Source organism: Dryobates pubescens, chromosome Z, assembly GCF_014839835.1.
Source record: "Dryobates pubescens isolate bDryPub1 chromosome Z, bDryPub1.pri, whole genome shotgun sequence".
Classification (NCBI taxonomy): Eukaryota; Metazoa; Chordata; class Aves; order Piciformes; family Picidae; genus Dryobates; species Dryobates pubescens.
The window spans coordinates 81,712,740-81,784,828 of record NC_071657.1 but is presented as its reverse complement, the minus strand read 5'-3'; the positions used below and the strand labels follow the sequence as shown (position 1 = coordinate 81,784,828).

Sequence of the window (72,089 nt, the reverse complement as noted above, 5' to 3'; positions counted from 1 at the left end):
GCCAGTGAGTTCACAATTAATTCCCACAAAGTAAAATATGCTAGAGGTATTTGCATTGACTTAGATAAAGTAAAACCAAACTTTCTAAACTTTTCAGTTCATGCAAGTAGCAATGGTATTATTTTCATTTAGCCATTTCATAACATTATATTTAAGTGAAGTGTGTGACTTTTGGAGCCCTAGAATAAAGTTTGGAAGATCTGATTTTATTTCCTTAATAGGCTTCTTTTATAGGAGTGGGCAAATGACTCAGCACTGACAATGAAATGCTTTCAGATCCTTATTTAGCTTTATATTTAATAACATAAACATCAAAATTGTTGAAACTTTAGTTTCTGCCTTCAGATACATGCAAAATAAGGAGCTCCTATAGGATCCCAGACTGCACCAAAGCTCCAGAAGGATTATGAAGCCAGGTGATTACAGGGTCTTGAATGTCTCTAGAGTAGGAGACTCCACAACCTCTCTGGTGAGCCTGTTCCAGTGCTCTGTGACAATTACAGTAAAAGAGTTTTCCCTCTTGTTGAGGTAGAACTTCCTGTGCTGTAGATTATCTCCATTGCCCCCTGTCCTACTACACAGTGCAGGTGAGAAGAGGATGTTCCTTCCTTCTTCACACCCAGACTTCATATATTTATATACATTTATTAAATCCCCTCTCAGTTGTCACTTTTCCACACTAAAAAGACCCAGGGCTCTCAGCCTTTCCCCATAAGGCACATGCTCCAGTCCCTCAATGATCCCTGTAGCCTTCCGTTGGACTGTCTCAAGCAGATCCCTCTCCCTTTTGAACTGAGAAGCCTAGAACTGAATGCAATATTCCAGCTGAGGTCTAGTGCAGAGTGGAGGGAGAGGACAACCTTCCTCAGTCTGGTGGACACAGTCCTCTTAATGTACCCCAGGATACCATTTGCCTTCTTGGCCATAAGGGCACATTGCTGACCCATGGGTAACTTGTTGTCCACCAGACTCCAAGGCCCTTCTCCATAGGGCTCATCTCTAGCAGATCACCTCCTAACTTGTACTGATGCAGTTTAATATTCCTTACCAAGTGCAGGACTCTGTACTAATCCTTGTTGAAACTTATTAGGTTCCTCTATGCCCAGCCCTCCAGTCTGCCCATGTCTCTGTGAATGGCTGCACAGCTTTCAGATGTATCAGCCAAACCTCCCAGTTTAGTGTCATCAGAAATCTTGCTGATCAGACACTCTGTTCTTGTTGTGAAGAGGTTATTAAATTTAAGAATATGAAATATGAATTATGAAAATATTATTTTTATTATCAAACTATTAATAACCAATGAATCTCCAACTTAAATACATGTTCTAGAGCACACTCGTGAAACACATTCCATCAGTGGCTTAGTGTTATGATTAGAACTTAATTGAACTATCTACAATTTCTATATTTATATAACAAAGGGTGCAGTTCTGATGCTTGGCCACTAGATGGTCACTTGGTGGGATGCAGGTGGCTTCTGGCTATATACAGCAATATTATAATTTTTCTATGCATCAGAGATTAATCTGCTAGATCTGGATACTTTGAACTGAGTGCTAGTGGATGGAAAGCATGTGGAAGATACTCTGTAGCTGTCGTTTGTAGTAAGGTGGAGGTCTGGCAGACTACTGTCACTGGACTGGTTCCTAGTTGAGTTGGATGGCAGCGTTGGGTTACTGTCTCCTCTCTCCACAGCAGTGCAGAGGGAATAATGGAACCTGGGCTTAGCACGGAAGCAGGTTGCCTTCAGGACTTGGTCCGTTCCCTCCAGACAGTACGGATCGGTCCTGGTTGGGATCAGCCTGTGGGGTCGGCCCTCAGAGTCGGCTCACACGACAGAGCAGGGTGATGGTTGCTGGTAGGTGGGCTTGGATGTTTCTGATAAGATGACAGCAGACAAACGCTATGGTGTCGGCTGGCTACGGCAATTGTCGGGGCTGATGTAAACAGCCTCAAGGAGAGAATTTAGGAAGGGCAGGTCCTGCCTCTCCAACCTGATCTCCTTCTATGATCAGGTGACCCATCTGGTGGACATGGAGAGGCCTGTGGATGTAGTCTACCTGGACTTCAGCAAGGCCTTTGACACCGTCCCCCACAGTAAACTGCTGGCTAAGCTGTCAGCTCATGGCTTGGACAGCAACACTCTGTGCTGGGTTAGGATCTGGCTGGAGGGCCGAGCCCAGAGAGTGGTGGTGAATGGTGCCACATCCAGCTGGCGGCCGGTCATCAGTGGTGTCCCCCAGGGATCAGTGCTGGGCCCCATCCTCTTTAACATCTTCATTGATGATATGGATGAGGGGGTTGAGTCAGTCATCAGCAAGTTTGCAGATGACGCCAAGTTAGGAACAGATGTTGGTAGTTAGAGGGTTGAAAGGCTCTGCAGAGGGACCTCGACTGACTGGATAGATGGGCAGAGTCTAATGGGATGGCATTTAACAAGTCCAAGGGCCAGGTGCTGCACTTTGGCCACGGCAACCCCGTGCAGAGCTACAGGCTGGGGTCAGAGTGGCTGGAGAGCTGCCAAAAAGAGAGGGACCTGGGGGTGCTAATTGACACCCACCTGAACATGAGCCAGCAGTATGCCCAGGTGGCCAAGAGGGCCAATGGCATCCTGGCCTGCATTAGGAAGTGTGGCCAGCAGGAACAGGGAGGTCATTGTGCCCCTGTACTCTGCATTGGTTAGGCCACACCTTGAGCACTGTGTCCAGTTCTGGGCCCCTCAGTTTAAGAAGGACATTGAAACACTTGAATGTGTCCAGAGAAGGGCAATAAGGCTGGGGAGAGGCCTTGAGCACAAGCCCTATGAGGCTGAGGGAGCTGGTATTGTTTAGCCTGGAGAAGAGAAGGATCAGGGGTGACTTCATTGCCCTCTACAACTACCTGAAAGGTGGTTGTAGACAGGAGGGGGTTGGTCTCTTCTCCCAGGCATCCAGCACCAGAACAAGGGGACATAGTCTCAAGCTGCGCCAGGGGAGGTTTAGACTCAAGGTGAGGAGAAAGTTCTTCACTGAGCGATTTGTTCGTCATTGGAATGGGCTGCCCAGAGAGGTGGTGGAGTCACCGTCCCTGGAGGTATTCAAGAGGAGACTGGACATGGCACTTGGTGCCATGGTCTAGTCGTGAGGTCTGTCGAGACAGGTTGGACTTGATGATCCTTGGGGTCTCTTCCAACCTTAGTTACACTGTGCTACTGTGATACTGAGACTGTGTCCACTTGTTCTGGTGCAGGCTGCCTGGGAGAAGAGACCAACATCCGCCTGTCTATAACCCCCCTTCAGGTAGTTGCAGAGAGCACTAAGGTCACCCCTGAGTCTCCTCCTCTCCAGGCTAAGCAACACCAGCTCCCTCAGTCTCTCCTCATAGGGCTTGCGTTCCAAACCCCTCACCAACCTTGTTGCCCTTCTCTGGACACCTTCCAGCAAGTCAACATCCTTTCTAAACTGAGCAGCCCAGAACTGGACACAATACTTGAGGTGCAGCCTAACCAGTGCAGTGTACAGGGGCAGAATGACCTCTCTGCTTCTGCTGGCTACACTGTTCCTGATGCAGGCCAGGATGCCATTGGCCCTCTTGGCTGCCTGGGCACACTGCAGGCTCATCTTCAGTCTACCATCAACCAGCACCCCCAGGTCCCTCTCTACGTGGCCGCTCTCCAGCCACTCTGACCCCAGCCTGCAGCACTGCATGGCGTTGTTGTGGCCAGTGTGCAGAACCTGGCACATGGATGTGTTAACTCTCATGTCATTGGATTCTGCCCATCTGTCCAGCCTGTCGAGGTCCCTCTGCAGAGCCTCTCTACCCTCCAGCAGATCAACTCCTGCCCCCAGCTTGGTGTCATCCACAAAGTTACTGATGATGAACTCAATGCCCTGATCCAGATCATCAGTAAAGATGTTAAAGATCATTGGGCCCAGCACTGATCCTTGGGGCACACCACTAATGACTGGCTGCCAGCTGGATGTGGCCCCATTCACCACCACTCTCTGAGCTCAGCCTTCCAGCCAGTTTCTAGCCCATTGCAGTGTGCTCCTGTTGAAGCCATGGGCTGACAGCTTGGCCAGGAGTTTGCTGTGGAGGATAGTGTCAAAAGCCTTGCTGAAGTCCAGGTAGACTACATCCACAGGCCTCCCCACATACACCTTGGGCAAGACAGGCATTTGTTTATTTTCTTCACCATGGACTTGCCTGCACTCCCTTCTTTCCCCTAGATTGCTGCCTTCAGACTGGTGGGGTAAGGCTAGAGTCGGTACTTGCCTGCCTTTCAGTACTTTTTGATAGGTGTTCCTGACTCCTCTTCAGGGCAGTCAGAGTGTGGCTCCACCAGTGTGGTGGTTTGAAAGGAAAGGCTCTGCTTTCCCTCCCCCACTGCGAAAGAGACCACGGCTAAACCCAGTGGGAGAAATGAGAGTATATTTTACAAGGAAACAGATTATATGTAACACAACAAATACAGGTATTTTACAATATATACAGGAATATACAGCAAATGAACTCAACCAGAAACCAGACCCCCCACAGAGGGGGCTTCCCCCTGCGCCCCCTTCACCCCCCTACCTCCCTTCTCCCCCAAAAGAGGTAGAAGAAGAGATGAAAAGGGAGTTAGTACAGCAAGCGGAGGCCTATGCACAGGGAGTTAGTTCTTATCTTAGTTGGCCAGAATCCCAGAAGCAGATCCAGCCGAAAGGGACAGCGAAGGAAGGAAGACTGAGAGAAAGTCCCCAACTCCCCTGGCTCCAATCTCTCCTCCCCCAATCTGCTTGATGGTTGTGCTGCTGTTCCTCAGTAGCTTTGCTCTTAGGAATGTGAGCATCAATGTGTCTCACTTTCACTGGAATTCTCTCGATTCGATCAGCAATGTCTTGCCACAGGTTGGCTGCCCAGATGGGTTTTCCTTTCCTCTGTCAGCCATACCTTTTTCAGTTCTTTAGCCAACCCCATAGAGCATTGGCTACCATCCATGAGTCGGTGTAGAGATAAAGCTTTGGCCATCTCTCACGCTCAGCTACGTCGAGAGCTAGCTGGACAGCTTTTACCTCTGCAAACTGACTGGATTCTCCTTCTCCATCCTTCGCCTCTGCAACTTGGCGTGTTGGACTCCACACTGCAGACTTCCACCTTCGCTTGTTCCCGACGAGACGACAGGAACCCTCTGTGAACAAAGCATATTTCTTCTCATCATCTGAAAGGTCATTGTAAGGAGGAGCTTCCTCAGCACGAGTTACTCTCTCCTCTGGAGGTTTAGCACAGTTGGTATCTTCAGGCCAACTTGAGATCACCTCCACCAGACCAGGTCTTTCAAGATTTCCCATTCGAGCTCTCTGTGTTATCAGAGCCATCCACTTAGACCAGGTGGAATCTGTAGCATGATGTGGTGTGGAACCCTTGCCTTTGAACATCCAATTCAAAACTGGCAATCTGGGAGCTAAGAGAAGTTGTGATTCAGTTCCAATCACTTCAGAAGCTGCTTTCACTCCTTCATAGGCAGCTAGAATCTCTTTCTCTGTTGGAGTGTAATTAGCCTCTGAAACTCTGTAACCTCGACTCCAGAAACTAAGAGGTCGTCCACGTGTCTCACCTGGAGCTTTTTGCCACAAGCACCAGGTTGGACCATTGTCACCTGCAGCCATGTACAAAATGTTCTTGATGTCTGGACCATCTCGGACAGGTTCCAGACCCATTGCTTGAACTACTTCTTGCTTTATCTGGTCAAAGGCTGCTTGTTGTTCAGGTCCCCAGTGGAAACTGTTTCTCTTTCGAGTCACATCATACAGAGGTTTCACAATCTGACTGTATCCAGGGATGTGTAGTCTCCAAAATCCCACTATCCCCAAGAAACGTAGAGTTTCTTGCTTGTTGGTGGGATTTGCCATGGTAGAGACTCTATTTACCACATCCACTGGAATGTGACGGCGTCCATCCTGCCACTGCACTCCCAGAAACTGGATTTCTGTCGTAGGACCTTTCACTTTGTCTCTCTTGATGGCAAAACCTGCATTCAGAAGAATGTCCATGATTTTGTTACCTCTCTCAAAGAATTCTTCAGCAGTTTTACCCCTGATGATGATATCATCGATGAACTGGATGTGTTCTGGAGCACCACCTTCCTCCAGAGCATCATGGATTACTGCATGACAGATGCTGGAGCTGTGGATCCAGCCCATTGGCAGTCTGTTGAAAGTGTACTGGATTCCTCTCCAGGTGAAAGCAAACTGAGGCCTGCATTCCTCTGCTATGGGAATAGAGAAGAATGCATTAGCAATGTCTATGGTAGCATACCATTTGGCCTCTTTGGATTCCAGCTCATACTGGAGTTCCATCATGTCTGGTACTGCTGCACTCATAGGCGGTGTTACTTCATTCAGGGCTCGGTAGTCCACTGTCAGACGCCAGTCTCCATTCGGCTTTCGCACAGGCCACACTTGGCTGTTGAAAGGTGAATGATTTTTGCTGATGACTTTCTGACTCTGCAGCTGACGAATCAGATTCTGAATGGGCAACAAAGAGTCACGGTTGGTTCTGTGTTGTCTGTGATGCACAGTCTGAGAAGCAACCGGCAACTTAATGTCCTGAATCTTGTGTTGTCCCACAACTGCAGATTCATCAGAGAGTTCAGGTCTAGCTGACAGCTTCAGCTTTTGTCCATCAATTTCTACAGAAGCTACTCCAAAAGCCCATTTGTAACCCTTAGGGTCCTTGAAACGCCCTTCTCTCAGAAAATCAATTCCCAAAATACAAGGTGCATCAGGTCCGGTCACAACTGTATGCTTCTTCCACTGCTTACCAGTTAAACTTATATTAACCTCTACCTTACTTAACTCTTGAGATCCACCAGTGACTCCCAGAATAGTTATGGACTCTGATCCCTGATAATTTGATGGCAATATGGTGCACTGAGCTCCTGTGTCAACCAAGGCCCTGTACTTCTGAAAGTGTGAAGTGCCAGGCCACTGGATGTACACATCCCAATAGATTCTGTTATCTCCATTATCCCTCTCCTCCCCCTGGCGGGAGGCAGGGCACCCCTAATTATGGGGAACATTTCCACAGGTGCAACGAGCACACTGTGCAGTGTTAGAACTGGAGTCACTGTTGGAGCTGTCATTGTTGTCCTGGGGAACTGTGGAAGCAACAGCTACCCTTCTGGTATTGCTACCCTGGGTTCTGCCACTTTGCAGTTCCCTCAGTCTCCTGAAAAGATTAGAAGTTGGTTGACCATCCCACCTCTTCATGTTCTCAACAAACTGATCACACAGGGTAATCCAGATAGTCCTACGTGATTGCCTTGGTGGTCTGTTTTGGTTTGGCTTGTTTTGGAATGACCTCCTTGGAGGACGCCTATTCCTCACAGCTGAAACCTGCACCCACCTGGAGGAAGAATTGGAATTATCTCTTTGTGCCAATTGGCATATGGAATCTTTGATTTCATCCTTCAGCTCTCTCATGCAATCCTTTATCTCACTAGACAGAGCTTTAATGGCTGAAACCAAAGAAACACGTGTCATGCTATCATCCAATTGTCTTAGTTGATCAGTGAATTGGCCAACCGTAGGAGAATCTCCACCATAATTTCTTGCCACAATTCTACTTGCCAAAATGTTTGCATAATTGGAAGGAGCAAGTTTGATAAGCTTTTTAGCAAGACCAGCTGCCACAGGAATGTCATCAGGGTTCAGAGTATCATGGTCACCATAGAGTATCTCTCTAACGGCAAACTCTCTCAGACACTTAATTCCCTCATCTAGGGTAGTCCAGGGCTTAGGATTCCATGGAAGATCATCTCGGGAAGGGTATCTCAGGGAAACCGCCATTAAAAGGCGTATCCACAGATTAACCTTACTGAGAATCCTGGCTAGATGTCTATCCATTCCATTATCCTTTGAGAGAGTTCCTAGCTGAGCTGCTGACTTGTCTCCAACTATTAGAGCTGGAGCACCTGTATCATAACACCTAGCAAGCCAAGATAGGATGGGTTCCTTATCTGCTCTGAGGTAATCTTTGCGGACATTGCGAATCTCCTCCCTCGGTGATGAGCATTCGGTGATGTCATCTTGCTCTCACATTTTCCTGAACCTTTTGTCCCCATAATCCTGCTGTCACTCTCCTAAGGACCTCTTTAAGCTGAAAAGCACCACTGCCAGCTGCTGTCTTAGCTGCATCTCCATCCTGTGATGATCTCAATAACTCAGCTATATCTCTAAGACAAATCTTCTCTTCATCTCCAGCAGGCCCTTTCCTAGCAGAGGTTCCCTCACCAGGATCAGTCTGTCTAGTAGAGGTTCCCTCACCGGGATCGGTCTCCTGCTCTTCTCCTCCATTAGCTCCACTAGCTCCTGGATCAGCTTTGGCCTTTCCACCTCTGGTCTTTAAGACTGCTACTTGTTTAACTGGAGCTGTGTTTGAATTTACAGCCATCCTGATAGAAGCTGACAGGTCCTGATCTAAACCAGCCGCTGTGGGGGCCCCTTCCGGTCCTGTCATGGCGGATGGAAATGACCTTGCCTCACTACCGGTCGCCATCTTGGGAATGGGAGCCGCCCCTGGCTGCTTGCCAAAGTCATAGAGTGGAGCATTTAACACAGCTTTTCCAATAGGTTTTGCTATTTTTCTAACTGACGCAGCCCCTTCCTCGTCACTCGAGGACTCTGGGGCAGATTTAGAGGAACGCCTACGCTTCCTAGATTTTTGCTTAATCACAAAACATGGTCGAGAAACCTTTTTCTCTCTATGTAGAGCCCACAGCAGATAGACATTAATTATCAGCAACAGCAGGATTACACCCGTCAAATAAATCACCTTAAGATCCCAGCCAGCACTTAAAGTTACTCTTTGACCTCCTGAAGCGTTAAACTCCCTTATCTCGATCGGCAAAGTGGAAGACGTTCTATTGCCGTAATTAGTGAGCCGAAAAAAACCCAAACAGTGTTTATACAACAGCTGAATCCTATGCATAAACCACAAATAGATTTTACGCATTAAATATTTACCTATCTGGTCTAACATCAATCCGATGCAGTACCGGTAGACCAACATGCCACAGACCGAGAAGAATAAACGTTCTAAAACCCAGAGCACCTTCATTTCGTTTCTCTGGCTGAGACAAGCAATAAATCAACTTAATTACTTAATTACCCGGCCCCACGTTGGTCAGCCAAAAAAAAAAAAAAAGTGTGGTGGTTTGAAAGGAAAGGCTCTGCTTTCCCTCCCCCACTGAGAAAGAGACCACGACTAAACCCAGTCGGAGAAATGAGATTATATTTTACAAGGAAACAGATTATATGTAACACAACAAATACAGGTATTTTACAATATATACAGGAATATACAGCAAATGAACTCAACCAGAAACCAGACCAGAGGGGGCTTCCCCCTGTACCCCCTTCACCCCCCTACCTCCCTTCTCCCCCAAAAGAGGTAGAAAAGAGATGTGGACGGTTAACAGGGCAGGAAAGGAAGAAAGGCCTTGCACAGGGAGTTAGTATCTTATCTTAGTTGGCCAGAATCCCAGAAGCAGATCCAGCCGAGAGGGACAGCGAAGGAAGGAAGACTGAGAGAAAGTTCCCAACTCCCCTGGCTCCAATCTCTCCTCCCCCAATTCTACCAATGAAATTCATTTAGAGTACCAAAATATTTTATAAACATTTAGCCAGTGTGCCCCTTTCTTAAAGGCACAGTGTCAAACGGTCACATGAGTGTAAGATGAAAGCACTACTTTCTGTTAGTCATACTAAAGAAAGTTAAAACATTGTGAATGAAAAAAAAAAAATTAAAAAAACATTGCATTTTCTGAAATGCCTTGATGTTCTAGTACAATCTTGTCTGAGATCACAAAAACAACAAGAAAAAAAGGGAATTATCTAATCTTTTATTTTCCCATAGGACTCATTCCTTAGCCAAGAAAAAATGTCACAAACATCATCCAAATTCTACAGCTAAGTAGCTTTTGACTCTTCATTCTATTCTGATGTTTTCTTCCCTGTCTTTCCAGATTTATGAGTAAAACCCACTGTTTTTGAACATCCACCATGAAATACAGTCTATGGCAGAGCGCAGATGTGGGTTGTTTTATTTTGAGTTTCTACATTTTGGGTTTCTACAGTATAAGTTTCTACAGTTTGTGAAGAAAAGCAAAATAACATTATTCAAGTGCTATTTAAGAACATCATCAAGGAAAGGTAGGAGGAAACAAATTTTATGTATCCATACATGTTTGCAGTGTTAACTTTCTGACCATTCCCATGAGCATCCAGAAAAGTAAGAAACGGGACAAAGCAGCCAGTTTACCTAGACCTGGACTACCTTGTTTCTTCTTTGTCCATTTCATGACAAAAAAGAAACAAAATTATACTAAAATCATCAGAAAGCAAATATAATTAAAGTCTTTTAAAAAGTTAAGAAGAAAGATACTGGCAACTACAGATCATTCAGCCTCAACTCCATCCCTGGAAAGATGATGTAGCAGTTCATTCTGGAGATCATCTCTAACCACATGGAAGAGAAGAGGGTCATCAAGTGTCATCAACATGGATTTACCAAGGGGAGATCTTGCTTGACTGATCTGATAGCTTTCTAGGAAACCATGACCAAATGAGTAGACAAAGGAATGTGGATGTCATATACTTTGACTTCAGTAAGACTTTTGATACTCAGGTAAATGTGGCACAGATGATTGGTCCATGAGGTGAATTGAGAATTGTCTTGACAACAGAGTTCAAAGGGTTGTCATCAGTGGCATAGAGTCAACTTGGAGGCCTGTGGCTGGTGGTGTTCCCCACTGATGTACTGAGTCCAGTTTTGTTTGGTATCTTTATCAATGACCTGGATGAGGAGATTGAGAGCACCCTCAGCAAGTTTGCTGATGAAACAAAACTGGGGCGATTGGCTGACACCTGTCAGCCTGTGATGCCATCCAACAAGATCTGGACAGACTGGAGAGCTGGGTGCAGGCAAATCTCATGAAGTTCAATAAGGACAAGTGCAGGGTCCTGCAGCTGGAGAGGAATAACAGCAGACACCAATACAGGTCAGGTATTTTCCATCTGGAAAGCAACTCCACAAGGAAAGACCTTGAAGTCCTAGTGAGCAACAAGTTCTCCATGGAAAAGCAATGTGCTCTTGTGGCCAAGAGGGCCAATGGTATCATGGGATGCATCAAGAAAAGTGTGCCCAGCAGGTATACGGAGGTTCTTCTAGTCTGCCCTGGTGAGACCACACTTGGTGTATTGTGTCCAGTTTTGCGCTCCCCAATACAAGAGAGACAAGAAAGAGTCTAACAGAGAGCCATGAGGGTGATTAGGAACTTAAGCATCTCCTTTATGAAAGGAGACTGAGAGGTTTGAGGCCATTTAGTCTTGAGAAGAGAAGACTGAGAGGGGACCTGATCAATATGTATAAATATCTGAGGAGTGAGTGTCAAGAGGAAGGGGCCAATCTCTTTTTGGTGGTGAAGCATAATAAGACAAGGAACAATGCACACAAACTTGAACATAGAAAGTTTCACCTCAACATGAGGAGAAATTTCTTTACAGTGATGAAGCATTGGAACAGGCTGCCTAGATGGGTTGTGGAGTCTCCTTCTCTGAAGACTTTCAAAACCCATCTGGATCCATTCCTGTGCAGATTACCCTAGGTGATCCTGCTTTTGACACAGGGGTTGGACTTAATGGTCTCTAGAAGTCCCTTCCAACCAAAAGCATTCTGTTATTTTATTCTGTGAAATACAAGGCTCAAAGTTGAGAATTGCAACCAACTGGTAAGAGAACAACAGTTAAATAAGACCCTTTTCTCCTTTTGATACATTGCTTTGTTGTTCCCTATGCTCTTCATCTTGTTATAACACAGATGAACTACAGACACTCACATTCATCACTAAGGGATGTTGCACATGTGAAAAGACTGGCCTAGAAAGCTGGGTCTGACTCATGACAGTAAGAATTGCCCAGTACAGTTTCTTATATAGCAGGATATTTAAATCCTGCAGCTTAACAATGCTGAATTTTATAAGATTTGTAACAACTGGCCATCATGAACAGCACTTACTCTTTAACTGTACAAAACATGACTGTCTTTTACCAATGTCTGACCCTATGAGGTATCACTCTTAATGTGGTTGTCTGAGACAAATTCCTCACAGATGAAGATCTTTGTGATGATATTCAATATTTATTTAGAGGCACCAGTTGTAGCCTTACAACCTTCTTCTGGAAGGTTGTTTTCCTCTGGAATCTTGCAAAAATCTTAAGGTTTAATGGTCTCTTACTCTCTTTCTTCAAATGACTCTATCCTTCAGGAAGATTTATGCATAGCTGTCAAAACCTGCTAGATTTCTATCCCTCTCTTTCTCTCTCTCTTCTTCCTACTCCTTAATTTCAGAGCTGATTGTCAATGTTTAACAGTTTATTTTTCATAATTATATAGTGAGCACCTCACCCTTTCCTCAACAGTGGATCACATTCTGCTTTCATATGAAAATCCTCTCAGTCAACAATTTATCAGGAATATGTTTAAACAAGAACAAAGACAGCTAATCAATGTAGTTTCCTAAAATTACTTATTCCTGAGTTGCTGATTTTGCTCCAGTGTACCTCTTATAATTTTCTAGGAAAACATAGTTTGCAAAACAACTGAGAAAAATATGAGTAATAGTATTTGCATATATTAGTTTATTATTATAGCAGTGAGATCACTGGAGTTGACTGTTATGGGTATAAACACTCTTCAGTCTTCTTACCAACATCCTTCTATTACCATTTTGTATTTTCTCCAAATCAGCTGCATGCTATTACTTGGTCTGTAAATCTAGGCAGCCTCATAGCATTACACAGATATTCTAAGAGTACACAAATTAATGAGCAGCTCAGATCTCTTTTCCCCTATCCCCATGTGACTTTGTTAAATTAAAAATATTTTAATTTAAATACATTATGTATTGACCTGCTCATATTTTTATTACAGGGTTTTGTCCAAATTAGCCAATTATTTCTAAGATCTGCAGATATGTGTTCAGATACACAAATATTCATTTTTTCAATCACTTATTAAAAAATGAGATATAAACCCCTCACTTGCAGCTGTGTAGTCTGCAATAGCTTTTATAAAGGCCTATTGTGGCAAAGAACTTTCTTATGATTTTGATCACCTGATGATTATTTAAAATGAATTTTTTAAATGTTTAGCATCCTCATCCTGTCCATGCATCAAAAATTCTTAGTGATTGCATTCACATGCCACAAATATATTCAAATAACCTTCATCATTTTAAAATTGTTTGTTCAATTTACATTAGCTATCTGTGATACTTCTATAGTCAATGGGAAAAGACCTGGGTAACTTCAAAGAGCAATTCCTTATATCCCAAGATAATTGAATAGATTGAGTGATCAACTATTATGTAGCTAAAGGTGAGTACAAAATATATCATGGATGTGAGGTAATCTATCTTGAGTATTTTATATAGACATGAATTTCAATGCTCATTTAATATTACTTTGATTTGGAGTAAATTGTTCACATTATAGTGATAAAGGCTATCACCATTTAGCTATTGGAAGGTTGCTGCAACATTTGGATCAGTTGCCCATTCGAATAAAAATTTAATTGTGCAAACGTCTCCAGTAAGTCATTCTGTTTGTCCAGAATAAGATCTATGCCTTACAGAATTTTAGGGAACATGAGCATTAGACAGATTAAAGGAAGATATTTAATTCCGGACTATTTTTACAAAGTTGTTTTAGAATGTCATATGCTGTTGACAGGCTACAATTGCCTTTTCATGATCCTCTTTGAAATCTTGCTTGTTGTTGACCAGTATATGACTTTCTTAAGTTCATTCCATTTTCCTCTGGAATAAGTAAGTCATCAAGTACTTTAAGATGTGATATTCTAAGATGTGATATTCATGTTATTAATAAACCTGGCATAGTAAAGGAATAGGTTAGGATTTTTTCAGCTTTGAAATATTCTTCTCTGACTTTAGGAGTGCTGTGACCTTAATTTGTTGCAATATTGAGATATTTGTAAACAAAGTAAATGAATTAAATATTTGAAATAAATAGGTTTGTACCATAGGTTCAAAACATTTAACTCCTTGATGAAGATGTTAGAACTATTATCTATTTTATTATTGACAGAATTAATATTCCTCTCATCTTGTTAACTCTACGATTTTTGTTGCTTGTTGCAACTTATGTCCTTCTAAGAATAGATGTGAGTTGTGTTTTTATCACAAACATTATTACAACTTCATCAATAACTTGGACAAAGGGATGGAATGTATATTCATCCAGATTGTTGATGATACAAACCTGGGTGGAGGGGCTGACACACCGGGAAGCTGTGTTGCCATTTGGTGAGACCTTGACAGGCTGGAGAGTTCGGTGGCGTGGAACATAATGAAATTAGAAGGGCAAGTGTAGAGTCCTGTAAATGGGTTGGAGTAGAATCATAGAAAGGTCTGGATGGTAAGGTACCTCTGAAGGTCATCTAGTCCAACACCCTCTGAAGTAAGCAAGGGTATCCTCAACTAGATCAGGCTGCCCAGAGCCTTGCCGATCCTCACCTTGAATACCTCCAAGGATGGGGGCCCAACTATCACCCTGGGCAACCTGGTACAATGTTTCACTACCCTCACAGTAAAGAACTTCTTCCTAACATTCAATCTATGTCATCCCATGCCTTGGATGGGAGCACACTGCGATGGGTTAGGAACTGGCTGGAGGGCTGAGCCCAGAGAGTGGTGGTGAATGGGGCCACATCCAGCTGGTGGACAGTCACTAGTGGTGTGCCCCAAGGATCAGTGCTGGGCCCCATGCTCTTTAACATCTTTATTGATGATCTGGATGAGGGCATTGAGTCCATCATCAGTAAATTTGCAGATGACACCAAGTTGGGGGCAGGAGTTGATCTGCTGGAGGGCAGAGAGGCTCTGCAGAGGGACCTCGACAGGCTTGACAGAAGGGCAGAGTCCAATGGCATGAGATTTAACACATCCATGTGCCAGGTTTCTGCACATTGGCCACAGCAACCCCATGCAGAGCTACAGGCTGGGGTCAGAGTGGCTGGAGAGCAGCCAGGTGGAGAGGGACCTGGAGGTACTGGTCAATGGTAGGCTGAACATGAGCCTGCAGTGTGCCCAGGCAGCCAGGAAGGCCAATGGCATCCTGGCCTGCATCAGAAGAGGAGACTCAGGGGTGACCTTATTGCTGTCTACAACTACCTGAAGGGGGGTTGTAGACAGGCGGATGTTGGTCTCTTCTGTTGGGACTTCTATAACCGCCCCGGGCAAACTGTTCCAGTGTCTCACCACTCTCACGCTGAAGAAGTTCTTCCTAACATCCAATCTGAATCTACCCATTTCTAGTTTTGCTCCATTCCTCCTAGTCCTATCATTACCTGACACCCTAAAAAGTCCCTCCCCAGCTTTCTTGTAGGCCCCCTTCAGATACAGGAAGGCCACAATTAGGGCTCCTCAGAGACTTCTATTCTCCAGACTGAATAGCCCCCAGCTCCCTCAGTCTGTATTAACAGGAGATATGCACCAGACCTCCAAATATCCTCATGGCCCTTCTCTGGATATATTGCAATACATCCTTAAAGAGCACTATTAGTTCTCCTCAGAGCCTTCCCTTTTCCAGGCTGAACAACCGCAGCTCCCTTAGCCTCATAGCAGAGGTGCTTCAATCCCCTGGTCATTTCTGTGGCCCTCCTCTTGACCTACTCTGTCAGGTCCATGTCCTTCTTATATTGAGGGCTCCAGACCTGGATGCAGTATTCCAGGTGAGGTCTTACCAGATTTCAGAGTAAAGTGGCAGAATCACCTCTCTAGACAGAATAGAATAGAATAGAATAGAATAGAATAGAATAGAATAGAATAGAATAGAATAGAATAGAATAGAATAGAATCTTCATTTCTGATTGCAATGTCCTTAAGAGATTTGTTATTTAGAGTTTTGCTAACTTTTCCTGGTAAGCATAATGAATGGTAAGCATTTGGTACTTATAGGTAGTTAATACATAGTAATTGAAGTAAGGTGTAAGTACTTATTATGAGTTCACCTTGTAAGATTTTCTTTTGGTTCGAACCTTCTTAGTTGTGTGCCTAGCCATTTCAAAGGAGCTCTGTGTAATATAGTTAAGATTTGTAGTAAATAGGTATTCATTTTTAAAATGTATTCCTTAGCTAATGTAACATTTTTATATTTCCTTCTTAGACATAGACTAAAAAAAAATACAAAAAATACAAAAAAAAGGTGAAAAAAAGGTAACAAGTGCAAAGAAAAAGTTTAAACATACAAATATATAACAAAAGTACAAAAACACTGGATACAAAAAATAGAGCACTAAATAACAACAATAAACAAGAAGGGCAACAATAAAAACAAAATATTAAAACCAAAATATGACAAAATAAAAAGCACAAGGATTACTAACAAAAGATAGCTGTTAACAAAAAAATAAGAATTGTTAGCAAAAAATAAAATAAGGATTATCAAGACTACTAGATTAAAACAAAAAACTCTATAAAAAGAAGAAACCAAGAACATTAAAATGAACAATAATAATAAAAAATAATTAATAGAAAATAAGTTTACAAAATATAATAAAAATGGTAAAAATAAAAATTAAAATAGAAAATAGATTAAATTAACTAAACATGCAGATAAAAAAATAATTACAATAAAGAATATAAGATCACACAAAATAAAATTTTACTAAATAAAAAATACATTAAAGAATTTTTTAAAAATTGATTAGAATAACAAATTAAAATACTGATTAAAAATTACAATAACAAAGTAAAATAATAATAAAGAAGGTAAAAAATAAATAAATTAAAAAATGACAAGAAGTAAATTAAAAATAATAATACAAATTTAATGAACAACAACAAATTTAAAATAAAATACAAAAATAATAAAAATAATTAGAAAAACTGTGTAAAAGTTAGATTAGTTGGTAAAAAAAATATGTCACAATTAGATTACAATTAACAACAAAAATTAACAAAAAATAATTAAATAGTATAGATGAAAAATAAAATACAATGAAAAAAATACATTAAAACGGTATAAAATAATAAAAAAAACAAAAATAAGAAATGAATTAAAGATTAAACAACAGAACTAGATTAAAAGTAAAAATATTAAACATATAAAAATAATCAATAAATTCAGCATAGAAAATAATGACTAACATGAAAAATAGCAAGAAAAAATAATACATAATAAAAGACATACATTCAAAATACAATAAAAAATAAAATTAATAAAATTAGAATTAAACAGAAAATATATAAAAATAATTTACAAAAATTAAACTGAAATAAAAAGAAGTTAAAAAATTGAACAAAAACAATTAAAACCATGTAAAAATAATGGGAAAGACATATTCAACTTAAACTTAGAAAACAAAAAACAATATACATAATAAAATAAAAATAAAATTAAACAGATTTGTTAAAAATAGATTTGAAAATATTAAAAATTAAACAGAAAATTAATCAAAAAATTTGACAATAGCTCACATTACAAACAAACAAATAATTAGTTACAAAATATGTGGAATCATAGACTCATCGAATGAGTCAGGGTTGGAAAGGACCACAAGGATCATTTAGTTCCAACCACACGGCCATGGGCAGGGAGTCCTCACACTGGATCAGGCAGGCTAGAGCCTTGTCCAGCATGGTCTCAAATACTTCCAGGCATGGGGCCTCAGCCACCTCCCTGGACAACCCATTCCAGGGCTTCACCATGCTCACAGTGAAGAATTTCTTCCTCACATCCAGTCTGAATCTTCCTATCCCCAGCTTTGTTCCATTCTCCCTAGTCCTGTCCTTTCCTGACATGCCCCTCCCCAGCATTCTTGTAGGCTCTCTTCAGTTACTGGACGGCCACAATTAGGTCACCTCGAGCCTTCTTTTCTGCTAACTGCAATCATTGCAATAAACAATGGCAGAAGAATCAAGACCATGAGGAAACAGCATTTCCCATGAAGCTGAACATTGATCATCTGGGACCACAAACATCATTCAGAAGAATGTACCACAGCACCATGTGAATTAGGACTGAATATTATGGTTGTTTGATATCCTTGTCTTCTCTCTTATTAACTGAATGTGCCTCTGAATGTAGACATCCTAGGGGATAAAGTTTCATCTTTACATTTTGCTTATTAGAGATGGGAAAAAAAAAAAAAAAAAAAAAGGAGGAAAAGAGAGAATACCCCCATAGCAACAAAATTAGCTCATGGTAACCCTAGAAATGCTGTAACCCTAGAAACATCAACCCTAGAAGTGCTGCAACCCTAGAAACATCAACCCTAGAAGTGCTGTAACCCTCTCACCACAAGACACACGGCACAACTGTCATGAAAATGACAATCAGCAAACCTACCTAGCACTGACCTCAACGACTGTCATGATAATCTGAGATGTCAACAGAAAGCATCTAACTTATAACTGAGTGTCGTGACTGCTTAACTGTTGTGTGAATGTTAAGAGATTAGAATTACTACGATGAGCAAAACCACATTATTATGTGTAATTTTATATTGGGCAATGCAATGAAGCTCTTTTTGCTCTTGCTGTTTGCCTGCAGGTTTTCTGTCTGTGAAACTAAAGCTTGGCCAGATCTACCTTTACAGATTAAAGAAATCTTGCTACCATTAAACAATTTATGATTTTTTACCATCCTAGAGAAAATAAAGATGCAACATAACCCTAAGGCAGATTGTAAAAGACAGTGCTAAGGATTGCATTTGTGCCTCAATTTCTGTGCTATGTGCTCAGGCATCATCAAGTCTTCTGTCAATAAGAGGAGTGAAATGTAAAGATCAGAACTATTAAGATTTAAGTTCTACTTTACAATGTTTGTTGACTTTAACCATGTATTATGCCAGCTCTGTTAGAATGTTGTAACGAGTTCAACTCAAGCTTTGTGCCTCATATGGGTTCCATCAGTCTGTTAGACACCTGTGCTATAGAACCCTTGCTTTTGCTATACAGCTTAGCTTTACCTTGCGTGCTTCTGTGTAACAAGTATTGTCTTGTATGGGATGAGAATAACTCCCTTGACCAGATTGCTCACAAAAACAAAAAGGGGGATTTGTGGCAATGCCAGAGACCAGCAGTGTGAGCAATCTGGCAGTGCAGGCCTAGAGCCTGACATGGTGGTAGGCCATGCTCAGCGTAAGTGAAGAGCCAGCTATCAGTGTACCAAACAGTGCTGTCTTGCAGCATGTAACTAACGCAAGGCACTGGTAACTATAAACACAACAAGTTATCTTGGGACAACAGGACATGCACCTGCATCAATAAACTTTGCATGTCATCAGTACTTGGACCAATAATCTATAATAGTGTGATGTGTGGTCGCTCATAGGGAACCAATGAGTCCATGCCAACAAGGCACTCCAAGTTTACATAAGTTGTTATATAAGTTTATATAAGTTCCCTTGCTAGACACTTCTGCCTTTCGTATCCCCTCTTCTTCCATGCTTTACTGTGCTATACTCACACCATAGGCCTGCAATACCGGAACAATAAAGGATCGATACTCAATCATATTGGTCAGCTGTATTGATTCCAACCTCCGCAGTTAGGCAGAGGTATGGATTCCAGTGAGTATGACAAGGGGATGGGAGAGTGAAAATGGATTGGACCACGTTATCAGGCTATTAGACCAGGGACTAAAAGATTCTAGAAAAAGGGCAAAAAGATTTGTGGGATGGTTAACTTTTGCTGTAATATCAGCTGTGATAATATTAGCATCTGCCACTGCTTCAGTTACAGCTTTGACAAAGGGCATACAAACTGCAGACACAGTGAGAACTTTATAAAGCAATGTGACAAATGATTTGCAGATGCTATAGATGAGGAAATAATGGCAAGGTTATATGCACTTGAGGCCAGCATTGTTTGGTTAGGAGACCAACAAGCTGCCTTGCAGACCCATATGATGCTGCAGTGTGATTGGGAATATCATAAGAAGTACATGTGTGTAACATCCTTGTTTTGGAATGACTCTCAGCACAATTGGAACTCAGTAAGATCACACTTACAAGGGGCCTTCGATAGCTCCTTGAAACATAATGTCCAAACATTGAAGCATCAGCTGGAACTGCAAATAGCAAAATACAACAGGTGCAGATTGATTCAACATGGCAAGCACTGAACAAAGATCTTAGCTGGTTGAATCGAAAAAAATGGGTCTCAGGTCTGAATCTATGAGTGTGGGTTATAGGTGGAATCCTTGTAGTGATTGGTATTGAAATTGTAGTGTTAATGGTATTTGTAATAATAGCTTTTAGGAATATGAGGATGGTCAGGACACAAGTGATGGCTGCTGTTTTAAACAATATAAAAATGGGTAGTTGTAGGAAAGCAGAAAGTATCAATGATAAAGAAGAGCTGACCGTGGTAAACAACCTGAAGTGTGAGACAGGAGGACACTTGCCTCCATGCTGGAAAAGATAAACCTGATATGAGATGAAGATAACAATGGACAGCTGCATATCAAAGGAGAAAACTCAATTTGCAACAGTGGTGCAAGAATGCGAGGGAATTGCTTACCCTGCTCGACTTTTCCTATATAAGCTGCTTGTTCTGTACCAATAAATGATTCCTGCTCCACCAACAAGGGAGTGTGTACATGCTTTCCAATAAAGGAGGTCATTCCAAAACAGATCAAACCAAAACAGACCACCAAGGCAATCACGTGGGACTATTTGGATAACTCTGTGTGATCAGTTTGGTGAGAACATGAACAGATGGGATGGTCAACCAACTTCTAATCTTTTCAGGAGACTGAGGGAACTGCAAAGTGGCAGAAGCCGAGGTAGCAATACCAGCAGGGTAGCTATTACTTCCACAGTTCCCCAGGACAACTCCAATAGCCCCAACTGTGGCTCCGGTTCTAACACTGCACACTGTGCTCATTGCACATGTGGACATATTCCCCATAATTAGGGGTGCCCTGCCTCCTGCCAGGGGAAGGAGAGGGATAATAGAGATAACAGAATCTATTGGGATGTGTACATCCAGTGGCCTGGCACTTCACACTTTCGGAAGTACAGGGCCTTGGTTGACACAGGAGCTCAGTGCACCATATTGCCATCAAATTATCAGGGATCAGAGCCTATAACTATTCTGGGAGTCACTGGTGGATCTCAAGATTTAACTAAGATAGAAGTTGATCTAAGTTTAACTGGTAAACAGTGGAAGAAGCATACTGTTGTGACCGGACCTTACGCACCTTGTATTTTGGAAATTGATTTTCTGGGAGAAGGGCATTTCAAAGACCCTAAAGGTTACAAATGGGCTTTTGGAGTAGCATCTGTAGAAATTGATGGACAAAAGCTGAAGCTGTCTGCTAGACCTGAGCTTTCTGATGAATCTGCAGTTGTGGGACAACACAAGATTCAGGACATTAAGTTGCCGGTTGCTTCTCAGACTGTGCATCACAGGCAATACAGAACCAGCCATGACTCTTTGTTGCCCATTCAGAATCTGATTCGTCAGTTGAAAAGTCAGAAAGTCATCAGCAAAACTCATTCGCCTTTCAACAGTCCAGTGTGGCCTGTGTGAAAGCCGAATGGAGACTGGCGTCTGACAGTCGACTACTGAGCCCTGAATGAAGTAACTCCACCTGTGAGTGCAGCAGTACCAGACATGATGGAACTCCAATATGAGCTGGAATCCAAAGAGGCCAAATGGTATGCTACCATAGACATTGCTAATGCCTTCTTCTCTATTCCCATAGCAGAGGAATGCAGGCCTCAGTTTGCTTTCACCTGGAGAGGAATCCAGTACACTTTCAACAGACTGCCAATGGGCTGGATCCACAGTTCAAGCATCTGTCATGCAGTGATCCATGATGCTCTGGAGTAAGGTGGTGCTCCAGAACACATCCAGTTCATTGATGATATCATCGTCAGGGGTAAAACTGCTGAAGAATTCTTCGAGAAAGGTAACAAAATCATGGACATTCTTCTGAATGCAGGTTTCACCATCAAGTGAGACAAGGTGAAAGGACCTACCAGAGAGATCCAGTTTCTGGGAGTGCAGTGGCAGGATGGATGCCAACAAATTCCAGTGGATATGGTAAACAGAGTCTCTACCATGTCAAATCCCATGAACAAGCAAGAAACTCTACGTTTCTTGGGGATAGTGGGATTTTGGAGACTGTACTTCTCTGGATACAGTCAGATTGTGAAACCTCTGTATGATGTGACTTGAAAGAGAAACAGTTTCCACTGGGGACCTGAACAAGAAGCAGCCTTTGACCAGATAAAGCAACAGGTAGTTCAAGCAATGGGTCTGCAACCTGTCTGAGATAGTCCAGACATTAAGAATACTTTGTGTACAGCTGCAAGTGACAATGGTCCAACCTGGTGCTTGTGGCAAAGAGTTGCAGGTGAGACATGAATACAGCCTCTTGGTTTCTGGAGTCGAGGTTACAGAGGTTCAGAGGCAAATTACCAGTTTTGAATTGGATGTTCAAAGGCAAAGGTTCCACACCACATCATGCTACAGACTCCATCTGGTCCAAGTAGATGGCTCTGATAACACAGAGAGCTCAAATTGCCTGAGAGCACCAAGTGTACTAAACCTCCAGAGGAGACAGTAACTCAGGCTGAGGAAGCTCCTCCTTACAATGACCTTTCTGATGGTGAAAAGAAGTATGCTTTGTCCATAGAGAGTTCCTGTCATCTTGTTGGAAAAAACCTGAGGTGGAAGTCTGAAGTGTGGAGTCCAACATGCCAAGTTGCAGAAGCAAAGGATGGAGAAGGAGAATCCAGTCAATTTGCAGAGGTAAAAGCTGTCCAGCTAGCTCTCAATGTAGCTGAACATGAGAGACGACCAAAGTTTTATCTCTACACCAACTCATGGATGGTAGCCAATGCTACCAACCCAATGGGGTTGGCTAAAGGACTGGAAGAAGAATGGTTGGCAAAGAAAAGGAAAGCCTATTTGGACAGCTGACCTGTGGCAGGACATTACTGATAGAATCGAGAGAATTCCAGCAAAGGTGAGACACATTGATGCTCACATTCCTAAGAGCAAAGCTACTGAGGAACAGCAACACAACCATCAGGCAGATCTAGCTTCAAGAGTTTCTCAAGTAGACATGGACTCTGATCTTGATCTCAACTGGAAACACTGAGGTGAGATATTCTTAGCTTGGTGGGCTCACAATTCGTCAGGACATCAAGGCAGAGATGCAACATACCAATGGGCTTGTGACAGATCCATAGACATTTCCATGGATGCTATCACGCAAGTCATCCATGACTGAGATATCTGTGCTGCTATTAAGCAGGCAAAGCGAATTAAACCCTTATGGTATGGTGACGGATTGTCAAAGTATAAGTATGGTGAAACTTGGCAGATTGACTACATCACTCTACCACGTTCTCATTCTGGTAAGCAATATGTGCTTACTATGGTAGAGGCAAACACTGGATGGTTGGAAACTTATCCAGTTGCACATGCAACTGCACACAACACCGTTCTTGGTCTGGAGAGACAAATCTTGTGGAGACATGGAACTCCAGAGAGGATTGAGTCAGACAATGGAATTAATTTCAAAAACAATCTTGTAAAGAACTGGGCCAAAGAGCATGGCATTGAGTGGATATTCCACATCCCCTACTATGCACCAGCTGCAGGGAAGATTGAATGCTGCAACAGTTTGTTGAAGACCACTCTCAAAGCCATGGGGGGTGGATCTTTGAAAAACTGGGAAAAACATTTAGCACAAGCAACCTGGCTGGTGACTAGTAGAGGTTCAGTAAATTGAGCTGGACCGGCACACTCAGATCTTCTACAGAAGGTAGAAGGTGGTAGAGTTCCTGTTGTTAAAGAAAATAATCTGTTAGGTAAAACTGTTCGGGTATTTTCTCCCTCAGGAGAGGCTAAACCTGTCCGAGGGGTTGTTTCAGCTGAAGGTCCTGGTCACACTTACTGGGTAATGCAAGAGAATGGTGAAATTCAGTGTATTCCATAAAGAAATTTAACTATAGCTGAGAGAGTTTAATTTCAGAGTGTTGTACAGATACATCACACACAAAGGAAGAATCCATGATGAATCTACAGTGCACGAACCCTGAGAACCCTGAGAGCCCTGAGTCAACTGAGAGTCCCTCATCCCTTTCTTCACTTCATCTGTGAAGAGACAAACTGTATTCCATTTTCTTGTTTCCTGATTTTCTTGGACTTCTGAATCATCTACTTCTGAGGATATGGACTATGAACTTTACTTACAAATTGTAGATATTGTTTTAGATTGGATGGACAGTGTGAACAGCCAATGAAATTTTTTAGAAGGGGTGGATTGTGACAGTTTTAGACAGTTTTAAGAAAGGGATAGTTACTGGAATACTCTGGCTGAATGTTTTGGTATAACAATTGAAAACAAAGATAATTCTAAACTAATTTCATTGGTAGATTGATAGAATGCAACTTTAAATAAATTTTTAGCTTTAGTTCAGTTTGAATCTCAGTCAGTTCAGTCTGTCTTTTTCAGTCTGTCTTTTTCAGTCTGTCTGTTTCACTCTCTGAGCAACAGCGGTGCTGGACGGAGTTGACCTTGAATTAACTGAGCTAACCAGATAAGAAACTAATTCTTGCATACACTTTGAGCTAACAGAATTTCCTCCTTAATAATTACCTTTTCTCTCTCTAACCCTTGCTGGGAGAAAAAAGAGGTAGGGGGAGAAGGGGGGCACAGTTCGGGGGGACCCTCCTGGCTGGAGGAGGGAAAGTTTTCTTCTGTGTTACATTCTTTGCTGTATATTTCTGTATATATTGTAAATACTGTATATTGTGTACATATTCACTGCATCTCATCCTGCTTGTAAATATAGCCCTTATCCATTTACTGCTTCTCCGACTGAGTTAGTCATGGTTTCTTTGTGTGTGTGTGAGAACTGAACTTTCTCTCACCACTACAATGGAATGGAATGGAATGGAATGGAATGGAATGGAATGGAATAGAATAGAATAGAATAGAATAGAATAGAATAGAATAGAATAGAATAGAATAGAATAGAATAGAATAGAATAGAATAAACCAGGTTAGAAAAGACCTTTGAGATCGAGTCCAACCTATCATCCAACACTATCTAGTCAACTAATCTATGGCACCAAGTGCCCCATTCTGTCTCTTCATTCATCTTTTGATGCAGCCAGGATGTGACTGGCCTTCTGGGCTGCAAGTGCTCATGTCCAGCTTCTCATCCCTCAGCACTCCCAAGTTCTTTTCTGTAGGACTGAGTTCTACCATATCATGCCCTAGTCTGTATTGATAGTGAGGATTGTTCTGGCCCAGGTGCAGAACCCTGAACTTGCTCTTGTTGAGCCCCATGACATTTATCTGGGCCCACCTCTCCAGCTTGTCCAGGTCCCTCTAGATGACATCCCTCTGCATCAGTACAAAATAGGGATAAACCTGGTGGGAAGTGGGAGTGCTGGTGGAAAACAAGTTAACTACAAGAGAGTAGTGTCACCAAGAAGGTTAATGCTGTTCTGGCAGCATTAGGAAGAATGTGTCCACCAGTGTTCAGGGAGGTTCTCCTTCCCCTCTATATGCCCTAGTGTGAATACTTTTGGAGTACGGTGTCTATTTCTGGCCCCAGTTCAAGAGAGACTAGGAGCTACTGGAGAGATTCCATCATAGGACTTGAAAAATTACAAGGAGACTGGAGCATATCTCCTAATGAGGAAAGGTGGAAAGACTTGAGGCTGTTCAGCCAGAAGGAGAGAAGATTGTGAGGGATCTTATCAATGTTTATTAATATCTAACAGACAAGTGTCAAGAGGGTGGGACCAGACTACTTGGAGTGGTGGAAAGTGGTAGGATACGGAGCTAGGGGCACAAACTAGAGCACAGGAAGTTCTGCCTAAACATAAGGTGGAGCACCAAAAAGGCTGTCCAAACAGGATGTGGAGTCTCCTTCTCTGGAGACTTCAAAAGCTAGCTGGACACATTTCTGTGCAACCTGATCAAGATGAACCTGCTTTCCTAGAGATATTAATTTTCCTGGAGGATTTATTGGTGTCTACACTGGAGTTCTACAAGTTTGAATATATCTGCTATACAAACCCAACTGCAGATCCTTTTAAAATATACTCTTATGCTGTCCCATAACAATATTCCTGGAGTGAATTGCATTCTGTGGTCATGAAGGATCTTGCTGATTTTTCTCAGACATACATTCATCCAGTTGCATACATTATTCTCTTAGACCTTTAGAAATCAAACTCCTGGCCAAGCTGTCAGCCCATGGCCTGGACAGGAGCACACTGCAGTGGGTTAGGAACTGGCTGGAGGGCTGAGCCCAGAGAGTGGTGGTGAATGGGGCCACATCCAGCTGGTGGCCAGTCACTTGTGGTGTGTGTGCCCCAAGGATCAGTGCTGGGCCCCATACTCTTTAACATCTTTATTGATGATCTGGATGAGGGCATTGAGTCCATCATCAGTGAATTTGCAGATGACACAAAGCTGGGGGCAGGAGTTGATCTGCTGGATGGTAGAGAGGCTCTGCAGAGGGACATCGACAGGCTGGACAGATGGGCAGAGTCCAACGGCATGAGATTTAACACATCCAAGTGCCGGGTTCTGCACATTGGCCACAACAACCCCATGCAGAGCTACAGGCTGGGGTCAGAGTGGCTGGAGAGCAGCCAGGTGGAGAGGGACCTGGGGGTGCTGGTTGATGGTAGGCTGAACATGAGCCTGCAGTGTGCCCAGGCAGCCAAGAGGGCCAATGGCATCCTGGCCTGCATCATTAACAGTGTGGCCAGCAGGAGCAAGGAGGTCATTCTGCTCCTGTACACTGCACTGGTTAGGCCGCACCTCGAGTCCTATGTCCAGTTCTGGGCCCCTCAATTTAGGAAGGATGTTGACTTGCTGGAATGAGTCCAGAGAAGGGCAATGAAGTTGGTGAGGGGCTTGGAACACAAGCCCTATGAGGAGGGACTGAGGGAGCTGAGGTTGCTTAGCCTGGAGAAGAGGAGACTCAGGGGTGACCTTATTGCTCTCTACAACTACCTGAAGGGAGGTTGTAGACAGGTGGAGGTTGGTCTCTTCTCCCAGGCAGCCAGTACCAGATCAAGAGGACACAGTCTCAGGCTGCACCAGGGGAGGTTTAGGCTGGAGGTTAGGAGGAAGTTTTACACAGAGAGAGTGATTGGCCGTTGGAATGGGCTGCCCGGGGAGGTGGTGGAGTCACCCTCATTGGAGGTGTTCAGGAGGGGACTTGATGGGGTGCTTGGTGCCAGGGTTTATTTGTTTAGGTGGGTTGGATTGGTTGATGAGCTGGACATGACGATCTTGAAGGTCTCTTCCAACCTGGTTTATTCTATTCAATTCTAAATTTATGGTAAAATGATGAAGTCTAAGACTGCTAAAGCAGATATAAATGTCTACTAGAGAATGTTTAAAACCACTGAAGTGTTTATTGATCATAGAGATCAGAAAAATGTGTTTCTAACATTTGCAAGTATAATGAAGGACTAGATTCTCTCTCTCTCTCAATGTTAGACACTAAGAACAGGGATGAAAAAATATCTATTGCTCCATTGCTTTTCCATTTACTGACAGTCTAGAATTCTTTCTGAAATATTTTATATCCTATTTTAAAATATTGTCACTGAGGATGAAAAGATTATCCAACAGTGTTAATACTAAATATACTTTGCATGAAGTGCACTAGAACAGAAAACTTACACACTAAAGAACTTGTACTAAAGTAGATGGATTCATTTCAAAAATACTGAGAAAATATGCACATGTTCCAGACTATATTTTTTTAAAGTATTGTGGGATTCTGCAGATATTCCTCAAATGACACTGTATCAGAAGCATCATGATTCCTGGCCTCTACGAGCCCTGGCTGGGTCAGAGAATCACAGAATATTAGGGGTTGGAAGGGACCTCAAAAGATCATCTAGTCCAATGCCCTTTCCAGAGCAGGATCACCTATACCAGATCACACAGGAATGTATCCAGGTGGGTTTTGAATATCTCCAGAGTGTATCTTCAGCTTCTGTTTGGTAGATGAACAAAGTGATGTATCCAGGATTAAATAATGATCCTTAAATTCTCCTTACTCATTGACAAACGTGATTAGGGAACAAAATTCTTGGACTCAAAGGCTCAAAAGCATAGTGGAATAACAAAGGAATTTTGCATTTACAGTAAAAACAAAAGCTTTTCCAAGGCAAGTAAAAAAATTTCCCATCTACCACCAATCACAGCAACACCTTTATGTGTCCTTAAGGATTCAGAGATGATATCTCATAACTGTGAACAGTTACCATTTAACGAATTCTCTTGTTATCAGTAGAGATGCTGGAGAAGTAGCTGTTATGAATAAGCAGGGCACAGCTGGTTCTACATCTCCTCAGTATGCAATAAAATAGAAATCAAAATCTGTGGATGTGAAGACCTTGTGCTCTGCTCACTCCAGCAATAAACAAGGAAATTTTACAGTGACATGCTGAATGGGTTTTTCATCACTGCATTTGTTCTAAGAGACTGAGTTGGATTCAGTTCAGGTAGCAGACCCATTTTAGTGAAACAATGCTTTGGGGCTTACATTAGAAGGCAAAATAAAACATAATGCTTCCCTATCTCCAGCTTCAGAATCAACTCTTGCTGTGTTTTTCAACATCCTTTTGAGGTTTCTTTTAGCATTAGTCACTTTATTTCTACAGCACCACTCTCCATAGCCCTAAAATTATTTCACAAAAGGCAGTAACATCCCAATTTTAAGCATCAGCTGACAAATTAAATGTTCAGAAAACATGCTTCAGTTCTTTGTTTCAAAACCTAGTTGATCTAGTTTAGCTTAAAATACGTGTGTGTATGTTTTTGTTAAGTTGTTTTTTGTTTTTATAAGTCCTTGTAGGTTGCATGGTTAATTTACATGTAACATTCATGTAGCAGCAAATAGCATTACACACACAAATATGCTCTTGCTTTCTTGTTGTCCTTCATACAAACATACGATAAATCTGAATATTTTTACAGTACATGCCCACTCTGAAACACACACTTAGGTATTAAAATCAAGAGGTGAATGCACTGAATATGAGATACAGCTTCTTATTGATTTTTCTTTGCACAGTTTTCCTCAATAATCTGTTAGCAGAAATTTCTTTTTTAAAATAAGTGGTATAATTCATAGTTTAAAGTACTATACAGTACAAATTGACTTGTAACTCTAAAAATAATTTTATTACTGGGTTTTTTTGCTGTTGTTGTTCTTTGTCTGTTTGTTTTTTACCCTGGGATGGTCTGTTTCTTAATTATGAAAGCTCCAGCGGAAGTCAGTGGTTTCATATCTGAACCAGGATATTCCTCTTAGTTTAGTTTTCTAACCAATCACCCTGAATTTGTCACAGTGCTATGGACACCTTCTTTACAATCAGAAGAAAAATCATGTGCCTTCCAAAAGTGATTCAGGAGAACTAAGTGCCAGTGACAATACAATAACTTATATGTCTCCATGGGATTGACAGATAAGACAGGAGGATGCTTAAAGCTAAGATAGAGTAACAAAGGAGAAACAGAAAGACATACATAACATACATATCGAAGTGGAACAGAGAATATTTCTCTCCAATTTAAGGCAACAGTTGTTTTAGAGCAGACTGAGAGAGAATTAAGTCTCCTTTCTAATTCTTTCTGATCATAAAGATACTTCCTTGAGAAAGGTGGAGAAACATTATCAAAAACCTTCATCAGAATGCATTTGAGAAGTCTGAGTTTCCACATCCTAATTAAACTTCATTAACCTTTGTCTGAACAGAAGTATTTCCCTGGTTTATGTCTTGCAGATAAATTATTTAACCTACTAAAAGGTGTCTATGGCATGTTAGATTTAAACAAAAATGGAAAAGTTAATATTATGGAGGAGTCCTCTTGGATTTTAGAGGGATTTATGTTGTCTATGGAAGAGTATCCCTTAGAAGCGAACAATTAAATCCAGATTATGCTTGATCAGTGGTGAAAAATCATAGCTTTGAACCACTAATAAAGATTATTCCTTGGCAGGGGAGCTCTATATGATTGGCTGTAAAGACTGGGGAGTAAAAGGCATCACAGTGGGGTAGTAAGTATATCTGATGTGATGGGCTGCAGTCTCATGCCTTGTCTACTGGACCCACAACAACTTCTCATGCCTTTGATGCTGCCAATTATAATAAGCTATCTGAATTTCACCCTTCACTGTACTAACTAGACCCTCTTTCTTCTGTCAATATTGAATTATTTCAAAAGAAATTTTTTATTCCTTTTAACAAACTAACTTAAAAGACGAAAAGTAAAAAACTAATTGAAAGCATAAAATTAGTCAGTGTAGCATGCAAGGAGTAGTTTGTCACAGCAGATACATCCCTATCTGCACTTCTGCTGTTATTAACATACACACTTAGAAACATGAAATAAACCTTAAAGCTATATTTTTCCAGAGACCTAAAACTGATTAAATCAAATGCAGATGTGGAACTGGTGCAAAACAGATGCTGAAAAGCGAAGTCAATATCCTCAAGGAATCTATTCCCTATCAGAAAGAAACTTAATTTTTACTATAAAGCATTTGATTATGCATTGTTATACCAAATGTGATTAATGTTTTGTGGTGATTAATCAACTGCAAAATGTATAATTATGCCATCTGTATTTTTGCATCTTCTTGTCACTTAAGAATTCCACTGAGGTGTGGGAGGTGGAATAATGAGTACTGGTGGCATCTATAATGCTCAAAATTGTACTCTGAATACCTGGAGAATCTAGCAACAAAAAGAACTGGCATTAATTCTAATGTCAAATACTCTAAGCATCTGAAGTAAGAACCCAGAAGACCCATTATCTTGATACATACTTATATGGAAGACCGAGTTATGGAGTTCAAACAAGCTGGGACCTATGAGGGCTTGCCCCAGTTCAAAGGTAACCCATCGAGACCCCATGGGAGCACTCAGAATTTGGCTTTTGAACCATGTCCTGCTGGCTGATTTATGAAGCAGCCCTGACACTGATGCAAGGATCATCGAGTATCTCATGGTTGCAGGCAAAGTGAGTTATGTTTGAAGCACGCAGTTGAGAGTAAAGAAAAAGATTAACTACTTTCATATTAAGAAAAAAAAAAAAACCAACAACCCACAACACAATAAAATACACTCCACACTTTTCTTTTTATAGTCTTCACCAAAGAACTGGGTTAAGGTTCAGATCAGAAGTAAGACAACTGGCCCATTTATCAAACTGAAGAGAAGTTTTTTTTAAGTACCACACAAAAAAAAAATAGTTAAAAAACAAAACTAGTAAAAGTTCTTTAGGCAAGCTGATTCCAAATGCAACACATATGAGTGATCTGATCAGTCTTCTATCTACTTTCAAATTAAAATACATCCTTTAGGAGATTTATCCTTCATCTGCTTGGTGTTTTCATACAGAAGAAAATGTGAAGAATGCATGCAGAGTCTTAATGACTCCCACATGTTTGTAGGAAAACTGCTCTGGTAATATTTTTGCACTCTGTTTCCAACAATTGTTTATTTTTTGTTCTGGTGGTGTGGTTCAATTTTTTGGGTTGTTTGGTTTTGTTTGTTTGTTTGTTTTTAATTATATAAAGATCATGTTAAACATGGTGTAACAATTCTTTGCCTTTTCCTCCGCTTTATTTGACACTTGTAAATTAACATATTGGAATATTCCATGTTCTTTACTGTGAGAGCAATTTTGAAAACTGTGGAAATCAATTTTCAATTTGCTACACTCTCACAGAATATGGCTTTGGTTAAATATGTTATGTATGGTAAAATTCATTCACGTAGTGAGCAGAGGCATTTCCAGACTAAGTACACCAAGAGATGCATAGCCCAGTGGTGGGTACAAAGGCTCTCTGTAGATTCAAGAAGGAATTAAATACCTACAAAGAAAAAGAAGAGAATTGCAGGCCCCCATACAATGAATCTGGATTGTAGTGTAACTTTGAATAAAAGATTCATGGGTTCAAATGGAAACTAAATACTTTAATCTGTAAGACAGTTAGTCTGCTTATTTTACTCTACCTAGGACATGTTTTTGGGGAAGAAAAAGATAGGGTTTAATAAGCTTTGCAAGAATACGGAAGTCTGTTTGAATGTCTAAAAGAGGAGCAATACACATGCTCACATACAGGCGCCTACTGGCATTTTAGAGCCCCACCAACTGCTGTTTATCTGTAACTTCAGAAGGTCATGGAAAATCCCGAGATATGTCAGGTTTACCAGCTCTTCAACCAGACTCTGTGAATAACTTTGAATTTTCCCTCTAAAGGTACATATTTGTCTCTTTTTTGTGTGTTCTGTCTCTTCCTTATGTTTATAATTGTAACAAAGACAATGTATACGAGTGTTATCCTTCCTGATATGCTGAGGGAATGGCCTTGATTGGTTCAGATCTTTTGCATCCTATATGATTAAAAATATATGGATACTACTAAAGTCAGTCTCTGACATAACCCATGAATCAGCAAAGGGGTAGAGGCTGGAAAAGCAAAGGAAAGATTCTGCTTACACGAACATATTTTGGTAATGAGCAATAACAATATACACAATATACAGTATTTACAATATATATACAGGAATACACAGCAAAGAAAGTAATACAGAACAAAACTCCCTCCTCCAGCCAGAGGAGGGTCCCCCCACCCCATACCTTCTCTCTCCCCCTACCTCCCTTTTTCCCCAAAAAGGGTTAGAGAGAGAGAAAAGGTAATTATTAAGGAGGAAATTCAGTTAGGCTCAAAGCACATGCAAGAATTAGTTTTTTTCTTATCTGTTATCAAGGTTAGCTCCCACAGCTGTTGCTCAGAAGCAGACAGGCTGAAAAGACAGAGCAGAACAGAACTGGCTGAGACTCAAAACTGAACTAAAACTTAAAGTTGCATTTTACTAATCTACCAATGAAATTCATTTAGACTTTATCTTTGTTTTCATTACATTCAGCCAGAGTGTTCCAGCAACTGTCCCTTTCTTAAAGGCAAAGCTTAAAATGGTCACATGAGGTCAGACTGACAGGTCTATAGTTTCCCAGATCCTCCTTTCTGCCTTTCTTGTAGATGGATGTTACATTTGCTACTTTCCAGTCCATTGAGACCTCTCCAGTTAGATAGGATTGTGGGGGACTGTGATGCATCTGTGAACCCTTGGAAGAGCTTTGGTGAGAAAACACCCATGAGAACCCGGAAACTCCCTGGACAGAATGAGTGGGAATAAGCAACCACAAGATAAGATGGGAGGCCACCTGGACTATCTTAACAAGTAACTATGGCAATGCTATCGCTGACCCATGAGAATCTTGAGAAAAGTTCATTAACCAATTGCAGGCAGCCACATTAACAATACACACAATATATGAGTTGTGTGCTGAAATAAATCAGTCGCTTTTTGGCCTTCTATATGCTCTACTTGTGTTTGATTCTTGTTGCACAGACTGTCACCTTATCTATACCCCGACCCCCATACAGCAACAAATGGTGACACCCGACGTGTTGACCCAAGAAATGAGTTGAAGACGTTTGGGCTGCAGGTGCATGCAGCAACGGTGATGGAGCCCAGTGTAGCTGAGAGCAGTGGGATCTGCCTTTTGGTCTGGACCTGAACTTTGACACCTGCCCGGGTGAGGTAGGTGAGCCACTGGGAACATAAAGGGTCAGAAATTAACAAAAGATGAGGACTTAGTCCTTGGAACCTGGAAATTGTTATTGAAATGTAGGGGTCTAAATGTTAATGATTTTGACTTAAGAAAATTACTCTTTTGGGGCAAGCAGCAAGGTTTTGAGCCTTCCTCCGTTACAGCCTTCAGCATTCCTGCCTGGCACAAGCTAGGTAGTTACTTGTGGGATGCTATCTCAAAAGGAAACAAGGAACTGGTTGATATGGCTATTACCTGGTGCCTGCTTTATGATGCACTAAAAGAGCTTACACAGGAGCAGGAGGAGGAAGAAGAGGAAGGGAATGATTTGGCTATGGGGGAAACAAATAAATCAGTAGAGGACATGCCGGCACCCTCTGCACCCTCTAGTCCCCCCTTGTCTGGCTCCTCAGGAGTAGATGCAGCAGCGCAACACATAACAAGCGCTGCTGAGAAGCAACTTTCTCCTAATGATCAACTTAAGTTCCCGATGAATTGGAAAAACCCCAAAGACTTTGCAAAAATGCCATTGGTTTATCAATCTCTGAGAGAGCAGTGGAAAGGATATGTAGAAAAGGTGTTGCCTTTTATTTTTACAAGCTGATTGCTTGTGGCAGGCAAAGACGACCTGGTCCGGGGGTGGGTACAGCAGCCACACCCAGGCTGCTGGTCCATCGGCACACTGACACCAATGTGGTGGATGGCAAATGGCATTTATTGCTGGTTGTTATCAGCTTTTATAACCTTGGAGTTACAATGTCACATCCATCTGCTTACATCATGGCCTGAGTACCATAGGCTACAGAAAACCTTATCTACACATACAGCACGAAATCTTCCGGTCGCTGGTCCCTAGCTACCACATTTCCCCCCTCCTTATGCTTAACTAAATTAACAAAAAGAAATGTAACAATCCTAAAATCTCTATTCCAGTGTTAAATCCTTCCAGTGTTAGTACCTTATCATAGCCGTAAAAAATATATGTCCTAAATCTACCTAAAAATATAAAACACTCTATACCTAAATAAAAAAGGGTCTACAAGAAAATATAAAAAGTTGTAAAAAAATAGTTTCACACAAGAAATATAAGGCACACCAGGCTAGTAGTGTTTAGTGCATAGCTAAAAATAGCTAAAAGTGCTAACCAGTGCTCTTCTACAACAGTGCATAGGTGAAAATAGCTGAAAAGTGCTAATCAGTGCTTTTCTACAACAACTGTTGGGCTTCTACTAACATAATGTTGACCTTTTCCAAACGGCTCTTGACAAAAGACACGAGCCTGTTCAATATGCAAGGTCCGAAAATCAGTGCTAGAATGATTGTTACAATTGGTCCTGCAAGGGTAGATACCAGGGTGGTTAACCACGGAGAATGATTAAACCATGAGTCAAACCACCCTTGTTGGGCTTCCCTATCTTTCTTCCTCTTTTCTAAACCATCTCTGAGTTCGGACATGGAATCTCTGGCAACTCCAGTGTGATCTGCATACACACAGCACTCCTCTCCTAATGCAGCACACACCCCGCCTCGTTATAAATACATGAGATACAGTCCTCTGCGGTTCTGTAAAACTACCTCCGACATCGATCTCAAGGACTTTTCAAGGGCACTTATCGATTGTTGAATTCTAGCCAAATCTTCATCTACTGCCGCTCTAAGAGCATGAAATTCTTTACTTTGCTGTACTAGTGAGGTTACTCCAGTAGCTACTCCTGTTCCCCCTAAAGCCATTAACATTGCTATTGTTAGTGCGGTAAAGGGTTCTCTTTTAGACAGGTGGTGGTCCGAAACGACCTGCACATCATAGACAGACTCTTCAGAGTGATAAAAAATTTTGGGGACTACTGCTACTTGTACACAAAATTCTAAAGTTTCATCAAAATAATCTAAGGCTAACCAAGGTGTAACTCCCACAATGGAACAGACCCACTTAGTGTTTTCAGCTGGTAATAACCATTTTGCAGGTCTTCTGAGCTTATCAGAACCCCTTCCATCATTTATACACAGTTTTCTCTTCTCCTCAGAAACCTTACCTACACATACCCCTCTCCCTCTCACATGCGTTAACGTTATTCCTTGCCTCTCTGTCTTCCATTTGCATTGCGCCAGGTTGATATCGTCCATGTACCGGACTGGTGTTGCTATTCCCACGGCTTCATAAAAAGGTGGCCTTATCCCATAGCACAACCAACAATGTTCTGTAAGATTTGGATTTGATCCATTTAACACGGAATAACTAACCTGTATCTATTTCCACAAAGATTCCTCCCCAAAGCTCTCGTCCGAGGCTGGGGCAGTCACATCTCTTACATGGTCTGGGGTGCTTATGGTTAGGCTTTTGGTGTTACTCTTAGATTCTACCTTCAAAACTTGGTTAGGACCTGCTGGCAAAGGATCATTTTCAATCGGTTCCTTCTTAATAGTAATCAATCCACCTCTGTCCTTCCCTGTTTCAACATACCGAAAATCCCCAACTTCTCCCTACAAGCCAACTGGGGTTCTGAAATTGGATGACATTCAAGCTCCATGTCTTACGATCCCGCACTATAGTGTGAACTCTTCCCTGTGCATCAAAAGCACGATGCTCTGGTTGTGGTCTGCATCCGACAGAACACTGAGTTACATTTAAGTAAGGGTCGAGGGGCTTTGTAATCCACATGGGGGCAATTGTCTCACAACCCCAATATGCACAAAAATAGTGACCTGGCTGATTGCAATAGGATTTTCTGGGGTTGGAGCTAGGACACATGTGAAACAATGGTGATTTACTGTCACATGCCCCCTTTGCATTAACTAGCTCACATAGTGTAACCAGAAAGCTAGGACCCCCCACCGTTATTAAGGTTCTCACAACCGATCAATCCCCTCGAGACAGTGTCCATATGAATGGTTGATGGGCCTGGTGACTGCGGTAATCTGATTCCGCCCACCCTACAGCAATAGGTGCTAGAATCAAGATCACACAAAGGTATTGCAACCCTCTTTTGCAAAGGTTACTCTGCTGTTGTCTGGGTTCTGCAAGTGTTGGTCTCCCAGGCTTGGATGGTGTATCTGGTGGCTCATTGGGCTCTCCTGACAGCGAGATACGCGGGTCATGTGGGTATCCAGTGATCCAATCCTGTGAACAGAAACTCACCGTTTTCATTAGTTTTATTCTGAAGATCTGGTTTGATCATGTGGGATGTTGTAGAGGGAGCAAGTTCCCCACACTGCTGGCGGACTGTCACATTTTACTGCCAGGGCCACTCTGGGGTCTCGCCACCAAGGGGTGGTTCCTGCTGTTCCTGAAATGTAGGCAGGTTCAGCTGGGCTGCCAGTTGGGCCATATAGCTGGCTGCCTCCCTCGGGGGCAACGAGTTCGGGAAACATGCCATTACATTGGCCATTGCGGCCATTGTCGCCTGGATCGGGGCCAACTGTCCTTCTTTTACAACATGCTTAATCATGTCTGCAAGGGTCGCCCCTGCTGGCAGTGATCGTAAGATTTCTCTGGTCACTGAGTCGCTCTGCTGGCGTAGGCATTCCGCTGTGAGCGGACCCTTGGCCTCTGCGGGCAGGTCTGAAGAATTGATAGCTGCATGGAGGTGATCCACAAACCGTGTAAAGCTCTCACTTTCCCCCTGCTTTATTGAGGACCACGGCGATGGCTTGGCAATGGCCATAGAGACTGTGCGAATAGCCTCTCTAGCTGCACGGGTAGTTGTCATAACTTCAGGGGCTCGCAGGCCTTGAGCCTGCGCCTGAGGGGTAAACATTGTTGGATCTGTACCCATTAGCCGCTGCAGGTTAGAGCCATGGAGCGGGTCGTCTGGCCCAGTTATTCTGGCTAGCTGCCTTGCACAATTATCCTCCCACTCTTGCTTAAAAACGATCATCCCTGCCCCATCAAGAATCATTCTGCAGACTTGCTTTATATCAAATGGAAGCATGTCATCTCCTCCAAAAACTCCATCTATGGAGTGGAGACCATGGCAGAATTAAGTCCTTTGTCTGCAATTGCCTTAACAATCGCCTGCACATCCTTGGGATTTACTGGTGAGTAGGCCCTTTGACCCCCATCTATCACCCGGACTAGAAACACTAGGTTATCAGCAGGAGTCCAGTCAGCACATGCCATTTTTATTTTTCTCCAATTAGTGAGGGGAAATTTTTCTTTGTTATGGATGGGGATGTTTTGCTTTTTCACTCTGCCTATCTCTGTTTCCTCCTCTTCAGAACTGTACTCTGATGAATACCATTTGTACCAGCTAGTATCTGATATGTTCCACGAGCCAGAGCTCGACTGACTAGTTATGCTCCCGTTCCGCTCGCTACCGCTGGTATCTGATCCAGAGCTTGACCGACTGCTTGCTTCTGGGTCTCTGTGCCATTTGGTTGTGCTGTGGCCCCGCCTACTCCCCTTGTGGGTGGGCTGTTCCCTCCTCCTTGGGCTGTCCCGCCTCCTGCTCGGGTTCTGGTCCCACCCAAGCCCCTTGCGAGCATGTCGGTCCTTCCCCCTTGGCTCTCCCCACCTCCCGCTTGGTGGAGTGTTGGCTCTCCGCCCCTCGTTCACGCCCCAGTTCCACCCACTTCTCTCGCGGATGGGCCACTCCTCCCATTCTGGCTCGCCCCCACCGCTTTCCCCCTTCTCCTTCTCCTCCCCCTCCTGGTTGTGCGTGCTTGATAGCTGTAACACTTCTTCTGTTTTCTCGCCCCAGGCATCCCCTCCCTGCCCTTCTCTTTGTCTGTCGGTGCCATCTTTGGGTGCACAGCGCAGTGGCCTCCCCCCAGCTCCCACTCTCCCAACTTCCTCAGCTAGCTCACCCCAGGAAATCAGGGCGTGCCCCTGATTGTCATTATAAGGGCTGGCGCTTGGGTGTTTTGGGGACGTAGGGGGTGTGCCACTCTCCCACAGCTGTTCAAGCTCTGCAGAATCATCACCATCTGGGAGACTCTAAGTCTGCGTAGCTGCCCTGACTCCCAGCCTTGGAGTATCTCTCAAATACTCCCTAGCTGCTTTCAAGGTTTCTGTTTTTGCCTAGCTTTCTGTAAAGCCTCCTCAACCCTCCCCCATGACTTAAGATTTTTCCCACAGCTGGAAGACTTCGCTTCGTCAGCAAGCATTTTCTCCCACGCTTGCGGGTGAAGGATATCTACCGGCTGTTTAATGACCCCAAGTTGTAAAAGTCTCGTCACAGCGAGAGTAAAGTCTTTAGATTTACAATCAATACCCCACTGCCTGTGCAATTCTTCGGCAGTGGACTTCTTTTGTGGAATCCAAGGGTTTTCCTGGGTTTTGGCACCAAATGTTGCCAAAGCTGATTGCTTGTGGCAGGCAAAGAGGACCTGGTCCGGGGGGGGGTACAGCGGCCACACCCAGGCTGCTGGTCCATCGGCACACTGACACCAATGTGGTGGATGGCAAATGGCGTTTATTGCTGGTTGTTATCAGCTTTTATAACCTTGGAGTTACAATGTCACATCCGTCTGCTTACATCATGGCCTGAGTACCGTAGGCTACAGAAAACCTTATCTACACATACAGCATGAAATCTTCCGGTCGCTGGTCCCTAGCTACCACAAAAGGAGGAATGTAATCAGTGTAATAATCTACAGACTTCACACTGCCTTTACAACAGCAATTACCCCCTCTGCCATCTGATAGAGAGGACAAGAATGAGGGGGAAGCTGTAAATCATAGTGTGACTGTGACCACGAGAAAGAATGTTGAGAACCGAGAGGGGGGTGAGTGTCCATCTGTGCCTTGGACCCTGCCTCCCTGTAGTGTGACTGTTACTCCGCGTTCGGCAGTGAGATTTTGGCAGCAAGTTCGCCAGAAAGCTGCTGCTGTGGGTGACGGGGGTTTGGTGGAAATCTTGGATGCACCACATATATCAGTTAGAACAGAGGAGACTTCTTCTCCTGTGGGTATTTCGGATGATCCTATGGCTTTCCCTGTGGAAAAAGTGGCTCCAGGATCGGGGCAGCAGGATAGTCATCAGGTTTTGGGTTGGAAAGTCATACAGGATTTGCGATCCACAGTAGCAAAGTATGGTGTTAATTCCAGTGAAACTATGCAGTTTTTGCATATTATAGACACTGATCTGCTGTGTCCGTTTGATATTCATCACCTTGCGCAGATAATTTTTCAGCCTGTTCAGTACTCAGTATTTGAAACTAGCTGGAAAAGAATAGCTGAGAAGGCTGCAATACAAAACATGCAAAGACATCAAAATGATGTTCTGTGAGGTGTGTGGCATTAACATGGCTAACAGAAAAGCCTGTCTGGGTGGACCAATGACCCCTCACCTATGAAAAGATCGCTGCCCTGCACCTTTTGGTCGAGGAACAGTTAGCTGTGGGACACATAGAAACTTCACACAGTCCTTGGAACACACCTGTGTTTGTGATAAAAAAGAAATCAGGCAAATGGCGTTTGTTACATGATCTGAGAAAGATCAATGAGGTGATGGCTACTATGGGGGCTTTGCAGCCAGGGTTGCCTTCACCAATCATGATACCAATGCAATGGGAAATTGTGATAATAGATCTGAAAGATTGTTTCTTCACTATTCCTCTTGCTAAACAGGACACAGAGAAATTTGCATTTATGGTGCCCTCAGTGAACAACAGTGGACCAGCCAAAAGGTATCAGTGGAAGGTTTTACCTCAAGGTATGAAAAACTCACCAACTATTTGTCAGTGGTTTGTGGCAAAAGCGTTAAGTCCTGTTTGGGCTGCATTTCCACTAGGCTACTCTTATCACTATATGGATGACATCTTATTAGCAGCTCCTTCACAAACAATGCTAGCTGAAATGGAAATTGAGGCACAAAATTCACTACAAAATTGTGGATTAGTGATTGCTCCAGAAAAAATACAACATCAACAGCCATGGTTGTACCTGGGCATGAAAGTATAAGATCAAACAGTAATGCCTCAACCAATTCAGTTGCAAATAAATGTAAAAACCTTGAATGATGTCCAGAAATTAGCAGGAATGATGAATTGGGTGCGACCTTATCTAGGGTTGACATCCTCCAAATTGCAACCACTCTTAGAATTATTAAGAGGGGACTCAGATATTTCTGCACCATGAGTTTTAATTCCAGAAGCAAAGCAGGTAATTGAAGAAGTAGAACAGGCCATTCATAAAAAGCATGTATGGAGAATTGATTTGGCTGAATCAGTTCAGGTGTTTGTTTTAATAGATGATCTGATACTTTTTGCAATGCTTGCACAGTGGAATTCTGACTGGCAAGATCCTCTTCATGTTTTAGAGTGGGCATTTTTACCTTTTAAAACCAAGAAAACTGCTCCTGGACTGTTTGAGCTTTTGGCTCAGATTATTATGAAAACAAGAGCTCGCTGTGTAGAATTTTTGGCAAGGGATCCAGAAAAAATTGTGATACAAGTGCAAGGTGAATATTTTGATTGGTGCCTTGCTAACAGTCCAGCACTACAAGCAACAATGGCAAATTATACAGGTCAAATTAGCTATCATCCACCTTCCCATCCATTAATAAAAATGGGTGGACAAATTCAAGTCCATGGGACCAGATGGGATCCATCCTAGGGTGCTGAGAGAGCTGGCAGATGAGCTGGCCAAGCTGCTCTCCATCATTTTTCAGCAGTCTTGGCTCACTGGAGAGGTCCCAGAACACTGGAAGCTGGCCAACATTGTACCAATCCACAAGAAGGGCCGGTTGGATGAGCCGGGGAATTATAGGCCTGTCAGCCTGATCTCAGTGCCAGGCAACATTATGGAACAGGTCATCTTGAGTGCAATCACACAGCACTTAGAGGATGGCCAAGGGATCAGGCCCAGCCAGCATGGATTTAGGAAGGGCAGGTCCTGTCTGACCAACCTGATCTCCTTCTATGATCAGGTGACCCGCCTGGTGGATGTGGGGAGGCCTGTGGATGTAGTCTACCTGGACCTCAGCAAGGCCATTGACACCATCCCCCACAGCAAACTCCTGGCCAAGCTGTGAGCCCAGGGCTTGGACGGGAGCACACTGTGATGGGTTAGGAACTGGCTGGAGGGCCGAGCCCAGAGAGTGGTGGTGAATGATGCCACATCCAGCTGGAAGCCAGTCACTAGTGGTGTCCCCCAAGGATCAGTGCTGGACCCCACGCTCTTTAACATCTTTAGTGATGATCTGAATGAGGGCATTGAGTCCATCATCAGTAAATTTGCTGACGAAACCAAGCTGGGGGGAGGAGTTGAGCTACTGGAGGGTAGAGAGGCTCTGCAGAGGGACCTTGACAGGCTAAACAGATGGGCAGAATCCAACGGCATGAGATTTAACACATCCAAATGCCAGGTTCCACATTGGCCACAACAACCCCATGCAGTGCTACAGGCTGGGGTCAGAGTGGCTGGAGAGCAGTTAGGTGGAGAGGGACCTGGGGGTACTGGTAGGTGGTAGACTGAACATGAGCCTGCAGTGTGCCCAGGCAGCCAAGAGGGCCAATGGCATCCTGGCCTGCATCAGGAACAGTGTGGCCAGCAGGAGTAGGGAGGTCATTCTGCCCCTGTACACTGCACTGGTTAGGCCGCACCTCGAGTACTGTGTCCGGTTCTGGGCCCCACAGTTTAGGAAGGATGTTGACTTGCTGGAATGAGTCCAGAGAAGGGCAATGAAATTGGTGAGGGGTTTGGAACACAAGCCCTATGAGGAAAGACTGAGGGAGCTGCAATTGCTTAGCCTGGAGAAAAGGAGACTCAGGGGTGACCTTATCACTCTCTACAACTACCTGAAGGGAGGTTGTAGACAGACAGATGTTGGTCTTTTCTCCCAGGCAGCCAGTATCAGAACAAGAGGACACAGTCTCAGGCTGCGCCAGGGGAGGTTTTGGTTGGCTGTTAGGAAGATGTTCTACACAGAGAGAGTGATTGCCCATTGGAATGGGCTGCCTGGGGAGGTGGTGGAGTCGCTGTCATTAGAGGTTTTCAGGAGGAGACTTGATGGGGTATTTGATGTCATGGTTTATTTGTTTAGATGGGTTGGATTGGTTGATGGGTTGGACTCAATGATCTTGAAAGTCTCTTCCAACCTGGTCTATTCTATTCTGTTCTATTCTATTCTAATTTTCACAAAAACAATTGAGTCAATCTAACCCTGTGCTTGGTCCCACAGTTTTCACTGACTGCTCAGGAAAAACAGGAAAAGAAGCTATCGTGTGGTATGATGATAATCAATGGCAAAACAGCATGGAATACCAAGAAGGCTCTCCTTGGATTGTTGAGTTATGGGCTGTGACTGTGGTATTTCAGCAATTTTCCTGTTCTGTAAACATTGTTACTGATTCAGCCTATGTGGCTGGATTAGTGCAACGTTTAGATAAAGCTATCCTTGGTCATGTTAATCAGGAGAAGCTTTTTGGAGTTTTAAAACTGTTATGGACTGAGATTCAAAAACAATGTGCTCCTTATTATGTTTTGCATATTAAGAGTCACACAAACTTGCCAGGTGTTTTGGTGGAGGGGAATGCAAAAGCAGATGCACTTGTGTCAGGTGTAGCAATGGGACCAATCCCAAATATCAAACAACAAGCAATAGCTTCTCATCAATTTTTTCATCAAGGTTATCGTGCTCTAAAACAGCAATTTCAGTTGTCCAATGCTGAAGCTCGAGTTATTGTTGCTGCATGTCCTGATTGTCAGGGCCAGCATATTCCTCACTGTTCTGGTACTAACCCTACAGGGTTGCGAGCCCTCCAGATCTGGCAAACAGATGTTACTCACATTGCCAAATTTGGTAGGTTAAAATTTGTTCATGTGTCTATTGATACATTTTCCTCGGTCATCATTGCTACTGCTCACACAGGAGAGACTGCCAAAGATGTTATTCATCACTGACAGCGAGCTTTTTCTATTGCTGGAGTTCTTCTTCAGATGAAAACAGACAATGGTACAGCTTAAGTGTCTGCAAAGGTTAACTCATTTTTGCAATCATGGGGTATAACTCATATTACAGGTATCCCTCATTGGGACAAAGGATTGTTGAATGTGCACATGGCACATTAAAACAACTGTTGCAAAAACAAAAAGGGGGAATGGTAGGAGATCCTCCAGAAGCTCGATTGAACAAAGATATGTACATTCTAAATTTTTTAGAGATTTCTGGTGATTCTTGGGACCTCCCGATACTGCATCATTTTGGCTTTTTGGCTACCAGCAGTGGGGTTCCCTCAGGAGCTAAAGTCAGGGTTAAGGATCTGCAAACAGGTCAGTGGTCTGATCCTTGTGATTTAATAACATGGGGACAGGGGTATGCTTGTGTCTCAACAGATTCTGGACCACGCTGGGTTCCAGCAAGATGGGTTCTACCAGCGTTTTCATCACCCTCTGGACACTGACTGTTGCAAGAGTTATGCAGATTCCAAAGCTACCACAGAAGAATGTGTGGGTCACACTTGTTAACATCCTGAAACAAGGTATGCTGTGCCTCTCGGTAACAACACCTATGACTCCTTTCAGCATCTGCTTGGTGGGTGTTCTGGTGACCAGATGGAAGAACATTACCGAGAAGACTGAACCTTTGAGCTCAAAAAGAATATTTTGTGTGTGTGTTTCTTGGTGTATTTTAACTATTGCCTGGCATGGGTTTGTCATTGTGAAACCTCTCTCAACTGCTTATAAACAATTTCATCTACCTCTTCATCCTGGTTGGGTGGTCTGTAGCAGATTCCCACCATGATAACAGCCTTGCTGGCCTTATTCCTGATTCTCACCCATAAGGACTCAGCCCTATCACCACCGATATTAATTTTCAGCTCCTCCTGTTTATTCACCATGCTGTGTGTGTTGCTGCATAAACATTTCAGGGAGGGAATGGAGTACATAGTTTTCAACCTTTAGGAGTGGTAGACTTTCAGGTTATCTAAGATGCCAACACAGTGCTTCACAAGTGCTGGTCTTCTACGCCCAGAGTTCTCAGTGGCAAGGGCAGCTACATCCTCATTCCCCTCTAAAGCTAGTCTAAAGCCTTATCAATGAGCCCAGTCAATTCATATGCAGTGATTCTTACCCCTTTAGGAGACAGACAAACTCCATCTGTCACCAGTAGACCCAGTACCAAGAAAATTTCCCCATGGTCAAGCAAACTGCGGTAGTTTTAGGCTGTGATTAAGAAATTCTCCATAGATCCTGAACAGAAAGTGATAGAATGTAAATAAATCACCATTGCATGTAAAAGGGACAATAATGATAAGGCCTAAATAATCCCATTGTTCTGGCTACTGACAGGATAAACTAACTTGCTCTCTTTTTGGCTTCTTTGCTGTGGTTTCTCCTGGCTTTGCTGACCTTGACTGAATTGCTTTGTTGTGGCCAAGCATTAACAAACAGCTCTTTCTGCTTTTCTCCTTTCTTCTCTTGTCCTGTGTACAGGGGCAAAGAGAGAAGGGAGGGGAAGCTGTTGGTAGCCCCCTGGTTTTGTCCAGGGGGGTTCTTTTGTTGTAAATATATGTAAATATTGTCTATTTTGTACATATCGAGCCATTTTGGCTCAATAGCCGGTCAGCACCGCTGCTTTGGGACAGCACCACTTGGTTTGTGAGTTTCTGCTCAGCTTATTGCCTTGCTTTCAGGATTTTGCGGGTCGGGAGGACTCCTGGGGGGCAGGGGTTGAGGCGGGATCGTGCTCTCGTGAGCGTGCATGGGAACGAGAGACTGACATCAGCCACAGGAGGTTTAAATCCTGGCCAGGCTCTGTGCGCGGTGCCATTTTGGCTCGATAGCCTTTCGGCTGCTTGCAAAAAAAAAAAAAAAAAAAAAATTGGTTTTGTTTTTGTTTTCACTCATATGTTGCACCATGGTCGTTACTCGGACAAAGGGTAGAAAAACAGCATCTACCCAGACAGAGCTGTTTCACCAGCATGCTGGAGTCCAGGCTGCCAGCTGCAGAGAGTGCTTCAGCCTGGCAGTTGGAATAGAGGGAGAGGGGAGGTGGTAGGCTGAACATGAGCCAGCAGTGTGCCCAGGCAGCCAAGAGGGCCAATGGCATCCTGGCCTGTATTAGGAATAGTGTGGCCAGCAGGAGCAGGGAGGTGCCCCTGTACTCTGCATTGGTTAGGCTGCACCTTGAGTACTGTGTCCAGTTGTGGGCCCCTCAGTATAAGGAGGACATAGAGACACTTGAACATGTCCAGAGAAGGGCAACAAGGCTGGGGAGAGGCCTTGAGCACAAGCCCTATGAGGAGAGGCTGAGGGAGCTGGGATTGTTTAGCCTGGAGAAGAGAAGTATCAGGGGTGACCTCATTGCCCTCTACATCTACCTGAAAGGTGGTTGTAGCCAGGAAGGGCTTGGTCTCTTCTCCCAGGCAACCAGCACCAGAACAAGGGGACACAGTCTCAAGCTGTGCCAGGGGATGTGTTCACTCGAAATGAGGAGAAAGTTCTTCCCTGAGCGAGTCATTTGTCATTGGAATGGGCTGCCCAGGGAGGTGGTGGAGTCACCGTCCCTGGAGGTGTTCAAGAGGAGATTGGACGTGGCATTTGGTGCTGTGGTCCAGTCGTGAGGTCTACCGAGACAGGTTGGACTTCTCTCTCGGAGAGGGAAGGAAAAAGGAAGTGCCAGACCCCACCGCAAAATTTATAGTGGTGCAAGGGATTATGGTAGAAATACCTAATTTCCTGAGTCCACCCACTGGGATGGACTTCTGGACACAGGAAACACCCCTGTAGCAGAGGGCACCCAGCCCAAACTACGACATGATCCTTGGGGTCTCTTCCAACCTTGGTTGTACTGTGATACTGTGATATTCCTTGCATTCCATTTTTTTATATTGCAGTTTCGCTTGTAAATACAGCTTCATTTATTTTCTAACTGAGCTGGTCTCACAATTTTATGTTGGGGGTAATTTCAACCCGTCATACAAACCAAAGTGCTGTTGGTGGCACCAACCTCTAAGTCATGTGTTTATCACATGGATTTTTTTCTTTCCTTTGATATCTTTTCCTGTCACTAAAAGAACTGAGAACAACATCATTTGTGCTCCTGAGCCCTCAAGCAATCTCCCCAAAGCCCTGAAGTCTTGGAAAACACAAATTGCTTTCAGTTTGTATTCTCTTTGACTTCTAGGTTTGTTTTGTTTATTTGTGGTGTGTGGTTTTTTTTTTTTTTTAATTGGTTGATTGGCTTCTCTCTTTTTTTTTTTTTTAATTTGTGTGGGGTTTTCTTGTTTATTTGGTTCAGTGGTGTGGTTTTTTTTGTTTGGTTGGTGGTTTTTTTGGTATTTTTTTTTCTTTCAGGGAAGCCAGTGTTAAACAGTCTCTTTATTTTGTTGTAGTGCTGACTCCTGTATTTGCAGAAGATTTATTCCCACTGCATGATTTTTAGCAAAGCATTCAATATAATGTGAATTAATTAGCTTACCATCTAGTATAGGTCAATAGGAGACATACAAAAAGATATTCTTAAATGGTTGCATTTTCCTTGTTGGTTGTGTGATATTCATTCACACCAAGCTGCCTTACCTGAACATTGACAAGAAAAATACCTAATTTAAGACTTCAAACTCAAAACCAATGGTTGCTTTTCATTTGTACAGAGTAGAGTTAAACCCACAGGGAAGGATTTGCAGTATTAGGGTTTTCTTTTGTATATATCATAAATGTCTTGAGAGTCATGGAAGACAAATCATTAAATATTGACTGACTGTTCTTCTTGGACATCTGGGCACACTGATGAGTCATATATAGTGGATTATAAACCAGTATCTCCAGGTCCTTATCCAAGTTGCATCTTTAAAACCACGCATCACCAATTCTTATGACACAAGTGCAGGACCTGACGCTTGGCCTTGTTGAGCCTCTTTACTCTAGATCCAGAACAAGTTAACACACTCTATAATCAAAGAACACATCCTTCCTTTCTTAGAGCTTTGCTTAGTGCCAGTGAAAGGCAGCAGTTGAAGTACAACCCCCCTTGAAATCCACTTCTCATTCATTAAGAATGGACATGACCAACCACAACAGCTAGGATTTTCTTCAGTTATATTCAGTAATACTATATTCCTCAGTCTTTATACAGAATTTCTATCAAAGAAAGAATAATTTATTCCTGTTTTCTTTATTTCTCATTTCTCTTCTGTCCACAATTAGTGATCTAAAGGAGGGTGTCTATAGCACTTGTCTGGCTGGCAAAGTATGATTATTTTCATTTGTAATGAGCAGAACATTTTACAGACCTGCCAACCATTCATCATATGGCCATGCCTGTCTTCTACTACCTGAATGTGAAGAATATTAAACCAGTGTGAGAGGCATGAATTGAAAGAGTCTTAAATTCTTAGTAAGCGGTCATTTGGGTACACACTACACACTTGTTTGGATTGTGTATGTAAGTTTCTTCATCTGTTCATAAAATAATGTGTACAAGTTTCTTCTAGGAAAGAGAGTAAACAAATACCCATGCCCCCATTGGCAATTAATTCACAATCAGTCTTTCTTATTTGTGAAGTAACTGTGGCCTTAATGCAAAGACTCAGTGTGAATTTGGAATCTAACAATAATAATCTAAGACAAATAAGACTTGGTGTCAATCATGGCATACCTTTATGCCTCTCCCCCTCTCCCCCTTTTTTTTTTTGCTTAAAACCACATACTTCACTTCTCATTTAACTGGAGGGCTTAATTGTAAGGGATATCCCAGTAATTGCATAATCAATGTTAACAGAAATGTGATTCTGATCTCAAAGAATAACTGATTTCCCCCGTGTTGGCCATCCAAGAAGAAAAAACAAATGTAATAAATAGTGTAAGCTGACAATGTTGCTCTGTAATGGTTGGTAATAATATATGAGATCTCTGTGGCCTGTGGTGTATTACCTAAACTACTCACCCAGTATCTCTGAATGTGATGGATTTAAAATTTCTTCTAATAACTTATATTACGCTATGACCTGCTACTTTTGATGTTTTGATTGTGTAGAATAGAATTAACCAGGTTGGAATAGAATAGAATAGAATAGAATAGAATAGAATAGAATAGAATAGAATAGAATAGAATAGAATAGAATAGAATAGAATAGAATAGAATAGAATTAACCAGGTTGGAAAACATCTTCAATAACTGTGGTAGGTTGAGAGAGGGCTTAGCTCTCCCTCCTCCACAGAGTAAGAAACCACAGCTAACTCAGTCGAAGAGCAAAAGCTATATATTTACAAGCATATATGGAAAGCAGGTTATATATAACACAATATATACAGGTATTTACAATATATACACAGAAATACACAGCAAAGACAAATAACACAACAAAAATCCCTCCCTCAGGGAGGGATCCCCTCTTTGGAACCCCCTCTCTCCCCCCCTTACCTCCCTTTTTCCCCAAAAAGGGGTTAGAGAGAGAGAAAGGCAAGTTACTAAGGAAAAGAGTTGTTAGCAAGCTTCAAAAGCTCATGCAGGATTAGTGTTTGCTTATCTGAAGGCCAAGTCCAGCAGTTCGCAGAAGAAGCAGGCAGGGAGAACAGGCTGAAACACCAAACTCCCCCAACTCCCAAACCGAACTGAACTGAGGAAAAAATTTTTCCAACCGCTTCACAATCTAAAGCTGAATTTTTGTTTATCAACCAATGAAATTCGTTTAGAATATCAGAATGTTTTGGTTCTAGTACCAAAAACATTAGCCAGTGTGTTCCAGCAGTGTTTGTTCTTAAAGGCACAGCCTCAAATGACCACAGTCCACCCCTTTCTAAACAATTTCATTGGCTGTTCGTACTGTCCATCCAATCCAGAACAATATTTACAGTTCGTAAGTTAAGTTCATCGTCCATTCCGGCTATACTCAGATGTAGATGATTCAGAAGTCCAAGAAAATCCAAAATCAAGAAAATGGAAAACAGTTTGTCTCTCCGCAGACGAAGCGAAGAAAAAGGGAAACAGGGACTCAGGGACTCTCAGTTGACTCAGGGCTCTCAGGGTTCTCAGGGTTCGTGCACTGTAGATTCCTCAGGGACTCTTTCCTTTGGACGCGCTGTAGCTGTACAACATTCTGAAATTAAACTCTCTCAGCTAAAGTTAAATCTCTTTGTGGAATACACTGAATTTCACCATTCTCTTGCATTACCCAATAAGTGTGACCCGGACCTTCTGCTGAAACCACCCCTCGGACAGGTTTAGCCTCTCCTGAGGGCGAAAATACCCAAACAGTTTTACCTAACAGATTCTTTTCCCTAACAACAGGAACTCTATCACCTTCTACTTTCTGTAGCAGATCAGAATGTGCAGGTCCAGCTCGGTTCACGGAACCTCTACTGTTCACCAGCCAGGTTGCTTGTGCTAAATGTTTCTCCCAGTTTTTCAAAGATCCACCTCCCATGGCTTTGAGAGTGGTCTTCAACAAACCGTTGTAGCGTTCAATCTTCCCTGCAGCTGGTGCATAGTAAGGAATATGGAAAATCCACTCAATACCGTGCTCTTTTGCCCAGCTCTTTACAAGGTTGTTCTTGAAGTGAGTTCCGTTGTCTGACTCAATCCTCTCTGGAGTTCCGTGTCTCCACAGGATCTGTCTCTCCAGACCGAGAATGGTGTTGCGTGCAGTTGCATGTGGGACTGCGTAAGTTTCCAGCCATCCAGTGTTTGCCTCTACCATAGTAAGCACGTACTGCTTACCAGAACGAGAACGTGGTAGAGTGATGTAGTCAATCTGCCAAGCTTCACCATACCTGTATTTGGACCATCTGTCACCATACCACAAGGGCTTAATTCTCTTTGCCTGCTTAATAGCAGCACAAATGTCACAGTCATGGATGACTTGTGTGATGGCATCCATGGAAATGTCTATGGATCTGTCACGAGCCCACTGGTATGTTGCATCTCTGCCTTGATGTCCTGACGAATCGTGAGCCCACCGAGCTAAGAATATCTCACCTCGGTGTTTCCAGTCGAGATCAAGTTCAGAGTCCTTGTCTACTTGAGAAACTCTTGCAGCTAGATCTGCCTGATGGTTGTGCTGCTGTTCCTCAGTAGCTTTGCTCTTGGGAATGTGAGCATCAATGTGTCTCACTTTCACTGGAATTCTCTCGATTCGATCAGCAATGTCTTGCCACAGTTCAGCTGCCCAGATGGGTTTTCCTTTCCTCTGCCAGCCATTCTTTTTCCAGTTCTTTAGCCAACCCCATAGAGCATTGGCTACCATCCATGAGTCGGTGTAGAGATAAAGCTTTGGCCATCTCTCACGTTCAGCCACGTCGAGAGCTAGCTGGACAGCTTTTACCTCTGCAAACTGACTGGATTCTCCTTCTCCATCCTTCGCCTCTGCAACTCGGCGTGTTGGACTCCACACGGCAGACTTCCACCTTCGCTTGTTCCCGACGAGACGACAGGAACCGTCTGTGAACAAAGCATATTTCTTTTCATCATCAGAAAGGTCATTGTAAGGAGGAGCTTCCTCAGCACGAGTTACTCTCTCCTCTGGAGGTTTAGCACAGTTGGTATCTTCAGGCCAACTTGAGATCACCTCCACCAGACCAGGTCTTTCAAGATTTCCCATTCGAGCTCTCTGTGTTATCAGGGCCATCCACTTAGACCAGGTGGAATCTGTGGCATGATGTGGTGTGGAACCTTTGCCTTTGAACATCCAATTCAAAACTGGCAATCTGGGAGCTAAGAGAAGTTGTGACTCAGTTCCAATTACTTCAGAAGCTGCTTTCACTCCTTCATAGGCAGCTAGAATCTCTTTCTCTGTTGGAGTGTAATTAGCCTCTGAACCTCTGTAACCTCGACTCCAGAAACCAAGAGGTCGTCCACGTGTCTCACCTGGAGCTTTTTGCCACAAGCACCAGGTTGGACCATTGTCACCTGCAGCCGTGTACAAAATGTTCTTAATGTCTGGACCATCTCGCACAGGTCCCAGACCCACTGCTTGGACTACTTCTTGCTTTATCTGGTCAAAGGCTGCTTGTTGTTCAGGTCCCCAGTGGAAACTGTTCCTCTTTCGAGTCACATCATACAGAGGTTTCACAATCTGGCTGTATCCAGGAATGTGTAGTCTCCAAAATCCCACTATCCCCAAGAAACGTAGAGTTTCTTGCTTGTTCGTGGGATTTGCCATGGTAGAGACTCTATTTACCACATCCACTGGAATGTGTCGGCGTCCATCCTGCCACTGCACTCCCAGAAACTGGATCTCTGTGGTAGGACCTTTCACTTTGTCTCTCTTGATGGCAAAACCTGCATTCAGGAGAATGTCCATGATTTTGTTGCCTTTCTCATAGACTTCCTCAGCAGTTTTACCCCAGACGATGATATCATCGATGAACTGGATGTGTTCTGGAGCACCACCTTCCTCCAGAGCATCATGGATTACTGCATGACAGATGCTGGAGCTGTGGATCCAGCCCATTGGCAGTCTGTTGAAAGTGTACTGGATTCCTCTCCAGGTGAAAGCAAACTGAGGCCTGCATTCCTCTGCTATGGGAATAGAGAAGAAGGCATTAGCAATGTCTATGGTAGCATACCATTTGGCCTCTTTGGATTCCAGCTCATACTGGAGTTCCATCATGTCTGGTACTGCTGCACTCATAGGCGGAGTTACTTCATTCAGGGCTCGGTAGTCCACTGTCAGACGCCAGTCTCCATTCGGCTTTCGCACAGGCCACACTGGACTGTTGAAAGGTGAATGAGTTTTGCTGATGACTTTCTGACTCTCCAACTGACGAATCAGATTCTGAATGGGCAACAAAGAGTCACGGTTGGTTCTGTATTTTCTGTGATGCACAGTCCGAGAAGCAACCGGCAACTTAATGTCCTGAATCTTGTGTTGTCCCACAACTGCAGATTCATCAGAAAGCTCAGGTCTAGCAGACAGCTTCAGTTTTTGTCCATCAATTTCTACAGAAGCTACTCCAAAAGCCCATTTGTAACCTTTAGGGTCTTTGAAACGCCCTTCTCTCAGAAAATCAATTCCCAAAATACAAGGTGCATCAGGTCCGGTCACAACTGTATGCTTTTTCCATTGTTTACCAGTTAAGCTTATATTAACCTCCACTTTACTTAACTCTTGAGATCCACCAGTGACTCCCAGAATAGTTATGGACTCTGATCCCTGATAATTTGATGGCAATATAGTGCACTGAGCTCCTGTGTCAACCAAGGCCCTGTACTTCTGAAAGTGTGAAGTGCCAGGCCACTGGATGTACACATCCCAATAGATTCTGTTATCTGTATTACCCCTCTCCTCCCCCTGGCGGGAGGCAGGGCACCCCTAGTTATGGGGAACATGTCCACAGGTGCAACGAGCACACTGTGCAGTGTTAGAACTGGAGCCACTGTTGGAGCTACTAGAGTTGTCCTGGGGAACTGTAGAAGTAACAGCTACCCTTCTGGTATTGCTACCTCGGGTTCTGCCACTTTGCAGTTCTCTCAGTCTCCTGAAAAGATTAGAAGTTGGTTGACCATCCCACCTGTTCATGTTCTCACCAAACTGATCACGCAGGGTAATCCAAATAGTCCTACGTGACTGCCTTGGTGGTCTGTTTTGGTTTGATCTGTTTTGGAATGACCTCCTTGGAGGATGTCTATTCCTCACAGATGAAACCTGTACCCACCTGGAGGAAGAATTGGAATCATCTCTTTGTGCCAATTGGGAGATGGTGTTTTTAAATTCATCCTTCAGCTCTTTCATGCAATTCTCCAGTTTTCCAGACAGAGTTTCAATGGCTGAAACCAAAGAAACACGTGTCATGCTATCATCCAATTGTCTCAATTGATCAGTGAATTGGCCAACCGTAAGAGGAGCTCCACCATAATTTCTTGCTACAATTCTGCTTGCCAGAATGTTTGCATAATTAGAAGGCGCAAGCTTGATGAGCTTTTTAGCAAGACCATTTCCTACAGGAACATCATCAGGATTCAGAGATTCATGTTCACCATAGAGTACCTCTCTAACAGCAAATTCTCTCAGACGCTTGATTCCCTCATCTATGGTAGTCCAGGGCTTAGGATTCCAGGGAAGATCATCTCGGGAAGGGTATCTCATGAGAACCGCCATTAGAAGGCGTATCCACAGATTAACCTTACCGAGAGCCTTGCCTAGATGTCTATCTATTCCATTATCCTTTGAGAGAGTTCCTAGCTGGGCTGCTGACTTGTCTCCAACCATTAGAGCTGGAGCACCTGTATCATAGCATCTACCAAGCCAAGCGAGAACTGGCTCCTTATCTGCTCTGAGATAGTCTTTTCTCACATTTCTAAGCTCCTCACGTGGTGAAGAGCAGTCGGTTATGTCATCTTGTTCTTGCTCCTCTGCCTCCTGTTCCTCAACTTGTGGTCCCAACAACCTCTCAAGGATCCCTTTAAGCTGAGAAGCACCACCACTAGCTGCTGTCCTACCAAGAGATGCATCTCGATCCTCTGATGATCTCAATAACTCAGCTATATTTTTAAGACAAATTTTTTCTTCCTCCCCAGCAGAAGAACCTTGCTGTGCATCCCCGTCAGCTCCTGAATCAGCTTTAGTCTTACCCTTCCTTGTTGTTAAAACTGCTACTTGCTTTACTGGAGCTGTGTTTGGGTTTCCAGCTGCCTTATTATCAGAAGCTGATAAGCTTTGAGACAGATTAGTTGCTTTGGAGGACGCTTCCGCTCCTGCCATGGAAGAAGGAGGAAATGACTTTGCCTCGTTAATGGTGGCTGCCTGGGACACAGGAGCCGCCATGTTTGGGGCTACTGTAGCCCCTGGCTGCTTGCCAGAATCATCACCATTGCTATTCAGAGCTGCCTTGCCGATTGACTTTTTAGCTTTATCTTTAACTGACACAGATTCTCCATTATCATCCTCACTGGATGTTCCTGAAACAGAGCTAGGGTGGCGTTTTCGTCTCTTTGTCCTCCGTCTAATAACAAAACATGCCTTATAAACTTTTCTCTCCCGGTACAGTGTCACTAGCAAATACACATTACTTATCACCAGCAGCAGGACTACACACATCAAGAAAATCAGCTTTGGATCCCAGCCATCACTTAAAATTACCCTTTCACCGAGCGGAATCTTAAACTCTTTTATCTCAATAGGGAGTGTGCTCGATGTAACATTCCTGTACTTTTTAACATAAAAGAATTCCAGGCACTGATCATACAGAAGCCGAATCTTGTACTTAAACCACAAATATAATTTTTGCATTATATATTTACCTATCTTATCGATAATCATACCCAGGCAATACTTGTAGATCAATACACCAAAGACCGAGAAGAACAGACGCTCAAAAAGCCAAAACACCTTCATGTTTGCTCGTTCGACTTAAGCAAGCAATAAATCAAACTAATTTGTCAGCAAGCCCCGAGTTGGGCAGCCAATAAATGTGGTAGGTTGAGAGAGGGCTTAGCTCTCCCTCCTCCACAGAGTAAGAAACCACAGCTAACTCAGTCGAAGAGCAAAAGCTATATATTTACAAGCATATATGGAAAGCAGGTTATATATAACACAATATATACAGGTATTTACAATATATACACAGAAATACACAGCAAAGACAAATAACACAACAAAAATCCCTCCCTCAGGGAGGGATCCCCTCTTTGGAACCCCCTCTCTCCCCCCCTTACCTCCCTTTTTCCCCAAAAAGGGGTTAGAGAGAGAGAAAGGCAAGTTACTAAGGAAAAGAGTTGTTAGCAAGCTTCAAAAGCTCATGCAGGATTAGTGTTTGCTTATCTGAAGGCCAAGTCCAGCAGTTCGCAGAAGAAGCAGGCAGGGAGAACAGGCTGAAACACCAAACTCCCCCAACTCCCAAACCGAACTGAACTGAGGAAAAAATTTTTCCAACCGCTTCACAATCTAAAGCTGAATTTTTGTTTATCAACCAATGAAATTCGTTTAGAATATCAGAATGTTTTGGTTCTAGTACCAAAAACATTAGCCAGTGTGTTCCAGCAGTGTTTGTTCTTAAAGGCACAGCCTCAAATGACCACAATAACATCAAGTGCAACCTATCACCCAACACTATCTAATCAACTAAACCATGGCAGCAAGCACACCATCCAGTCTCATCCTAAACACCTTCAGCCAAGGTGACTCCACCACCTTCCTGGGAAGCCCATTCCAAGGGCAAAACACTCTTTCTGTGAAGAATTTCTTCTTAACACCCAGCCTAAACCTCCCCTGGCACATCTTCAGACTGTGTCCCCTTGTTCTGTTAATGGTTGCCTGGGAGAAGACACCAACTCTCACCTGGCTACAACCTCCCTTCACGTACCTCTAGACAGCAATAAGGTCTCCTCTGAGCCTCCTCTTCTTCAGGCTAAGTAACCCCAGCTCTCTCATCCTCTCCTCATAGGGCTTGTGTTCCAAACCCCTCACCAGCTTTGTTGCCCTTCTCTGGATGCCTTCCCGCAAGTCAACATCTTTCCTAAACTGAGGGGCCCAGAATTGGACACAGTATGCAAGGTATGGCCTAACCAGTGCTGAGTACAGGAGCACAATGACCTTCCTGCTCCTGCTGGCCACACCGTTCCTGATACAGGCCAGGATACAATTGGCCTTCTTGGCCACCTGGGCACACTGCTGGCTCATATTCAGCCAGCTGTCAATCAGTACCCCCAGGTCCCTTTCTACATGGCCACTCTTCAACCACTCTGACCCCAGCCTGCAGCACTGCAATGGGTTGTTGTGGCCAATGTGTAGAACCCAGCACTCAGATGTGTTGAATCTCATGCTGTTGGATTCTGCCCATCTGTCCAGCCTGTCAAGATCCCTCTGCAGAGCTCTCTTACCCTCTAACTGATGAACACCTGCCCCCAGCTTGGTGTCATCTGCAAACTTACTGATGATGGACTCAATCCCCTCATCCAGATCATCAATAAAGATATTAAAGAGCATGAGGCCCAACACTGATCCCTGGGGGACACCACTAGTGACTGGCTGCCAGCTGGATGTGGCACCCTTCACCACCACTCCCTGGGCATGGCCCTCCAGACAGTTCTTGACCAAGAACAGAGTGCTGCTGTCCAAGTCACAGGCTGCCAGCTTGGCCAGGAGTTTGCTGTGGGGGATGATATCAGCCTTGCTGAAGTCCAGGTAGACTACATCCACAGCCTTCCCCACATCCACCAGACAAGTCACCTGATCATGGAAAGAGATCAGGTGTGTCAGGCAGGACCTGCCCTTTGTAAATCCATGCTGGCTGGGCCTGATCCCTTGAACATCCTGTAAGTGTTGTGGGATTGCACTCAAGATGACCTGTTCCATAATCTTGCCTAGCACTGAGGGTAGGCTGAAAGCAGAATGCAGAATTAATTTAATATCTAGACTTTCAGAAAAGCAACTCAGGAAAATGGAGAAGGAATTTCTGATATACACTCCTTAGCATACAGTCTGTATCTGAATCACACGAGAGCTTTTATAGAGATATCTTTTATGAGTCCTTCCCTAAGTTTGTCCAGGTGTTTTTGTAAGATACCATTATGTTCCTGAGGAGCTGGAAATAACTTCGAGGGGTGGGAAATGCAAAGTCAAGCAAGTGTTAAAAAAAACCAATTAGAAATGCTTTTGTAAGACTCAGCATCAAGCTGTAGGAATGTAGAATCATGGATGCCGTCCTGAAGGGGATTTTTAAAGGCACACGGATAGCAGGACAAACTGAAAAAAAGTTTCTCTGTGCTTAGTGTATGCTAAATTCAAGTCATTTCCAGTCTGCTGCTCATACAGACACTTTATTTTCTTGTGCAATATGAGGTATTGAGTATTTTTGAGACACAGATTGTATTATTTGTTGTTGAAATTTTGTAAATCAAGCTACCTATCCTCTATACTGGAATTACTTCAGGTCCAGTTATCCAACCTGCTGAGGATCAGTTTGTTATTAACATAATGTTAATAAGGCACATGTGTGTGCACAATGTCACAGGCTTCAAGTGCTTTCCATATTAGGGTTTTACCCTGCTTTAAAGATATATACCATTTATTTCAGGATGCTTTAGTTCATTCTATGAATGCTAGTTCTTAAGAAAGAGAATTGTATGGGGCTTGATTCATTAATATAAATTAGTAAATTGTAGAAAAATTAATCTGAAAGTGAGAATTTGGTGATTCTTTTTGCAGCTATGCCTTCCTAGGCAAATTATTATGAGGTAATTTACTGCAGAGTATTTGTAAGCATAAGGACAGTTATGAAAGAGTAATCTTACAAAAACTCAATGGTAATATGTTCATGTTACTTGTATACTCTGAAAGCCATAAGCCTCAGATCCTTCTTCCAGTCCCTCTTGTAGATAGCCATCACATATTCTAATCTCCAGTCAGCTGAGATCTCTCTAGCTGGTACGGACATCTGGTAAATGATTGAAAGTGGCTTGGTGAGCACTTCAACCAGCTTTGTCAGAAGCCTTGAGCATATGCCATTCTGCCCCATAGATTTCTGTGTGTTTAAGTGGTGCAAGAGGTTGCTAACGATCTCCTTTTGGCTTATTTGGGCTTCATTCTTCTTCCTATCTTTATCTTCCAGCTCAGGAGGATGGGTATCCAGCAAATAGCGGGTCTTACTATTAAAGTCTGAGGCAAAGAAGGTATTGAGTATCTCGGCCTTTCCCTCCTCCTTGATCACTGTGCTACCCCATGCATCCAATGAAGGACAGATAATCCTCTTACTCCTCCTTTTGTTGCTGATATATTTTATAAGCATTTCTTCTTGTTGTTGTCTTTAACAGCTGAAAACAGTTTAATTTCTAGTTGGGCTTTGACCCTTATAATTTTCTTTCTGAATAGCCTCACAACAACTTTGTAGTCCCCATGAGTGGCCTGTCTCATCTTCCAACAACCATAAACTCTCCTTTTCTGCCTAAGCTGCAGCCAAATCTCTCTATTCAACCTGGTCAGCCTTCTTCACTGCCAACTTGTCTTTTGGCACATGGGGATGGCTTCTTTCTTGGAGAATGTCCAGTCTTCCTGGACTCCTTGGCCCTTCAGGACTGCCTCACAAAGTACTCTGCTGACAAGTCATCAAAATGGGCTGAAGTCTACCCTCTGGAATTTCAAGGTGCACTTCTGTTGACCTTCCCTTTTACATTTCCAACAATTGAGAACTCTTTCATTTCATGACTGCTGTGCTCAAGGCATCCCCAAGTTATGATGTCACCTATAAGTCCCTTTCTGTTTGCAAACAGAAGTTTCAGCAAGTCCAAAGAAAGGATTTGAAATACATCTATTGCTCTAATTGTGATATTGAGTAAAAATCTACAGAAATCCAAGTCTCTTTGAACATAAATTCATGAGCTGAAGATGGGGAAACTCTTTAACAAATTAGTCTTGGTGAATACCTAATTTTATAACTATCTGGAAGTGAGGAACTGAGCATGATGTCTTTTTTAACCTGATATTTAATGTTCTGAAGAATTTGCTGTGTTGTTTCCTTTTTAATCAGCAGCTTTTTTATAGGCAAGAAATCTCCCATTTTAAATAATATACAATAATGCAATGTGCTGTAGCCATAGTTCTGTAAGTAATGCCCTATTAATATCAAAAGTGAACCTTAGAGCTCCTTCAGCTGGAGGGAGTGCACAGGAGGGCAACGAAGCTGCTGAAGGGCCTGGAGAATAAATTTTATGAAGACTGATTCAAGGAGATGGGGCTGTTTAGTTTGGAAAAGAGGAGGCTGAGAGGAGACCTCATTGCTTTCTACAAATATTTGAAAGAATGTTGTGGAGAGGCTGGTGCTGGTCTCTTCTCACAGGCAATTAATGATAGAACAAGAAACAATGTCCTTAAGCTGTGACTGGCTAGGTTTAGACTGGACGTTAGGAAAAAAAATATTCATGGAAAGAGTGGTCAGGCATTGGAATGTGCTGCTCAGGGAGGTGGTTGAGTCACCAACCCTGGATGCGTTTACCTGGACCACAGCAAGGCCTTTGACACCGTTCCCCATAGCAAACTCCTGGCCAAGCTGTCAGCCCATGGCTTGGATGGGAGCACACTGCGATGGGTTAGGAACTGGCTGGAGGGCCGAGCCCAGAGAGTGGTGGTGAATGGTGCCACATCCAGCTGGCAGCCAGTCACCAGTGGTGTGCCCCAGGGATCAGTGCTGGGCCCCATGCTCTTTAACATCTTTATTGATGATCTGGATGAGGACATTGAGTCCATCATCAGTAAATTTGCTGACGACACCAAGCTGGGGGCAGGAGTTGATCTGCTGGAGGGTAGAAAGGCTCTGCAGAGGGACCTCGACAGGCTGGACAGATGGGCAGAGTCCAACGGCATGAGATTTAACATATCCAAGTGCCGGGTTCCGCACATTGGCCACAGCAACCCCATGCAGAGCTACAGGCTGGGGTCGGAGTGGCTGGAGAGCAGTCAGGCTGAGAGGGACCTGGGGGTGCTGGTCGACGGTAGACTAAACATGAGCCTGCAGTGTGCCCAGGCAGCTAAGAGGGCCAATGGCATCCTGGCCTGCATCAGGAACAGTGTGGCCAGCAGGAGCAGGGAGGCCATTCTGCCCCTGTACACTGCACTGGTTAGGCCGCACCTCGAGTACTGTGTCCAGTTCTGGGCCCCTCAGTTTAGGAAGGATGTTGACTTGCTGGAACGAGTCCAGAGAAGAGCAACAAAGTTGGTGAGGGGTTTGGAACATAAGCCCTACGAGGAGAGGCTGAGGGAGCTGGGGTTGCTTAGCCTGGAGAAGAGGAGACTCAGGGGTGACCTTATTACTCTCTACAACTACCTGAAGGGAGGTTGTAGACAGACGGATGTTGGTCTCTTCTCCCAGGCAAGCAGTACCAGAACAAGAGGACACAGTCTCAGGCTGCGCCAGGGGAGGTTCAGGCTAGATGTTAGGAAAAAGTTCTATACAGAAAGAGTGATTGCCCATTGGAATGGGCTGCCTGGGGAGGTGGTGGAGTCGCCATCACTGGAGATTTTTAGGAGAAGACTTGACGGGGTGCTTGGTGCCGTGGGTTAGTTGTTTGGGAGGTGTTGGATTGGTTGATGGGTTGGACGTGATGATCTTGAAGGTCTCTTCCAACCTGGTTTATTCTATGTATTCTATGTATTAAAGGTCATTTGGATGCAATGCTTGTGGATATGGAGTCAGCTGTGTAGAGTAGGTTTATTGGTTGGACTTGGTGACCCCAAAGGTCTTTTCCAGCCTGAATGTTTCTGTGATTCTGTGATTCCGTGATTCTGTGATTCTGAACTTGAGACTCAATACAGTTTAAGACGAGCTAGAAAGTTCAGCACTTTTTCATAAGCAAGGTTATTGTGAAGAATTGCTCAATATTGTTGAAAGACAAGAGGATCTGCTCTAAAAATGAACAGATTCTTCAGTTACTTCTTTTTGTATATCCATACAGGCAGGCAAAGTTAACTATATCTGCAGGAACTAAACTGAATTAGTGTCAGTCCAGTTAGCTATAGATCTAGGAAAGGTCTCAAACCCATTTAAATTTATCTGTTTGGGGTGGGGCGGGGGGTGTTGTGTTGTGTTGGGTGTTTTGGTTTGTTTGTTTGTTGGGTTTGGTTTTTTTGTTTCTTTGTTTTAATGTGAACACATTTCAATATTATTAGAAAAAAGCTGTTTGAAAAAGGTCTCACAGTATCTTGCATTAGAACTGGGAGTATTGGAGGAGTTATTTAACCCATAATCCAGTGGCCACAAACTCTGTTTCCTCACAAAACAATTAAACATATTAGACAGAATTGTAGACCTACAAATCATAAACAAATTGGACAGGTTTGTTTGACAATATTTTGAGTTTTTGAATAGGTTTAAACTCTGCCACATCAGTATTCATCCTTTATGCCTCAGGTTGAAAGTGGAAGTTAAAAAACAAAAAACCCAAACACATACACACACAAAAATAAAAAATGGGTGGGGAAAAATTAAAACAAAAAGGAAAGGGTATCAAAGGGCTATCCTGATAGACGGAAAAAGTGTTTTCCAAATGCACTGAAGTTTTTCTTCTGTTAAACAAACCCTAAGAATAGCAGCCATCATATTGTGTGAGTGTAGTATAATGTTTTTGCTTAATGTATATATATATGTATGTAAAATAAATATAAATCATTTTTTTGCTTAGTACCAGTACCTGACTTTGCTGAAAAAGTCAACACTTTAAATCAAAAGAACTGAAAGGAGAAAGTTATAAAGTCAGATAATTTAGAAAATGTGCATTTCTTGAAAGAAATGCTCTATTCTTGAAAGAATAGTGATCTATGACTGCAGTGCTTTAGGGGTGTCCCCACCCTGGCACAGGTAACCCATGGACTGTAGTCCCTTGCTCAGTGTGTCTGTGTGACTTTGAAAAAATTCTGTTCTAGATCTTAAAAAGAGAGCACAAGGGCAAATCACATGTACATAGCCAGTTTGTCAAAAGGTGAAGAGATTTTTAATCATTTGGACTGAAAGGTGTTTCAGGACCGTGGTTGCTGAAGATTCAGTGATGCAGGGTTTGTAAGGAAGATTAAAGAATGTTAGGGGTTAGAAGGGATTGTAAAAGGTCATCTAGCCCAACCTCCCTGACAGAGTAGGCTCACCTAGACCAGATCTCACAGGAACACATCCAGAAGGGTCTTGAATATCTCCAGAGAGGGAGACTCCACAACTCCCCCTGGGCAGTCTGTTCCACTGTTCTGTCACACTCAGAGTGAAATATTTTTTCCTCATGTTTTCATGGAACTTCCTATGGATCAACTTCCACCCGTTGCCCCTTGTCCTGTCACTGGGCATCACTGAATGGCATTGGCCTTCTTGGCCACCAGACACATTGCTGGCTCATGGTCATCCTTCCATCCACTAGGACACCCAGGTCCTCTTCCCCTTCACTGCTCTCCAACAGATCAGTCTGCAACCTACACTGATACATGGGGTTGTTCTTTCCCAGGTACAAGACTCTGCACTTGTCCTTGTTGAATTTCATTCAATTTCTCCCTGCCAAACTACCAGCTTGTGTAAGTCCTGCTAAATGGCAGCACAACCCTCTGAAGTGTCAGCCATTCCACCTAGTTTTGTGTCATCAACAAACTTGCTGACAGTGCAAGATGCAGCATAAGAAACCAGAAGAAGGTTTAGGTGAAGACTGGGAAGAATCAAAGAAGATATCAGCAAACAACCTGGTTTGGGCAATGTTGCTCTTTAAATAAGTTAACTTCTTGACGTGTAAGAAAAGGCAAAGGCTGAGTAACACAGGAGTTCATAGGAGCAACGAGGTAGTAATTTTGAGCCCACAGTTGGATTCTCTTTATTCTTACTTATAATGACCAGTGTTAAACACAGAGATGAAATGAAATTAGTTATTGCAATACTTACTTTGCACTTAACAGCTTTTTCTTAACTGTGAACTTCAGGGCTTCCTTGTCTGTAGTCTCTTTTGGTCACTATCTAGATGGCCTGGCCTGACTGAGGCAAGTAATGTGTTTTCTTACCATAAGAATCTAGGTCTTGTTCACTGACTCTAGCATTGAATGAAAGAAGACCTTTTCTAATAATTTCAGTCTTTCCTCCTTCCTACCAGTATTGATGTCTTCAGCTTTAAGGTTAAGTTAAAAAATGACCACTGACATCTGTGAATGATAGTAATTGTACAAGGTGACATTACTTGTATTCTTAGAATAAGTTTAGGGGAAAAGAAAAATTGCTACAGTCATTTGCTCTGTAGGAATAAAAATTGCTCATTTCCAATTTTATTTTTATGGTCTATGAGTTGTAAAGACCATTTAAGGTCAACTCTTCATATTCTATTAAGTAAACATTTAAGAAGTAAATACTTTTGTCCAACTTTGCTTGAAGCAAAGAAATAGACCATGAAAACTCAAGAGAATGGACCGGATGTTTTCATGCTATTGCTTTTACTGAGCTAAAACTACAATATTTGAGTTATTTAGAGCCTCATATTTAATGTGCAAACTTTAAAACATTACCAAAATAAAACTGCATTGATACAGCTATTAACAAAATATTAACAGTAATGCAATAAATAAATCATTTTATTATCTAAGGATTGCATGTTCTGTCATTGTAGTTCCAGAATAATTTTTGTTCTTACTAAAATTTATGTCAGGGACAACTGGAAATCACTGTCTGAAGTCTAACCACAGTGCTTCCTCTGACTTCCTATCTCAGTGTACACAATTTTTTTGGCTGAAAATTCCATAATTTTTATCTTTGTTTTTTTATCAATATCCTAACTCCAAACTGGATTTTAGAACAAACTCCAAAATTGCTTTGCAGTGAATAATTAACATGAATCACCTGAGGATCCCTAAGCACTTGCATAATGATTGGAATATTGCTTAGAATTCAATAATAGGAAACACTTGCTATTACATATGTGAATTTAAGCACTTCTGCCCATGTAGGAACTAGTAAACTGATCAGGGTTCTCTAATTGAAACAGTGCACGACACTAGAGTTCAATTTTTGTAATGTATGTTCATCATTAAAAGACCTACTGAGCTCCTCTCTCCTAATATTGACAGTACTTCTCTCTCACAAAGCTGTCTTGTTGAAAGCAGACTACTGTTAAGACAAGTAAGTAGGAACTGTAGCATAGAAGAACATGATGGAGCTTGGGGCTAGAGACTAATGGCTGGGAAGGGTGTTTGTGCCCCAGTTTCTTCTTCAAAATGCAAAGGAATGTTGTGTTAGATAGACATTAGAAATACTCTGCACTTTTAGCACACATGCACATTTTTCTGCTTATTTATATTTACACAAAGACAGGGAAATATTTGAGGAGTATCTTTTAGCACATACCTCCTCTTCCTAACTGTGTGATCAAACATCTGACAATGGAAAACACATTCTCCCAACACTGGAATCATGACTTCATTTCTTATCTGAAGAGCAGCTCAAACTCAGGTTAGAAGGTGTTCTGTCACATTCCTGTATCTCTGGCCACTGTACCCTATGGTTTACTGGGTAAGTATTACGGTTTGAAGGTGGAACTTTTGCCTAGTTCCTAACTGCAAAAGCAAGAATAGGAACTTTCTGGACATTTTCAAGTAAAATGTAAATAAATTATCACTGGACACAGAACAACAACATAGATAGGTATACATCATTCCATTTGTTTGCTTATGCAGATAAAAAGCAGTTGCATAAACTATTCTTGTCTCTTCACCTCTTTACTACAACCGATACTCAGCGTGTGGCTAAGGAGAGAGGAAGCAGCAGCAAAGGAGCTCAGCACTGGGAGCTTGTTTTTGGCTTTGCTTTCCTTGCTTTTCAGGCGGTAAGGGGCTGGTGGCTTGGGACCTCCTGAGGAGGGGAGGAGGGGCAGCAGGCTTGGGTTGCCTATGTGCCTGAGTGCAGTGACATAGCAGGGGCAGGGGTTGCCATGGAAACCGCGTGCCAACCAAACAGTATCCAGCACGTGGCTGAGGAGACAGAGGGCAGAGGCGAGGAGCTCAGCCAGGCCTTCTCACTGACAGGGAAAAAAAAAAAAAACGTCAGGTGGAGAGGGTGGTTACTGCAAGATGGTTACTACTAGAACAAAGGCTAGTAGAAGAGCAGTGGGCACCCAGGTGTTCAGGTAGGTGGCTGCAGTGAGTGCTGGAACCTGGCACTTGATATGGAGGATGGAAGGAACAACTCCCGTGTTAGATGTGAGCAGATAAGTGATCTGATGAGCATGGTGGCCGAACTAAAAGAAGAGGTGGAAAGGCTAAGAGCTATATGAGACAGTGAAAGGAAAATTGACTGTTTCCATAATCTAGAATAGAATAGAATAGAATAGAATTAACCAGGTTGGAAGAGACCTTTGAGATAATCATGTCCAACCTATCATCCGACACCACCTAATCAACTAAACCATACAATCAAGCATCCTGTCAAGCCTCGCCCTGAACACCCCCAGCGACGGCGACCCCACCACCTCCTCAGGCAGCCCATTCCAGTGGGCAATCACTCTCTCTGTGTAAAACTCCCTCCTAACCTCCAGCCTAAACCTCCCCTGACGCAGCCTGAGACTGTGTCCTCTTGTTCTGGTACTGGTTGCCTGGGAGAAGAGACCAACCTCCGCCTCACTACAACCCCCCTTCAGGTAGTTGTAGAGAGTAATAAGGTCACCTCTGAGTCTCCTCTTCTCCAGGCTAAGCAACCCCAGCTCCCTCAATCTCTCCTCATAGGGCATGTGCTCCAAGCCCCTCACCAACCTTGTTGCCCTTTTCTGGACACGCTCCAGCAAGTCAACATTCTTCCTAAACTGAGGGGCCCAGAAATGGACACAGTACTCAAGGTGTGGCCTAACCAGTGCAGTGTACAGGGGGAGAATGACCTCCCTGCTCCTGCTGGCCACACTGTTCCTGATGCAGGCCAGGATGCCACTGGCCCTCTTGGCTGCCTGGGCGCACTGCAGGCTCATGTTCAGTCTACCGTCGACCAGCACCCCCAGGTCTCCCTCAGCCTGACTGCTCACCAGCCACTCTGACCCCAGCTTGTAACTCTACATGGGGTTGCTGTGGCCAATGTGCAGAACCCGGCACTTGGATGTGTCAAATCTCATGCCGTTGGACTCTGCCCATCTGCCCAGCCTGTCGAGGTCCCTCTGCAGAGCCTCTCTACCCTCCAGCAGATCAACTCCTGCCCCCAGCTTGGTATCATCAGCAAATTTACTCATGATGGACTCGATGCCCTCATCCAGATCATCAATAAAGATGTTAAAGAGCATGGGGCCCAGCACTGATCCTTGGGGCACACCACTGGTGACTGGCTGCCAGCTGGATGTGGCACCATTCACCACCACTCTCTGGGCTCGGCCCTCCAGCCAGTTCCTAACCCATCGCAGTGTGCTCCCATCCAAGCCATGGGCTGACAGCTTGGCCAGGAGTTTGCTGTGGGGGACGGTGTCAAAGGCCTTGCTGAGGTCCAGGTAGACTACATCCACAGCCTGCCCTGCATCCACCAGGCAGGTCACCTGATCATAGAAGGAGATCAGGTTGGTCAGGCAGGACCTGCCCTTCCTAAACCCATGCTGGCTGGGCCTGATCCCTTGGCCATCCTCCAAGTTCTGTGCGACTGCACTCAAGATGACCTGTTCCATAATCTTTCCTGGCACTGAGGTCAGGCTGACAGGTCTATAAGTCCCTGGCTCATCCAACCGGCCCTTCTTGTGGATGGGTACCACGCTGGCCAGCTTCCAGTCCTCTGGGATGTCTCCAGTGAGCCAGGACTGCTGAAAAATGATGGAGAGCGGCTTGGCCAGCACATCTGCCAGCTCTCTCAGCACCCTGGGATGGATCCCATCTGGTCCCATGGACTTGTGGGGATCCAAGAGGCTAAGCAGATCACCAACTACCCCATTCTGGAACAGAGGAAGACTATGCTGCTCCCTAACTCCTTCTGCCAGCTCTGCAGGCCAGCTGTCTGGAAGACATTCTGTCCTGCTAGAAAAAATTGAGGCAAAGAAGTTATTAAGTAACTCTGCCTTTTCCTCATCCTTTGTTACAACATTCCCCTCCGTGTCCACCAAGGAGTGGAGGTTGTCCCTGCCCTTCTTCTTGCTATTAATGTATTTATAGAAGGACTTTTTGTTGTCCTTCACAGCAGAGGCCAGTCTAAGCTCCAAATGTGCTTTTGCCTCCCTAATTTTCTTCCTACAAGACCTAGCAACATCCTGAAACTTTTCATGGGTTGCCTCACCTTTCTTCCAAAGATGACACACCCTCTTTTTTTCCCTTAGTTCTTTTAGAAGCTCATCACCCATCCAGGCTGGCCGTCTGCCCCAGCGGCTCCTCTTCCGGCGCATTGGCACAGCCTGATCCTGTGCCTTCAAGAGTTCCTCCTTGAAGTAGTCCAAGCTCTCCTGGACCCCTTTGTTTCTAAGGGCTGTCTCCCAAGGAACCTTCTGAGTTAGTTCCTTGAGCAACCTGAAGTCCGCCCTCTCGAAGTCCAGAGTGGAGGTCTTCTTGCTGCCCCTCTTAACTTGACCAAATACCGAAAATTCAATTATCTCGTGGTCGCTGGCCCCTAAACAGCCTCCGACCACCACATCACCCACCAGCCCTTTCCTGTTGGTGAAGACGAGGTCAAGCATAGCCTTATCCCTGGTAGGCTCACGCAGCACCTGGGATAAGAAGCTGTCCTCCATGCATTCCAAGAACCTCCTAGACTGTCTCCTCTCTGCTGTGTTGAGTTCCCAGCAGATGTCAGGCAGGTTGAAGTCGCCCATGAGAACAAGGTTAGGCGATCTTGAGACAGCCTTAAGTTGCCTAAAAAATGCTTCATCAACTTTTTCTTCCTGGTTGGGTGGTCTATAACAGACTCCAACCAGGATGTCAGCCCTATTAGCCTTCCCTCTAATTCTCACCCATAGGCACTCAACCTGATGATCCCTAATCTCCATCTCAATGGCATCTAGTGCCTCCCTGATGTACAGGGCCACCCCTCCACCCCTTCTTCCCTGCCTGTCTTTTCTGAAAAGCCTGTAGCCATCAATTGCAGCACTCCAGTCATGTGCGTCGTCCCACCACGTCTCTGTGATGGCAACTACATTATAACTTTCCTGCTGCAGCAAGGCTTCCAGCTCCTCTTGTTTGTTACCCAAGCTTCGTGCATTAGTGTACATGCACTTCAGTCGGGCTGCTGGTTTCACCTCTGGCTCAAGCTTATCACCCCCAGACTCCTGCCTGGGGGGACTGGTTTCAGCCCCTTCCCCCTTCGAATCTAGTTTAAAGCCCTATCTATGAGATCTGCCAATTGCCTTCCTAGAATCTTTTTCCCTTTGAGGGATAGGCCATTTTCATACACTCTGATCTTTCCCCTCCTCTGGGACAGATGTGCTTCATCTGTTGCCAGCTGACCTGGTGCATTAGACAGTTTTTCGATATCGAAAAACCCAAAATTCTTTTGACTACACCAGCCTCTAAGCCACTTGTTGACTATGGCTGCTGTCCTGTCTAACCTCTACAAAACCAGAACAGGGGGTAACTCTTAGTGGAACAGGGAGTTTGATACCTTCCCATCAGCAAGCCTCTCAGCCTCCCTGTAGTAACCCATGAGCAGGGCCAATGGGAACACGTCTCTGCCCACCAGAAGAAAGGCAAACGAAGCAAGCGTGCTAATTTGAGCGGCGTGCTGCCTACAGTGCAATTACAGAATAGGTATGAGGCTTTGCAGGAGGAACAGGTCATTGGTAAGGATGAGGACTCAAGAAGGTCAGAAGCTGCACCAATGACAGGTTGCCTCAGGCCAGCCATCAAAACTAATCTGGAAAAGAAACCTCGTAGGGTTATCGTTATAGGAGACTCCCTACTGAAGGGAGAAGAGGGCCCAATTTGCACACCAGACCCATTTCATAGAGAGGTCTGCTGCCTCCCTGGTGCCCAAGGAAAGGACACTATAGGTAAAATTCCCAAACTCGTGAGTCCTTCAGACTACTACTATCCACTTCTGATCTTTCACGTGGATAGTGATGATGCAACAATGAGAGGCTCACAGTCAATTAAAAGAGATTTCAGAACCTTAGGGCAACTGCTAAAGGGATCAGGAGCTCAAGTTGTGTTCTCTGCTATCCCTCTAATGTCAACAATGGATGAGGGAACACTGAGGAAGAGCCAACAGGTCAATTCATGGCTCCGGGGCTGGTGCCATCAACAGGGCTTTGTGTTCTACAATCATGGCCTGGTTTACAAGGCACCAGAGCTGAAAACAACTTCTGAGATGCGCTTGTCCCAGAGTGGAAAAAGGATCCTGGGGCAGGAATTGGCAGGGTTTTTTGATAGGGCTTTAAATTAGATTTGGAGGGGGAAGGGGTTAATAGTCTCCTGCTGGCCTGTGACAAACAAAGGGGCAGCTCACCAGAGGCAGAGGGATGGAGAGCTGGTAAGGGCTTTCAACTTTCTGCTCTGAGGCAAGCCACGAATGAGGCACCAGGACATTTGGTGGAAACCAAGGGGAATTGGCACAAGAGGACGACAGGGCCAGCCCAGCTGAAGTGCTTCTATACAAATGCACGCAGCTTGGGCAACAAACAGGATGAATTAAGGGCCTCTGTGCTGCTGGGATGCCATGACATAGTGGCTATTACTGAAACTTGGTGGGATGATTCCCATGACTGGGATGTAGGGATAGATGGGTATAATCTCTTAATGAAGGATAGGCAGGGAAGGAGAGGAGGAAGTGTGCCCTCTATGTCAATAACCAGCTGGAATCAGTGGAGCTCCACCTGGGGAGGGATGATGAGCTGGGTGAGAGTGTATGGGTTAAAATTAAAGGCAAGATAGGGGAAGGAGATATTACTGTTGGGTCTCCTACAGGCCACCTGACCAGCAGAACCAAGCAGATGAGGCCCTCCACAGGCAAATAGAAGTAGCTTCCAGGTCACAAGCCCTGGTCCTCATGGGTGATTTCAACCACCCTGACATCTGCTGGAGGGACAGCAGAGCAAGGCACCAGCAATCCAGGATGTTCCTGGACTGCATAGAAGACAGCTTCCTCCTCCAAATGGTAGAGGAAACAACAAGAAGAGGTGCTATGCTGGACCTTGGGAAGGGAAGGGAAGCAGGGAAGGGCTGGTAACCATTGTGAGGCTCAGCAACAGCCTTGGCTGAAGTGACCATGAAGCAGTTGAATTTAATATCCTCAGGGCAATCAGGAGGAATTATTCTATGACCCTGGACTTTAGGTGTGCAGACTTTGATCGCTTCAGGGATCTGCTAGCCACAGTGTCCTGGGATGAAGCCCTGGAGGGAAGAAGGACCCAGGACAGCTGGTCAGTATTCAAGGACCACCTCCTCTGTGTCCAGGAGCTATGTACACCAACAAAGAGAAAAACAGGAAAGAATGCTAGGAGGCCTGCCTGGATGAGCAAGGAGCTACTGGACAAACTATTTCTTATAAAGAAACTCTACAGGAAGTGGAAGGAAGGACAGCTAGAGTGGGGGGTATATAAGGAAGCTGCCCAAGCAACAAGAGATCTGGTTAGGAAATCCAAAGCAGAGTTTGAATTGAATCTAACCAGGGAGGTTAAAGGGAACACTAAGAATTTCTACAGGTATATTAATGGCAACAAGAAGACTAGGGAAGATGTGGGCCCCCTCAGAAAAGAAACTGGTGAAATGGTCACAAGTGATGTAGAAAAGGCTGAGGTACTCATTAACCTCTTTACCTCAGTCTTCACTGCAAGTGCCTATAGCCACACTCCTGGTGTCTGTTGTGGTCTGTAAAAAGGATATATTGATGTTCAAGAAGTGGAGCGATTAATAAAAATATTAATAATTTTATTAATCCAAAAAGTCCTGCAAAAAACATTAATTAAAACCTATTTACAGATTTGAGGTGTTCAGTTGTGGAACAGATACCTCACCAGCAGGAACAAGTAACAATTTAAACAATATGTACAAAAATCCAGAAACAACAAACAGCACTTTAAACTGTAAAGAAAAGGAACCTTGGCAATGAAGCCGGCAATTGCCCACAACAGGGGGGAGGGAACTCCAGAATTCCCTAAGGCAACAGACCTTCAATAGATGCTTATAAAAATCAGATATTGTAATTACTCACTGATCCTGATACCTCGTGGCACACATTAAGATCAAGACAAACCAAAATGGCATCAACCACGTGGAAGCTGCAGGAGAACTGTTTCTCTTTCCATTGGTGTCTGCAGCTTATTGCTAAGGCAGGATTTGTTCCCAAAGGATATGTAGCTGAAAGCTTTGTGGAGAGGAGGTTTCTCGGCTGTAATCCTTTTGTAGCAGTGCTCACGCCTTTCTCCAGTCAAATGAAACTGTCCCAGGGACTCAGCTCCTCTGGGGTTTCACCTCTTGGCCCAGCAAGACACGTGTTTGTCCTCTGGGCTTTACAACACTGAAAATAGCCAGAGGTCTTTGCTGTCTTGTCTGGGTAAACTGAAACACAGTTCAGCTTCCAAGCAAAGCTTGTGGTTCCTTCCAGAGAGTGGGCATTGACCCCCACAGCAGATTCCTGGCCAAGCTATCAGCCCATGGCATGGAAGCGAGCACACTGCATTGGGTTAGGAACTGGCTGGAGGGCTGAGCCCAGAGAGTGGTGGTGAATGGGGCCACATCCAGCTGGCAGCCAGTCACCAGTGGTGTGCCCCAAGGATCAGTGCTGGGCCCCATGCTCTTTAAAATCTTTATTGATGATATGGATGAGGGCATTGAGTCCATCATCAGTAAATTTGCAGATGACACAAAGCTGGGAGCAGGAGTTGATCTGCTGGAGGCTAGAAAGGCTTTGCACAGGGACCTCAACAGACTAGACAGAAGAGCAGAATCCAACGGCATGAGATTTAACATATCCAAATGCCAGGTTCAGCACATTGGCCACAACAACCCCATGCAGAGCTACAGGCTGGGGTCAGAGTGGCTGGAGAGCAGTCAGGTAGAGAGAGACCTGGGGGTGCTGGTCGATGGTAGGCTGAACATGAGCCTGCAGTATGCCCAGGCAGCCAGGAGGGCCAATGGCATCCTGGCCTGCATCAGGAAGTATGGCCAGCAGGAGCAGGGAGATCATTCTCGTCCTGTATG

General features: G+C 43.7%; 1 protein-coding gene across 1 annotated transcript; it reads right to left on the bottom strand.

The window, feature by feature from the left end:
• Positions 1–34,889: 34,889 nt before the first annotated feature.
• On the bottom strand, positions 34,890–36,779 carry LOC128899343 (MLV-related proviral Env polyprotein-like). Its single transcript, XM_054177803.1, is given in 2 exon segments — positions 34,890–35,930; positions 36,681–36,779. Coding segments are annotated over 2 exon segments (1,140 nt in total).
• Positions 36,780–72,089: the final 35,310 nt, after the last annotated feature.